At 39.1% G+C, this 72,089-nt stretch overlaps 1 long non-coding RNA gene across 3 annotated transcripts; it reads left to right on the forward strand.

Moving 5' to 3' along the window:
- Positions 1-2,551: 2,551 nt before the first annotated feature.
- Positions 2,552-52,314, forward strand: LOC115915749. 3 transcript variants are annotated; one of them, XR_004061521.1, is made up of 5 exons: positions 2,552-2,605; positions 18,327-18,415; positions 18,755-18,822; positions 20,793-20,921; positions 48,418-52,314. It is a non-coding gene; the product is annotated as an uncharacterized LOC115915749 (long non-coding RNA). The 3 variants fall into 3 exon arrangements; XR_004061520.1 differs by lacking the exon at positions 18,755-18,822 and having other exon boundaries at positions 20,790-20,921; XR_004061519.1 differs by lacking the exon at positions 18,755-18,822.
- Positions 52,315-72,089: the final 19,775 nt, after the last annotated feature.

A 72,089-nucleotide genomic window follows, 5' to 3' on the forward strand; every position in this document is an offset into this window, starting at 1 on the left:
AAAGGAGAAAAAATCTCAACAAAACCCCCTCAACCTCCCTCCCTCCCCCCCCGCCCCCCCAACCCCCAAGAAGCCCCAGAGAGGCTCTTCTGCAAAAGTTAAGCGTGACTTAGTAAACATTTGTAAATGCAAATAGATATGAATAAATAAACCTCAATCCAGGTAGTTTGGGTGTAGTAGTTTAGCAGGACTAATTGCAGACAATGAAGCTGAAATGACTTCTCCAATTAGCTGCTGGTTGGAGCTTATTTGGAGGAACTGTCAGCTCTAGCGATGGATAATTGCTTTATTGCTCGCAAAACTATCATCTATTTAGAACATATGTGCTAATTACTCTGGATGGGCGTCGGAAAAGAGACCATAAATCTATTAGCCCTTTAAAAAGTCTAAGGTACTTGTGGACGACCAACCTCCCTTCCTTAGAGCCTAAGGGCAAGAGTCTCGTCTGGATGGCACCCTTTCCATAAAATAAAATAAAATAAAATAAAGTAAACTGAAATGAAATAAAACAAAATAAATTCAGCCATATATACATGTGTATTTTTCAGCGTATATTTGCGACTTCACAGTGGGAAGGAAAATGAGGGAAAGCATCCTTCTATAGCCCAAACTGGCGCAATAAATCACTGTCAAAAAACCGATTTTCCTCTTCAGCTTTGCACTATTTTTCCCCCCAAAAAGATTAGTTTAAAAATCTTTTAATTGGATTACTCTGGAAAATTAATCTCCTTTGGGCTCGCTAAGTTTGTGTACCAAATATCTGGAATTAATTCAGTGCCACAAAACGCATCTGCGATGCCTTTTGTTCAAACTAGCTAAAAAAGGGACAGGTAGGGAAAGTGGCATTTCGCCGTACGCATTCATGTCCCCTCGCAGTTCTCTATGCATATTCATTGCTGTATGTGTCGCATTGTACCGCATAAAATTGCTATTGTAAAGGACATAAACAGAATTGTTTGCTGGACTGTGCTGTGGGTCAAGACACCAGTGAGGGGTGAGGAATTCAGGCGAAAAAAAAAATAGAGAAAGGAAAAAGCTTTGGCAGCCCAAGTAGCAGTCTCCCAGGCGTCACGCACCGAGGGTCATAGCCAGGTCGAAGCGGCTTTCCGCCGCCACCCGCCCCTGGCCGCTCCGCGGGTGCGCACTCCCTCCGCGCTGCTCCGAGCATTCCGCCCTCCCGCCCCCGCTCGTCTCCGCTGCTGCGGCTGGCCCCGGACCTGCGGCACGTTCGGGGCCGTCTGAGTGGAACTCCCCATCCCGGGCACCCGCTGAGATTCGATAGGATCCCTTAGTTTTCGGCGCAATTTGAGCGTAAGCAGCACCCTCGTGAGATGCGGCTAATTGGGGGGGCGGCGGGGGGTTAGAGGCATAATGACTTGTCGGGGCGGCGGTGGTGACTCTGTAACACAGCGTCTTCTTCCCCCCGCCTTTTACATGTACAGGCTGTCTCGCTGCTAACAGAGCAATAAAGCTCTGGGTTCAACTATATATATTTTACTTGCTTGTTTTCCCGGAAGCACACGAACCTGTCGCTTATTCCCGGTGGTTTATATGCAGATTGTGACACTATACGGAGTCTTTGGGACCGAAGGGGCAGGGAGCGGCTCCTTCCCGGGGGAGCGATGTGGGAGGAGAGATGGTGAGAGGGAAAGTTCCCCCTGGGCGGAACAGGGGGCAGGTACAGCTTGTGCGAGTGTCTGTACGTGTGAGCTGAGATTCAGGCTGGGTAGGTGAGGGGGCAGCACAGGGTGGGCACGAAGCAGGCTGGAAGATGAGGTTGAGGAGTATGAGGGTGAGGATGAGGGTGAAGGTAGGTTTTGACCTCTTGAGCACTGGTCTAGCTCAGCACCCTATAGAATAATCTCTCTGTCCAGACCCAAATCCCAGCTATTCTTGCATGCTTGTAGCACTTCACAAGCTGTGTGTGGGATTTCCAGGTCAGCATTAAATTTCCAGTGTCAGCCGCTGATGAACTGCGAACTGCAGAGTGGGATTGTCTGCGTTTAATAATACGTGACATTAACACGTGTGGAATCACATGGAGGGGAAACATGCAGAGCAAGGTGAACATCCCATGCTACAGGCTGGGCATATCACACAGGGGCGTATCACACAAGCCCAAGCCCCGAAATCCTGTAGACAGGTGTCACATGTGCTCACATGCAGCCAAAAAACTTCCATTGCAACACGCGTGACATCCTTGCATGGATATGCACAAGTAAATCGCTATTTCCAGACAGACTTTACATACTTGCTAAAGAGTCCTGTGGTCTGCAGTGAATTAATTATTGCACCTTGCATCCTTGCTGACCATGCATCACCCTTGTGTTTCTTCCCACCGTGCACAGGTAAAAGTTTTTCAGCCCCGCGCTGTAGCTAAACATTATTTTATGATGATTACACATTCACAGAATCTTTATCCCTAATCACATGATGTTAAATGAATCTTAAAGTCCCTTCTGAGACAAACGAAGAATTCTCTCTCTTTTTCTCTCTCTCGTCTCCCTGTCCATCTGCCTGCACTGTGGACGTGCTCTGTGGAAAATGTTTACAGTCTGGAGGACTCTAACCTTGACTTTCCAGCTTTGAGCTCCCTCTGGAAGCGGTAAGAGCAACTACTCCATATTACTGTATATATTCCAGTATCATTGTGGGTCGCAGGTGTTGCAGCCGCTATTGTTTGCATCCCTTCTGCAGCCCCGCGGGCAGAGCCCAGAGGTTGCACCGACCTCCATATGCACACCCTCAGAGCCCGGGGTTGCCCCCGTGCTGAGTGTGCACGGAGGTGGAGAGAGGCGAATTTGCGTCCTCACCCACCCGCGCTCCTCGCCGCCCTTCGGCCGCCCGCTGGCCTCTCCCACCAGTGCTCAGCATGGAGATTCTTACTTTCTCCCACAAGGGGAATAGACAGCTCATGTGTGGACAGGCATCTTTTTCGGTTTAATGTCAGGAGTGCTGAGCGCCGAACGCAGGGCAGGAGGCAAAGACCCCCGAGATAAGCTGGGATTGCCCTTTAGCCCCAGGCTGGGAGTGGAGGAACGGTGAAGACAGTCACCGCGCCGAAGGTTCCGAGGCAAAAACTAGGCAGAGACGACAGGCAAAACAACTCCTAAACAGGAAAATACCTAGAAACCCCGAGCTGGGCACATTTGACCAGAAAGTATCTGGGACGGTTGCTTTTAATTTAGGGGGTGCAATGATCCTTTGGAGACGATGTAAAGGATGCATTTATAACGAGCTGCAAAAGTGAGGGGTGGAGGCAGGATGCTGTGCTATGCCGGAGCATCCCTGAATAGCATTAAACTGTGTCATGAATCAGTGTCATCATGACGTATGACACACCACAAGGGATCATGATGAGTGACTGGCATAATAGACACAGATAGTGGACCAAAGTCTCCTTGACAATTCTTAGTCATATGTCTTGGGGGGATAGTTTTACATTCATGATCCGTTTATTTGGAGCCAATACAGGGAGAGAGACATATGAAGCACACGGTTGAATCTGTCTAAGCAGGATGAAGACGGGTTTAAATGGCACAAAGCGTTGCCGGGGGGAATCTGAAGAGGTCGCAGGTTTAGAAGCAAAACACGTGGAAAACTCCACCTGCTATTAGGCTATACATAATTAAGCAGGACGCCCCTGGTTTCTCCTGCCAACCCAAGAAAGGGCTGGCTCACCCAGGGTGTTTCCGCGCTTCTCCGTCTATAAGCTGCAGAGCCTCTCAGGCACCACGCACCGCCCGTCCCGCGGGCTGATAACCTCCTGTCCCATCGCAAACTGGGGAATGCCGCTGTGTCCTTTTCCTCACACTTGAGCTTTGCTGCGGGCTGCGAAACTCCGAGACTCCAGCGCCAGCGGGGGCAGATGGAGAAGTCTCCTCCCTTCAGGTCTGCCGAGCAGGCAGGAAGCACACCTATAATAAACGCTTAATCCGAGAAACGCCCCCTGTATGCCTCTCACTACGAGCTGGAGAGCCCGAGTTGCTGGAGCTGCGGGTTTTCTTTTGTTTGCCAACTTCCCGAGCTACCAGGTAGAAATGCCTTTACTTTTTTTTCTTCCCCTCTCCTCCGAACTTAAGTGTCCCTTTGGCGGTGTCTCCAGAAGGGCAAGAGGGCCCCAGTGACCCTTTGAAGGCGAAATCCGCCTGGGCTGGCTGGGAATGCTTGCCATCTCAGCGGAGATCACTGACAGGCTTCTTCTCTAGGGACTAAATTCGCGACGCTCCCTCTTCACATAGACCCTTCAGGAATACTGATAACCCCTAGAAATCCCCATAGGAGGCATTCCAATGAGCAAAATGAATGACATACACCCAGAAAATAGGAGTGCAAGAGGGGAATCTTCTTCAGCCTGAACCACCGCCCCACCCCCCTCCGCCAAACAAACAAACAAAAAACAAACAAACAAACAAACCCGAAAAACCCCCACAAAAGTGATGGTCCCTATACTAAGAAGTTCACTAAGTTTGTGAGTATCTAATCAAGGGAATAGCGACATTTTTAAAAGAAAACATCTAATTAACGATGACTTCATTTGATTCGGAGGATGAAAAAGCCTTTTTAAATCAGTCCAGATTCACTGGCCTAAACGCAGCCAATTTTTGAATATGAAGGTTGTACTGAGTCTGCCTTCTTTTAAGACGTCATCTGAAAGGTAATAGTATAGGTGGAGTAATGTAGTTACACTGTAGAAACTTTTGTTTCCCTTTCTTGGTAATTTAATTCTGTGCTTCTTCACTTTCCTAGGAACAGACTGACTCCATCAACGGCGATCTCCATGTTTAGACGCATGTCTGTTCAAAGCATTTAGGTTCCCCAATTTGCATATTTCTCCCGACATCAGCAGCATCACTGGATCCTTACGTTATCAGCCTTTTCAAAGTAGGGGAATTTCGGAATAAAATATGACTCCTAAGTGTGCAGGGTAGCGAAGCCGATATGGAAGCAGGATATCAAAATCACCTTTTTGCCCTTATCATGGGAGGAGTGAAAAATTAAAATAAAGAAGCGCTCCTCCTGAGAGCGCCCCGGCGGCCGAATTTCGGCAGTTTAGCCATTTCACGAGTTTTCCGCTGATTTTCCAGCGTGTTGCCGAACTTCTGCCCGTCTCCCACCGCCTTCGGGGGGTCGCCCTGAAGGATGGGTGATGCTCCCGGCTCTGTCCCACTTTCGAAACAGGAGTCACATCCACACGGGGAGAGAAAAACAGTCAGCGAGGGTGCGGGAGCCAGACAGCGCAGGCACTGCAGCCGCGCCACGTGTGGTTTTGTTTTTGTTTTTGTTTTGTTGAGGCGGCGCCCGTGGCCGGCAGCAGGTGTCGCTCCCAGCAACCCCCCCTCCCTCGAAGTGGTGGGGGGAAGGTGTACTTTTGGATACCACTAAGTGATTTTTAAGCACCTGTCGATGGTATTGACAAATCCGTATCTTTTGCTGCACGTCCATTTCCCGAAAAGGGGACTCGCAAAGGGGTGCGAGGATAGAGGGGCAGAGCGGGTCTAATTCTGCCCAGCCTCTCTGCCCTCACAGCCGGTGACAACTGACAATGTGGACAGTGGGCTACTCCTTGCCCTCAGCCTCCCCTCCCACCCTACTTCACATACATCCCGTGGAGCTGAAAAAGTGGGTAAGGATCAGTGCCCTTGCTGCCTGAGGGCCCCGATCCTGCAAAGCCCGGAGGACCATCAGAGACCCTCCCCTCCAAAAGTCAGTTTCTCAGCCACTTGCCCATCATGGGTAAAAAGATTCATTTCCACACCCGCTCCTGGAAGTCTACGGAGGGGATCAGGGTAGCTAGTGCTCAGCAGGTAGGGCTGTCTGCCCAGAGCTTTGCAGCAGCATGGAGAAAAATATCTATAAAAGTAAACAGGCAATCAGCTGAAATCTATCCTCTTTAAATAAACTGATTCCTTAGTATTTTCCCAGTATTGTTGTAAGTTGTTGTCTGTGATGTCCCCCAGGGCTCTTTCCTCTGCTCTCTGATTTTGTGTATAAAAGCATCTCTGAGTGATGGATTACTGTGTCATTGCAGCCTGTGAAGGATTAATTTGTTTCATTGATTTCTCTTTAGGCAGATTGCCAGAATTCTCCGCTTCCCACCTTTCTCCAGGACTTCAGCAGTAATAGACAGTAACAGCCTAAGACAAATCAGCCCATTCTTGTAAAAATAGAAACAAAATCCTGAAGACCCAGGGAAGCTGTAAAGAAGTTTTTTCCTTATGGTGTAGATCCACTAATTCCTTAAATGAGTCCATCTTCTCTCCTTTCACCTCTTCCCTTTAAATAAAAAGGTTACCATGTCTTGGTGGGAATTGTTTAGTCTCAAGAGCAATTTGAACAAGCAGTTGGATGTGAGCAGTGGGCATTTGATGGTCACAGAGAAATGTTCTGTTCATGCTAAACAGGAGGGGTAGGAATTACAGGAGGATTGCATAAACTTCAAGGTTCATTCTTTCTTAAAATCACCAGACCACCTGCATCTAACCAATTTTCTATGCATCTACCTGTCTGGGATATTGAAATAAGACGTAGTTTATGTCAGGTCCCAGAGTTGCTGGTCTGATGTGTGTGGGCGTGGATGCGACTGGAATCTCCCAGATCAATTAATCTGCATGTTTTCTAGATAATCTGATAAAAAAAATCAGACCTTGAAGTGTTGAGCTGTGGTGAAAAAAGGGAGCTGGGCACTCCTTTTGGTGCAGATTGCAGAACCATGAGGGGAAGAGAACGAGATCTGCTGCTGCTACTCTGACCACAGCACTGCTCTTTTCAGACCTGCTTTATCTGCAGCAGAGACAAGTCAGCTATGCTCTTCTGTTTGTTTCCACAATGCAGCACTAAATACTGTATTGATCTAGTCTCCAAAAGTTAAACTTCAGGCGCTTCTAGTGTGTAATGTTATCATAGACTACTGTCTTTACACCTTGGGCTTGTGGAAAGCTCTGCAAAACCAGTACTTTTAGATATCATGGAGAGCAGAGAAATGCTTATTTTACCTCTGTCTCTGACTTGTGATGTGTGTAGCTCAATAACTATTTTCAAAGAGACAGTAAATTTATCTGTACTGGATAGTACAGATCCACTGCATTGCAAATCTAGGAAATTTTGAAGTTACAGCCCTACTATTTTTTTCCTCTCCTCTCTCAGAGGATGTTAGCCTACTACTTTCTTTTTTGATTTTCTGTAATTTCAGGTGAAATCCAAATACCAGTACTAGGGTCACAGCACGGTTTCCTTGTTATCCCACAAGAAAATATGCCTTGCTCTGCCTGAGTAATGCTCTTGCGTTTCCTTGCATGAGATCCCTCTGTGGTCTGTCAAGTCTAACTTTCCCTTCTCCACCTGGCAGTTTTCAAAGGAACTTTAAAAGTAGTCATAAGGTGTTCATTCTTGTTTTCACTTCTGGGAATCCCTTGAAATCCCTATTTTGTCAGGGGAAACCCTGCAGTGTGGGTTATCCTGCAGAAGGAAAAGGCTGGCTGCCTCCTGTCATGGCAGACTGGGAAATGCTGTTATCCTGGGGAATGCTGCAAACTTTCCTTCAAACGCTTCTGTGGTGTAACAGGGACCCCCACTTTTCTGGCTTAACACAGAAGCCTCTCTGCCTGGCATTCCCACTCCTGATAGTTTTTCACTGTCAAGTAACTTTGAAAATAAAGACACAAAATGCAACCGTTCACATTCTTCCTGCTTGGATAGCCAAGCCCCAGGGAGGCTTGGCTCTCAGGGCAGAATTTGTCTTGCTAGGAAGCAAACGCTCTCATTCCCTCTGCCACTTTCTCCTTGCCAATCCTTTTCAGCTTACACAGGGGAATCCTTCTGCTCCTTTGCTAGGCAATAAGGAAAGTTTTGCTCTTGATTAATAATGATAACAATATTCTTGGCTTGGAAAGTCTGAGTTAGGAGCAGAGACAGATTTCCACCCCTATCCCTCCAGTTTGTAATAAAACAGGCAGAATCCATCACAGACCAAATTTAAAACGCTTAAGTCAAGCTCACATCCTTTCATCCCTTCAGATCTGGAAAGAAACAGAGTCTGTTAGATTAGCAAACATAAACCTCTTGCATAGTTCTGAAAGTAGGATTAATGCCTACTGAAGGGACAGCTGTATGACCCTCACGCACACTAACTATACATTAGGGCTGTCACTTTATCGATCGGGAGAAGTTTGTGTGAAGAAGCACTCCCCACCAGGGAGAAAAACAGACTAGAGTGGGAAAAAGCCACCCTAAGATGCATCCACTTCATCTGCTAAGATGCATTTTTAAAAAACTCAGTTCCCATTTCTGGCATCCAGGGCAGATGTGCTGGAATCTGCATGCTTCACCCTGCAGTTCTGGTGCATACAGACCACACACAGTTTTCAGCTGTGACCCTGGGACTGGCTCATCTTTGGACAAAACAGACCTATGCCAATGCTGGATTTGCACATAAGTAGAGTTTTGCTTGGACTCTGCCCACATGGTGGTTTTGTGGCCTTGTGCGGTTCTGACTGGCTGTACTTCAGCATATCTATTCCCATTTAGCTAATTTGGAAGAGACTGGTCCTGAAGACTTTTCTCCCTCACCCCATAAGCTAACAAAAAGAAGTAGTGATGAATAACATGTTTGTCAAACTTTCTTTTCATTAATGCATGAATTCTTTATGCTAAGAAAGTACAAGCTGATTGTTTCCTAGGGTTTGCTGGGTTAAATACAAACACTGGATTTGACTTTGGTCATATCCAATTTTTGTGTTAGTCTAGCTCTTATAACATTGAATTCTGCAGAAGCAACTGCAATTTCAGTGCATTTCTGAAAACAGACATTTTAAGAGCCCATCAAAACACTTTGTTAGAGCAATCCTGAAGTCTCATCTGTCATTTAAAATTCATATTTATAAGGGGCTCATGACAAAGAGGAGACCAGCTGTTTTAGAATTGAATCTTCCAGTCAAGGTAGTTTTTGACTACATTAAGTGCTACGGCTCACAAGTTGTAAGAGTGTGGGACTTGCTCTTAGCAGTGCTGAAACCCTGCAGTTCTCCAAGATGCAAATATTTGCTTTGGTCAGCCTGAATCATCAGATATAAAGAAAAATAAACCTGCAAGGAAGAGAAACAAAGAAGTCCCTTCTGATGGACACAATGGGGACTTGTGCCTTGCTAAGACAGGTCCATATATTTTGTAGAAGGCAACTACTAGACCCTGGCCCAACTTCATATAAAAGAAAAGATCCTGACTGAAAAGAGAAAAATTTAGCCAAAGCTCTGATAGTTTTTTCCCTTGTAGCAGGGAGTAACTTTTTTACTTTAAATTTTTTTTCCCTGTAGCAGCAGGGAGCAATTTTCCCCTCCCTGTATTATTGGAGGTTGTGCATTCGTGGCTGTATGCGTAGGTAGGCAGGGAACTGCTGGATACATGAAAGCTGGAAGTTAGGTGCTAAAGGGCATCAGTCCTGCTGCTTGCAGCTCACCTCTAAGTCATTTAGTTCAAATAGACAGGTGAAGAGTTAGAAAAAAATACCATGTTATAGCAAGGTACCCAAAAACTGGATACCATTATTTCTCTGGAAACATGTTCTCCCAGCAAGTAGATTGATTTTTTCCTCCATGAAATTTGTTTGTTTTAAATTTATCTAGAAATTTGTACAAGTGGTTAACACTCATGCACTTCTGAACAGTATCTGGGAGTAGATCTCTTGCCTACACATTTACCTCTGTTGTTATGAAGCTTTAAAATAGCAGCAGTAAAACTCACCTCCCTGCATTAGGTGTTGCTATATTGCAGATCAAAGTTTTGCTGTTTGCAGAACCATGGAAAGAATACCATAATTCAATCTGTTTGGTTAGAACTCAGCATTCAATGAGTAATATGTTTCTGCTTTTCCACAGAAAGTGTGAATTAAAACTCCAAATGAATGAGTAGGACTTTCTTGCTTCATATTTTACAGCCACTGCTGTATTGATAATTAATTTTTTCCAAGTGAGTAAAAAGTATGTGGCTTGCCACTCTAGCATCTCATTACTAAGATCACAGGCAACATATTGAAAATGGTGGGATGCTAGATAGTTCCAGTACTTTATGTAGCTATTAAAATTAGCTGCACCAGAACTCCTTTCAGTTTACACCATATTAAAGGAAGTTTAAAAATTGCAGTTTTGGTTCTAATCAGCTTTTCGGCTTTACTGTAGTCCAATATATCAAGAAGACCATCACTAGTAAATCGTAATTGTGTGTTGGTAGAGATCATGGCTCTAGAAGGGAAGTACAGTTGTCTCATTCCAAAATCCACTGATTTTTAACATGACAACCATTACATTTTCTAGTGAAAATGATCCCTGTAAGACATTCTTCTTGAAGAGCTCAACATGAACATTCTTGACTAACTGCTATAGGACTCCTTCAGCTAGAAACACTGACAGTGACACTAGCTGGAAAAATGCATAGGTTTAGTCCACACTGCACCCTGCACTAACAACACATCTTGACCTTGTGCACTCCATTATCTGTGGATTTTAAATAATTTTTTTAAAAAATTATTTCAGCAGTCAGAAAAGACATTAAAATTAACTATGATATTTCTCTATCAAAACTGTTTTGTTTTTTATCTTCTGAGTAATGTTTTCAGGTTCTCCCCTAACATTTGAATAGTAAAGACAAAATTACCCAAGATTTTACAGTGCTTTTTGTATTTTTCTCAGCTTTTTAAACTGAGTCAAAATTATCTTTTCAAAGCTGCCATTTTGATTTTATAAAATTTTTTCTTCATCCATCGTCACAATGTCACCCTGTCTAGTCTGTGAGCATTTCCACAGACTAGAATATTATGTTTTCACCGGAAATAAAAAAATGTGCCAAAACATGAGTTTTGCTCATGGTTACACTTCAGTTGTCATTTACATTTGTTTTGATGCTGTCCCTTAGAAATGACAACAGCTTTAGAGAAGGTTTAAAATGCATGCAGTGATCCCTTGCAATCATTATAAAATAGCATGGGAATGCCTACAACAGTAGGAAAACCACCCTGACTATAACTCAGTTTGGCTAATTACATCCTGCTTTTCTAAATTCAAGTTTATTTCTAAGCTTGATCCAAAACTTCCAGAAATGACTGTTTTTTCCCATTACCACTTTTTGGGGTTGGATAGGTTGTATTTCACTGCTAGGTGAAGTTCTGTGTTTTTTTTTTTTTTTAAATAAGAAATGACCTTTGGGTTTATAGGGAGGTGTAAGCCTCTCATCTGGATGATCAATAAAGTAAATTCCTTAAAATCCTTCTGGCTAAAATAACATCAAAATATATAATAAATTCAATTTTATCACTTCACAATTCATTCTTTGTCACACAGACCCTCACCATGAAAAAGAAAATTATATCAGTACAAATTGACAAGAGGCAATTGTCTGTCAACGGACTTGCTTTGTAGGTAGGGGAAGAGGCCAGGAATAGAGAATCTTAGAGCATAGGTGCACCAATCTCTCAAAAAATGACTGATTCAGTTGTCAGGATGTTGAAAATATATGTTTAGAAATGCATGAGATAACAATGAATAGTATAGCAAACAATAAGTTAAAATTTCAATGTAAGAGAAACTGCAATTAAGGGACTTCTGAAGTAATGCTAGTTACATGGCTCAGAAGTTTTGTTTTGCAGCAAAAACCTGGAAGAGAAACTAAATATTAAAAATCTGCACTTCTGAATATGATTAACACATATTAAACGGCATCTTCAGCACAGTTTCATATTTAAGGTGGTTGTGTTTTGTTTTCATCTCTGTCTACAACTATCTGATTCTGCCAGACTATGGTAAAAACACAGATTTGGATGTAATTCCTTATTAAATGATCATGCAATGTAAAGATGCTCCTCAGCTACAGAAAGAGAGTAAAGCAGTTGCTCTTTAACAAACGCCATGCTATATGAATTATGTAATTTCTATGGTTATAAAACAACTTGAGAAATTGTACTATAACAATATGATATATGGTAAGGATTGATTACTCCAAAAATCCTTTCAAGAGGAAAAATTGCGGGGGAGGTGGGGAAGGAAAAAGCTTTTTTTCTGTTCAAGCTTCACTTCCTAAAGATTTAGCTTCTGTGGAGAAAAACCTCACATTCAGTTGTTACATCGAGTGGTCACTCAATTTGTTTATTAAATAGTCAAATAAATTCTTTTCAGTATATATGAATAGTTTAATTTATTCTGCTGAAAGAGAGATAAGTATCAGAAATGGCAATAGAAGTCACATAATGAGATAAGAATACTAGAAAATCTGAGGATTTTAGTACAGTCCATTATTCATTCAATTCCTGGCAGCCTTTGTGATTACAAATCACTTGATTGACTAACTAGACATTCTCAAAGTGAATTATGAATCAGGTTCATTTTTCCTGGTTGAGAGTTGGTACATGTTGTAACTCTTCCACTTTGTGATATATCAAGCTCTTGTAACAGTAATAAGAGATATAATCAACTCCTATTTCAGGACAAATAAATTGGCTTTTCAAAAATGAAATGTGGTTGCTAACATTTTTACAGTGTGCAATTTAATTCCTTCCTGCTATTCTCAGAGTGCAATCTGGTGTGATGACACAGCTTTTGAATGTTTGACTTTGCTGAAATTCTTTCAGGAATCTCACACTCTCAGTCCAGGCATACTGATATCAGTGGAAATTTGGTGTTGGGTCTAAGAACAGTGAGTGGTCCCTTTACTTGTTGAAAACAAGCCTCAGACACTGAAAACCTGGGCCACAATTTGCCCTTTTGTGCCTGGCTCTGATCTCAGCTTGGGAATACTGAACAGTTTTAAAGCTGTTTAAGTTTACTTTGAAACACAAAAAAGGAAAAAAAAAAGAAGAATCTCTTCTAAAGTGTGCTTGACCCTCAAGTCCTCTTTCATGAAAAAGTCCCTCAGGCTTTTGTGGAAATTATGCAAAGAGAATGACTGGCAGGTTAGGGTAGGACTCATTTGTAGAACAAATGCACAATCAGATCACAAATCCCTCTGGAATAGGTTTAGTGAGAGGTGCATTTTGCCTTCAAATGACTACAGGGAAAACAAAATTAAAAAAAAATAAAGGCTGCTCAAAATCTGTGTGAGTGAATGTCCAAGAAAATCACTATGAAGAGCATTTGTGCCATGTATCTGCATAGCAGACGTAGCCCATAGTGCTGGTTTGGCTTTCTGGAGTGTGGTGGTGTCTGGATGCTTACGTCCCAGTCAGCAGAGGCAGCTCCCAAGTGCAGTGATATGGGCTGGGGTACATGATAAAGTGCTGGGTCCAAGGGGCAGGCTACATCACATCCTCTGGTACATGTGCTGAAACAACATCTTCCCACATGGGGTTCTGTGCAACAACACCACCACAGGTCACAGCTTTGCAGGGAGGAGAGGATTTTTCTATTGTTTAGGGAGGTTAGCCTAGTGTTTGTGCGCCGATTTTAGTTCCAGTAAAGGGATAGACTGATATTCAGTGGGTTGACATTATTTATAAAACAATTTTAAAGACTTCAATCCCCTCTGTTTCCCTTCTGAAACACAAAAGCATATCTCTTAAGCAAGACCTTTTGGGAGAAAAGATGTATTACCACTTTAGTTTTGGAAGGCCTTAATGTGGTCGTTCATTTTAGAAACAATGGTTACAGACTTCAGATTTCTTCTTTATTCATCTTTCTTTCTATCTAATTTCTGGCCTTCTAATAACCTTAATTAAATGCTGAGTAGTTTAGAATATTATTAAATAGCTTTCATAGGATTAAAAAAATTTCTGATTACATCATGAGTACAGATTATTAAATATTCCATTCATTTTAAAATTATGATTAAGAGGATAATACCAAAAAAGATGTTTGTAACAATTTTAACTAAGCTGTGTTAATTGAGTTAGGGGATAAGAAATGAGATTTAAAGGGTGAGAAATGACTGAAATCAAAGCCTTCATAGTTTTGAAATCAAGTGGATTAAGAGAACGGTCAGGATGGAGGAGGTGGGGGGTCAAAATCTGAATGAATGGTTTGAATAGAAAATTGACTTACTTTTAGGCCACATGTGCTGTCTTTGACAGAAATGGTTTGCAATGGCACCTGATGCCATGTGGGTAAACATGAAAGGTAAAATATGCCTGCTAGCCACCAACAGGATACATGTTGCTCCTTGTCAGGCAAAGGTATACAACAAGAATGGACACAGAAAAGCCTGCTCAAAAGTTGCTACACCTGGCAGCTCTGCATCCACTAATGTGCAGAAGCACAGCAGATCAACCTCAAGCATGCCTGGGTCACACTGTTGGGATCACTGTCTGAAGGGGTGCATGGAGTGGCAATGACTTTGTTGCCTTTTGTTTAATATCTCAAGTGTGGGCCACTGTTCTGATCTTAGTTTGTAACTACTATTTGTCAGCACAGAATGAAATTTTGCTAGGCTGTTTTACTTATTGCTCTGAAATACTAGTTGGGAGATAAATGCTGCTTTTCTGGTTGCCATGTTGTTCTTGGTGGCCCACTCCCAGATTCTCACCATTCAGAGGGCTTTACATGGGATGTTCACACCTCACCCCTTGTAGCAAGAACATAGCTCCAACCTACCTGGAAAACAGGCAAGATTTTTCTACTTGTGGTCCTTCAACATTAACCACAGAGTAAATGAGTAACCAGAGACACTCACATGCTGGAGGCTAGGAATCATCTGTATGTATAAAAATTACAGCATCCTTTGCAGTTCCTTCTGGGGATGTGAGAGGAAACCAACACTCACGAAACAGACTGGGGAGAAGAGTGACAGGAAAGTGAATGAAAAGCAGGGTGCAGAACTTAAGCTATCAGTAAGGGATGATGGAGGCAATGTGTCTTTGTTTAAAAGATTGACACAGGCAGCCTGTTAAGGACAGGCTAACTCACATGACCAGCATCAGGCTGGCTATCACATGTATCTTGCTTGCACATGGATTCCTTACTCTCAGTATATGCTGCCTCCTTCTTTGGCATGCTTGCTGGTTTCAGAAGTTTTGTACTGATTCAGGGTATAAAGAGGAGTCTAAAACATCATATGCCCCAAGGAATCTGGGGAAAGACTGACTGCAAAAAATCAGCTCTTGAACCCCAAAGAGAAAAGCATAAAATGAATCTGAATTTAACTAAGAATAATAAAATACTGTAATGGTATACTAATGATGGAGATGTTAGTATTGTAGGCTTAGTTATGCAGGTTGGGATTTAATGTGTACCTCTTTCTTTCAATCTTAACAGCTTTAATTATTTTCACAAATAAACACACAAACAAACAAAGAAACAAACTCAATGCTTCCTTAAACATTACTAATAAAAAAATCGAGTCATCATGGATATTTGAAAACAGAAATCAAAAAGAACATATTGCATTCACACCAACTACATACCAAGCAGAATGTTAATAACATTAACCTTTACTCTATCAGATATTTTCAAGAAATACCACTATATTTTTTGCAATGGCTCATATCTGTCATTTAACTGACATGTGAACTTTTCTAAGTTTGCCAAATCACTGAGGCCTGAATACCATTCAGCAATGTTAATTTTGTTTTCCTATTCAAGCTTTTACACAATTATTCTCATGGCAATCATTCTAGCCTTGAGTATAAATAATACTTCAAGTGGTTTGTTGATATCCAAAAAATGATGTGTATCTACATTAAGAGACTCTGGAATCTAATGGGAAAACCATGCATATTATTAAACTGAAATGCCTATTTCTTTCCTCCCAGATGGGAAGTAGTACAGGGTAGTGCCATGGCATATGCATTAATTTTATTCCTTCCGCAAATTTTAGCACATATTATTTTTGCAGATTTTGAGTCTTTGCCTCCCACCCAGTATACAAGAGAGTTAAAAAGGAATTTGCTGCAGAGAAGATCTCAGTCTTAACAAGGGCCCTGGATGAGGAAGAAGAGCATGGGAACAGTTCTGTTTTGGAGAAGAGTAAGAGAAAATATAAAAGTCTGATAGGAGGAAATCCTGAGGAGGATTAACAGGGGCAAAAAGAGAGACAGAGAGTATACTATTTCCCTGGCTTTCACATTTCCATCTTACAGACTAGGTATGCTGGATCTGAAGGATTAAGGACATATTTTAAATGAAGATTACAAACAAAGAATAATGAAAAGCATAAATCCCAATATCTGCTCATCAGTGTTCCTACCCAAATAAAACTTAGTTTGTTACAGATTTCTTCCTAAGTCTATGGATTTCTTGCCCACTATTTTCCACAGTTTTATTTCATATTACTTGCTTTTCAAAATTCCAGGGCTTTTCTTAATTTTTCTTGCTTTTCAGTCCAATGGGGCTTTTAATTTCCTCAGGATCTGAGAAAGTGGAAGGAGCATACTGTATTGCAAGTTGAATGTTTGTGTGAGAATGAGCTGTGTGGGAACATTTTATGCAGGAATTTATAAATACTCAAAAGAATAAGTTTAAAATTGTGATTGTTGATGTTTGCAAATGTGCAAGCTTAACATGGCATCATCTCTAAAGACTGATGGTCTAAAGAGAGGTAGGACAGTACAAAATGAGGGTTTACTTATTTGATTAGTGTTTTTCTTTTTGCTGTTTTACTCTCTGTGTTCCTGTAAGTTGGTCTTTGTATGTGTTTGGACTTCACAACCTGTACCTATCACTTAAAAGGAGTTTTAAGCTAACTTTAGTTAATGGCTGCAGAATCTAGAGTGGCTGTTGAGTCTTGAGGGGAGCCCTGGGTAAACTGGCTCAGAGGGGGAGTGTGGGTTCAAAATGGTATTGCTCTTCCATGCTGGCTCAGCCAAAGGCTGCCATAAAACATCTACTGTATTTAGATGAAGTTATTCCTCCTATTCCATAGAGGAAAATGATATCTACGGGTGAGCAGGGGTGGAGAAAAGGCATGTGTGGTGCTCCACAACCCCCCACCCAAAGCAGCTCCTGGGAGAAGCCCAGCCTGTCACACATGCACAATGCAAGCTGACTGCCTGTGCCTCTGCAGAACTGCAGTGAGGGCTGTGGTCCTTTCCACTGTATATAGGCTTTTTGAATTGATGAACACATCTGTCTCCTGAACAAAAGGAGGTATTATGGCAGATAGGCACAGACTGCTTGATTTGAACATCACAGTGCCCAGCCAGTTCAGTGCCAGATTCATAATATATTCTAAAAACACAGATCTGGTGGCCAAGCACAATACTGCATACCTAGTTGCAAATCTACATAAAATTTAATATTGTTAGTATCTGCCTAATCCATCTTAATTTTAATTTGATGCACATATTGTTATGAAATATCTTGGTCTTCTCTCTCCACTGAGCAACTATCGTCAAAACATCTCTATTAGACATCTAAGTGCTACCACTAGATGGGAAGAAGTAAATTTTTATTTCTCTAGTCCTTTTTTTGCCTTATTTTTTCCCTCTTCTGATCAGCATAGATGCAGTTTTCATCAGGATAACTTCTGTTGTGTTTGAACTCCTCTTTGTGTGGTTCCCAGCATTTCAGACAGTGCAGCACTGCAGTATCACACCCCTTTCTGGTATGCTATTCCCTCAAGACTCCCATGGCAGAGAGAGATGGGTAATGTTTTCTGAGCTTCTTCCTCTATTTTTATTCTTCCTCTATTCCTCCTTTTCTATAGAGGATCAAAATGGATTATTTTCATCTTGACATGCAAATGCCTAGGCTGTGCCCTTGGCTGAGATCTCAGCATTGACTACATAAGTGAAAGATATGGGAGCAGTAGAGTTTTAATATCGCATATGGAAGTGGCAGTCTTATTTCTTCAGAAAAAAAAGAAAAAAAGTTACTGTAGTCCTTTGTGCCTTGAAAAATAATAAAAAAAGCCTAATAAAAACATTTCCTCATGCCCTACTGAATACTATATTCATATGCAGTCATTGGTCTGCACAGAGGCAAACGAACATTGTGTGCAGCTCAGTATCTTATTGTTGTACTCAGATCTGCCTATTTGCCATGCCAAAAGTATCAATGGGAGTAAAAGACACATGAATAATTTTACCAAGTCAGATTATGCCTCCAAATATGAACATTTAATAAGGGATGGGATTATAAAAGAAATAGGGAGGATTTCTAAGACTGCTTGAGAAACGCTTACAGAGATAAAAAGGTCAAATTCTTCACCAATTTTCACTCTGCACCACAGCAGTTAAGTAAATGAAACAACATGACCTGCAAATCGGTGCAGGATAGAACTCTCAGAATACATTGATACACCATAAAAGTCATCATGCGGTTTCATGTTAACATGAAAGAAATGGTATTTGACCTCGAAAGCATGCACACTGACTCACTGTTTCTAATTATTATAATATTATTTTCCTGAAACAGCAGCAGCAAAACACTATCAAGAAACTGCCTCCTGGCTAACATTCTCAGCAAACCCTCATGGCTATTTACGGAAATGAGCAGCCCAACAAGTAAGTTGTTAGCTTAAATGAAAATTATAGCAGATAAAAATTGTCAGCCTGGGAACTGAACTAACAAGGAAAAGAATTGCATGAAGCTGATGGCACAGTTTTGAACCTTGGGAAGGATAAAGGAAAGCACAGCTACTGAAATTAACTCATGAGACAGAGGTAAACAGTTTGTTACATCACACATAGCTGATGAGTGCATGACTCTCAGCAGTGATGGCTAAACCAAGCTTTCACACACTAAAACTCAAGTGTTTATGGTAGGCAGTGAATTAAGTGTGGACTGACAATATAGCAGCATGGTGCTACTGTTAATTGTTCTTTCTTTTTACTTTGCTGCAGGAAAAGTGACTGGATAGGGTTAGGCAACCTGGGTTCATTCTTCAAAGCATTCCAGAGGAGTAAACAAGGTATTTGTAAGAAGCTGGGGAAGCACTCTGGCACAAGGACCTAAACTGACTGAGTGCAGCGAGGAGTTGGAGGGGAAAGGTGATAAGCCACGCTGGGCTTGTTCTGCAGTGTCCCTGGCTGGTGTTCAGACTAAGGTCTTGGACACAGTCCACTGACACGCCTACTGCCAGGAGATTTGTTACTACAAGAGTTTTGCTTAGGCAGGGTTTTATTATAAAAATTGTCTCAATCCTCCTTTTATAAAAATGTATCCCACCTTTCTCTTCTACCCCAGGAGGAGGAATATTTTGTGTATATATCTGGGTGAAACACACAAACAAATTCATTTCCCATGGATAATATATTCAGAGTGATTTGCTTTTCAGAGTCAGAAGCTCAAAATCATGAATTTATTATGCAAAGTAATAATTGCAAATTATATTGGCAAACTCCATTCCAGAAAAAAAAAAAAGAGAGTATTAATATAACTAAAAGGATTTAAAAAATACTGGCTCTTAACTTGGGGCTACTACAGATATTTTAGGAGGTTATATATCTCTGTTCCACGTAAACCACCAGAGGCAGTAGCTTTCATTTTAAAGGTCTAGTGAGATACTGCAATTAATGGGCCCATCTAACAGCATATGTCGTGCTTGTATTGAGTAGTAAGACAGGGAAAGAAAATGAAAGAAATGCTTAGTGCCATAAAAATTTGCATCTCTTTCTAGTTCATTTTTTAGTGCAAAGAAATGAAATATATCAGGGTCAGAACATGAAAGGATTTGATTCCAGTTTTTGGGTCAAGCTAGGCTATGCCTTTAGTGGGATAACTGGACAGCATATTTTGACTTTGTGGGTCTTAAAGAATCTGAAATGCCTCATTAACAATCCCTTGGAGATATATAACACTTCCCAAGGATGAATGCAGCAGCCCAGCTTCTCCATGTGAAACTAGGGGCAGGTGGTTATCCTTCCTTCAGGATGCCCACGTTCCCTGCCTGGCTTGGTCCTTTGTGGTCATCAGCAGAAAGGGGCACCAACAGCTGCCAGAGTAAAGATCTTTAATCCAGTGCTTGTCAGCTAGAGATTTATTTGTTCTGCAGGATCTGTGTGTTATACCAGGAGTGCTCACAGGATTAATTTGCAATCATGGTCTTCATAACAACCTCACAGTTCTCTGCTGCTATAGGAGCATTTTCCTCTCTGGCACAGATGTTCCATTAGAAGGCATTCTGTAGTAGATCATGCTATCCAGGCTAGTTGAGATTTGTGGGTAGTTATGACAAAAATAAAGATAATGTGCTTGTAAACTTTGCAAGTAATAATTGCAGTACTTACAGTGTAATTCACAGATGCTGCACCATTGGAAAGTAACTTTAGTTATGCTAAAGTTACTAAAGCTAAAACTTCAGTGATATTTTCAGCGTTTCATAAAAGCATTGTGACCTGAGTGCAAGGATGGGATTCAAGTGCTCTACAAGTTTATTTCTGTCTCTGTCACACATGCTGGCTGTGCTCTTGAGAGAGTATAGTGCTTTCCTTCCCAAAAGGGAGGTGCTTGAGAATCACTTGCTGCTACTGGCCTAGGAGGAACTTATTCAGATTGTGGTGTGAGAGTCTCCATGCAACTAGGCTTCCAGGCCTTACATGAGGCATTTGAGGCATTTAAAACTTCACCTGATTGTAGTTAAAGCCTTAAGGGATGTGCCTTTGTGAGGTGGGGAGAAGAGTGATAGTTGCTTAGCATTTCCAAGGAACTTTGAAGCTGTGGGAGTATAAAAACCCACTGCAAGCAGAGAACAAACTCTCTAACCCTTATTATCTTTTCTCATAGTGTGCCTTATTGATAGTGATTACTGTAAAAGGGTTCCACCTTGTTGAAAAAAGGTCATTAAAAAAAAAAGATGTAACTGAGATGTTTAGTGTGTAAACATTGAATTTGTTAAAATTCTCTTTAACTGAACAAAAAACTATTTTGCTTTTCAAGCAGAGCAAGAGAGATCATGATTCACAGATGGTTTACACAGACCCCGAGACCAACTCGTCTTTGGACTGAAAAAGAGGAGCAGTCTGCAGCCTCCAGCCTTGCCCAGTTGTGTTATCAATAGCACTTACAAAGGTAAACCTGCTCCTTAGATGTCACAGCACAGTTCCTACTAAAGGAATCATACTGTAGCATGGTCTTGGTCTTCCCCATCAGGTGAGGACACAGACTAATAAACTCTTTCAAACATTCAGTAAATCCAACTAAAAGCGCAGTTAAAATTAGAAAAGGGAACTGGAGTTCAGAAAAATTCAAAAAAGCTGAACAACTACTCAATTGAATCCAATTCTCACGGTATTTGTAGAGTTATTCTTGTGAGGAAGCTGTTTTGGGAACTACTTTGGGTCATCCAAATCATGCTTGATGTGACAGAGTTTTAATGTGGTTTGGGAAGTTCCTGTCACTTTTTCATGTTCTCAGTGAAATTACTATCATGACTGATGACCTCAGCAGCAAAGAATGAGGGGTTCTGTATCTCTCCATCCATTGACCCAAAGAAACTTTACCATAAGGTTTAGCAATAAGTCTGGAAGTACTACAAATAGTTACAACTGATCTCTGCATGCCAAATAAATGAGCATCATGCTGAAGTGCATTACTATTAGGCAAAGCAAACAACAGAGGTTCTAGTATGAGCTGAAGATGCTCAGGTTAAAAACCATGTTGGTGGCCCCCAAATTGCATCATAATAATAATAATGTAAAAATGGGAAGTCAGGTCTGTATTTCCTTGCTAGGGTCTCAAGTCTGATTTTGAAGCTTCAGTTGGCCCTACTGCCTTGAAAACTAAAGAGTAGCTGGATTTTACTCTATTTTAACCTTCAAAATGTTTGGCAGTCTAGACTCCTTTTTCTGCTGGTGAAGGAGGCAGATCAGCCCATCACTGTGTAAGAGAGGTAGGCTCTGGGTTGCTGACTGCTGCAGACATTCAGGTGATCCTAGACTGATATGCCTCCAGAGCTGATACCATGCAGGTGGCTCCAGCATGCAATCCATAATGCTGAGTGAGCAGTTCATGTTTCCTACCTGGCCCCTCAAAACATGTTCAAAACAGCATCTATTCACTCAGTAGACAAACAACCCAATGAGCGTAGGTCTTATAGGTTGTTTTTTGTTTGTTTGTTTCTCATCAAACTAAGAAGAGGAACACTGTATTCTGTTAAAATACTTCGGGAAGAGGACAGAAAGTGATAGTACCTGCCATCTTCTTGTAGTGCAATAGCCCTATTGTCAGAGCTGTCACAGAGGAAGAAGGACATGTGGGTCCCATTTCCCCTTCTGCCTTGAGCTGCTCAGATCCTTTTTTCCTGCCATTTAGAGAAAAGGCTCTAGTCAACGGGAGGATTCAGTATTCACCAATAAGCCAGTGAGTGAAGATGAAAGAGAGCTCATGGCTTCAGGGGTCAGGGAGTTCTTTCAGTTGCACTCTATGCTCCCAGTACAATTTCTGTTTATTTAAAGACAGCTTCGTGTAAGCATACACGAAGTCTTGGGATGACACAGTGACACGGTTTCACCATTTTCTGCAGACCCACATGAACTGTGCCTTGCAAAAAATGTTTGGAACACACATGACTTAGTTGAATAGAAGTTGAAGATATTGGGACTATTCAATTGACAGAAATGAGTAAGAAGGAATATAAAATAGCACTATTTGAGATAAGGAATTGTACTGAGAAGGTAAAACAGGTTCTTTGTTTATCTGATCAAGAAAATAATGAAGTAGAAAGGAGGAAAAAAATGTAATCAAAGAAAGCTTTTATTTTCCTTTTCCCTCTCTCTCTCTCTTTTTCCCAAACAAAAGCTGCAATTAACCTGTTGAACTAGTTACTACTAGGTATAACTTAGGCCAAGAGATTAGTAGGATCCGAAAAGGATTACACAAGTATATGCATAATAAAAATATCCATAAACTACAATAGGTAGAATATTATCTCAAACCCTTTTATAGACTAGATTACCTCTTAATACCAAGTGAATCCTGTGTACCTCTGTCTAGACAAGGACCTTGTGAAGTACTCCTCATTTTATCCAGGGTCTGTACTTATCTTCCTTACTGAAAAAAAAGACAATAAAAGAAGTCAGCTAAAATATAATACACACCTCTGCATTAATCCTGTTTCAGAGGAGCAGCTGTTTTATTGTTTAGATGGAATGGTGATTTTACAAAGTTGGGTGATACTTATACTTCTTATATTAGTATTTTTACGCTATAATTAAAATTCAGCCCTGGTAAATAAAGGGAGAAGCATAATCTGACCACCCAGCTAGGAGAGAAATGTTGGAGCCATTTCTGTAAGAGGAAATCCACAACAGTGGGGATGTAATTTTCCATTATAAGTGTACTCCTACTTGCAACAGGAGTGAGCTGACAACAAAGGTCTTTGCAGAATAGCCTCATACCGATAATGTAGTGGGAGAGATGGACATCTATAAAATTCTCTATGTGCCATTTCATGCAGGCTGAGGACAAACCTTTCCCCTGCACTGTGTTATTAGATGCACAATGATGCTTGGAGAATCAGAGAGCATTTCAGGGTTGGGCTCTTCTCCCTCCTCTTCCTGGACTTAGTTATTTAGAAATTAACAAGTACAGGCAGATCTTAAAATAACTGTCAAGGTTTTATAATTAACCAATTATAAATATATAGTAAATTATACAATTATACAATTATAAATATATAATATTGGTTATATAGATATATAACCAATTATATTATTTAGTGTCTGGGAGGCCATAGAAGTTAAGGGAAGACTAACTCTCACATTATATTAAGTCAATAGTTATTTACTGTATGTAGTAAATGTCAAATCAGAATTTCATTTGAATTTATATAGTATTTTCCTCTCTGATCTCTTTTTTGCTGGTCTCTTGAGCCATCTAACTTTTCCCATTCCTGAAGAAGGCTGCCCTTCTAGCCTCTTAATGTGACCCTAGGGGTGAGAAGACCAACTGGTTTTCTGTTTGCTGCTGAATATGTTGTTTTACTGTTATGAAAACATAAAAAGGTCTTGCCTTGCTATCAGACTCATTATCTCACATTGTCAAATCCAGAGAAACAGTCCCACTGTAGCTGCATCCACTAGAATGAGTTGAGCATTGAACACTGGGTTCCTGAGTGTTCTTGTGCCCTCAGGTACTACTACAAGTTTTTGCAGTCCAAAGGTGCTCACTGCCTTAAGTGTCCAAGACCAAAAAAAGCTCTTTCTACCAATATAAATGTATCAGCTAAATTCAGTTGTGAATGATATTTAATAATTCCAGAGTCTCTTTACTCTTGTTTTATAATTCATCACATTGCTTTATTACTGTTTGCAAATGTAACAAAAGATATTGCAGCAAGGATTCATTTGGGCAAATTAAACCTGCAGAGGGATTTCAAATGCAGTTTTTTGTTCTCTGGGATTAGACATCAGCAGCCTGTGGAATTATTTCTGACATTTAATCCATCATACACTCAGAATAGCTAAACAAGTTGTTGATGGTCTCTTCCTGCTCAAAGAACAACTTTCACAGAACCTTCCCAACCTATTAGTGTCAGGAAATTGTGCTTGGAAAGTTCAGAGAAAAAAGAAAATTCTTCTACAAATGAAATGCAGAAATCTTAGTCATGTGTCAATAACATGCATTGGGAGGTCTGCTCATATACAGACCATTAGCTGGTGTAAAGTGGAATGATATAACTGGTGTATGTATATTGATTTAGTTCAGTCCTGGAATTTTCACACAGGAGTGTCTAGATCCACAGCTGTCAGAATCTGGACCTGGTCTTCTAAAAGTAAACCATGAAATTGGTAGTAGGTAGAATGTAATGTGGACTGCTTCTTTTCCTCTTTGTTTGAAAAAGTAAATTCTGAAGCATGTGTTTTCAGCATAAACTATTGTACTCTGCAATTTTCAGTATTTTCTTGAGTTTCTGAGCACACATTTTAGTTGCCTAAGGTTTTACTTCAGCCAGCTGCTTCCAGGCCAAACATGGTCAAACTAGATTAACTGTATTATGTAAATACTACAGCATCAGTGAAACAAACTATGGGCTACCTCGTAATTAGAGGATAATAACCTTCTAAATGATATTAATTATTTTTTTCCTAGTACACCTCAAACAGGTTTCCCATTCTGGACAGAACTTCAAGTATTTTTTTCAATTACACGAAGTTTCCCTCCTCACCCTGCCTCCTTCCCTCCCCTGCTTTAAAAATGAATATAATGTGCTTTGATGTAGCATGGTCTCAGAGTGAAATCTACCATCATACCTAAACTTACAGAAAAGGTAAAATCACCAAAAGGGAGATTTTAGAAACAGAATGCATAATCAGATAAATGAGAACCAAGTTTTAAAAAGCATTGCAGAGGGGTAATATAAGATATTGCTGGTGTGCTTCTTACTTCATCATTGTTTTCCTTCAGTAAGCATTCTATCAGCTGGGGAGAGTTACTCACATGTTTGAAGCTGGGTCTAGTTTCTCTGAAATCAGATTCCTTATTCCCAAGGCTCCACTACACAGTGCCAGCACAAACACACATCAACAGCACTTTAAAGAGGTAGCAAGGACCTATCAAGCATTTACTCAATTTCAGATCTCTGTCCCTTATTTTCACTGAGCAAATCTGAAGCTGGGGGAACCAAAGTCAAAGAAAGCAAATAAGCATTTTGGAAGTCTGAGCATCTCATCTAAGGAGTGAAACTCACCTACTGCTTAACCTTGTATGTAAGAAGTACTGTTGTGAAGAATGATTCCTTTTCCAAAAATAGTGCTTTAAAAAGTACTTGGATCTTCACTGATGAAAACAGTGAAATGCTGATGCACTGAGCTAGTGTCAGCCTTACTTCTGTCAGGGGCAAGTGCAATTCTGGTTGCTTCTGCACTTGGAAAACTGTGTGCAAGCTGATTTCACCTCTGGTGGAATCCCCTTAGAATCAGTAGGGCTGGGCTGTGGGTGAGTTGGGTAGAATGAAGTGAAGGAATAAACTGAGTTTTAAATTCTCAGATTACTTCCAAAATTAACTTCTTTCTGTTATAGTTGTTGTTACTGAGCCTAGATTTGTGCTGCTTTCTAGTGTGTGAAATACAAGCTACTGTAGACAGATATTGACATTTTGTACAAACAGGTGCACACTCATCCTGTGGCCTGAACTTGACAAATAAAAGCATTAACAAGTTTCTCATACAATAAGCAATAGTGTAACCATGAGTCACCTTTGCTTTAAAGGTGTTGGTGTGGCTGAGGTTTGTTAATAATACTTGTTTGACAGAGGCAAAGCAAAAAGCCCTCACAATAAAAAGGCAGCAAAATCTCAAGCAGATCTCATACAACTCATCTCATACAACTGTATGAGAAAAGATAGGCTTTGTTTTTTACCCACAAGATGTCTTTTGGGTTGTATGGTATTAGTTAATGCCAAAAGAAGTGCTACACTGAATAATCTGAGAAAAAAGGAAAAAAAAAAAAAAACCAAAACAAACCCATACAGATACAATTTACCATAATGAGGAAGTCAGAACGTTTCAGAACAACGCCTTGATGTTTTAGAATTTTCTAATATTTTAGCTACTTAAGCTCCATCCTTCCTTGCATTTTCCTATCTGAATATAAAAAAAAACTCTGAAATGAACAAGACAGAGCTTCTCATATGTACAGGTAGATATGTCTATGTTGTGGATTTAGGATTTTGTAAATTTTGATAGAACACATGGCAGTTTCCTGCAGCTGTCAATGAACACAAAGCTGCAGGAGTGTGGATGAAGAACCTTTACCCTTTTCTTTCTTTCCTTCACCCTCGAAGCAGAGAGATTTACCTTAGGTGAACATCCAGGGTGAATCTCCCTACTTGTCTCCTGCTGGCAGAGGTGGCCAATGTTAGTGTGAGATAGATCACTTGAACTCTGCCCCTGATTTTCAGCCTGGCTCTCCATCTATCCTCCCTCATTAATGTATGTGGAAATGTACACAACCATTTGGGTGTCTCCCATACTAAAATTTTCCTACTGAGGAAATTGTGCCTCAGTAGGAACAAGTACTTTCCCACCAGAGCAGTTTATTAATTTTGCTGTGAGTGTAAGTCTTGTGAGCAGGTCTATGAGCAGTTCTGGACCCAAGCCTATAATCACTTTTATATGTGTCTTTTCCATCTTTGTCTTTGGCATGTTTAATTTCTCTGAGAGCATATTTTTTTGAGCTGAGACAGAAAGTAAGAGAAAAACAAAACTGGGTGGGATGGCTTCGAAATACCAATGCCAGGCTTTGCATAAAGTGTTATTTTAGACATTCACCCAAAACATCAGAGGATCAGCCCTAATCTCTGAGTCACTAATAAAACTCCATCAGTGCAGGAAACAGCACTGAACGTTTTTGGAGAGATGGGGCTGGATGTCAGCTTGAGGGAGACATGTATAGATCTGAATTGCTGCAGAACAGAGACAGGCATCATCTCAGGGCTAAGGATTTCCCAAGATGCTTTAAAAGTAGGTTACTTTATTTACTTTTTATCCCTCTAGACTTTTTTTGAAAATCTGGTTCTGCTTCTGAAACATTCACAAGCAAAGAATTATGGAAGATATCTGCAACTGAGTACTTTGTAGCAGACAGTTTTTTAAATTAATGACTTACTTAAAATTTCTTTTCTGCCTGGAAAAAGAGAAATTATTTTTTCAATCTTGATATTGGAGTCATAGAATCTAATGTGTGGCTCCTATGTGGTGGCAACAACTTTTTTGATTTACACAAGCAGACACAAATAGCCTGGAATAAAGAAATCTTGAATAACAGATGAAAGTTGGTCACTTTGATTTCCAAAGTGGCTCTGAAGATAATGAGAAAATGCAACAACAAAGCAGTAGTCCACTTCCCATACTGATCACATAGTTAGGATGTAAACCTATATGCCAGAGTTAATATCACTTTCTTGCACAAGGATGGAAGCTCAAAGAGGATCTGTGCTTCATGTGACCCTTGAAGCTCCATTTCCTACGTGAAGCAAAACACAGCACAGAAGTTAGGCCATCCCTTGTCTTATATTTCTCAAACTGCTCTCTAGTTCTAAACTGTTTACAACTGCAAATTTTGAACAAGGTTAACAGTCAAAAAAATGAGAGAAAGCAAGACACCTACAACATACTCCACTTGTCTTGCCCAGCACAAGAAATTTCTTTTAAAGAAAAAGGAGCTGGTTGGGTACCCAAACTGAAATGAAGACACTGACTATGCTGTACTATTCTTCACTTCCCAATATATCCGTTAAGGTAAATAAATACTTCTAGATGACAGGAACTACCTTTTAGACAGTCAAATTTGGGCGAGTTGAATCCCAAACATCTTTTACAGTTAGATATTTCAATGAACAGTATAAAACTGAAGTCCCTGTAAAACAAAAATAAACACTTAAAATATTTTATAAGATCTATAAGTGTATGCAACTGATTAGATGTCTCCAGTGCTAAAATTTCAGTAGTACCTGGTAGTACCCATGCATTTCCCAAAAGACATGAAGTTTCAAAAGGCTGTGATATCATTTCATACATGACAGTGGCTGAGAGAGACAGCACAAGGCCTGGGCTACAGATAGTAGCTTCATCCTGTGTTTCTGAATAGCCTTAGAAGAATTAGGCAAGGTGTACTAAGAACTCGAAGGAGAGATATTAGGCTGGGCTTGATATACTAAAGTTTATCTCAAGAGAGATATTATACTCACTAGGATTCTTTCTAGGTTCTTTTGTGTTTCTGGTTTGTGGTCACAGTTAATAAATGTATGTTCAAATTTACTTTTGCCACATGCACGTGCATTATCGAGTGAAAACCTGACTATTTCTACACATCAAGTTATACAACACTGCAAGGGTCAGTTATGGCAAAACCAGGCAAAACTGTGGCCCTGATAGTGACAAGTGCGAATTTGATTGATGCAAATTGGGGAAGATTTCCAAGTAAAATTTGTAAATTTCTTCATTGGATATCATGTCCTTTGTCTCAAGCTTCTAAAGTCATAAATGCTTCAAATCAACATGCTACCAAAGGGCATAGGGAAAGGTAAGTATTCAAGCTGTGCTGCTAGAACTATGCTTTTCTTTCAAGAAACTTTAGCCCTTACCTGAAAGTCTATTGTGTGATGCAATCACAGAGACCAATTGATCACTCCAACAACCAGCACCATACTCAGAATTTGGAGTAAACTTCTCTTTAACCCGCCCTGAGGCTCAGCTGGTGGTTTGCACTCTACATATCTGTTGACATCAACAAGGCTAACAGAAAAATATGTTAGTGATTGCAATTTCTGCTTTGATTAATTGACACTATAATTTGTCTCTTTGAAGGTGGGAAAAGGAGGACTATATAATTAACATCTTTTCAAAGAACTGTATCTTAATCAATCATAAATATTTTTCTAGATTGAGTCATTACAATCTCTTCCTATACTAGCAGATATTGTCTTAGCTCAAATTTGGTTTCGGTAAGAAGGTATTAAAGTATTGACCTACAATAAGTTGTGGTAGGGCTTGTTTGTGTGTTGTGCGTTATGGAAAGTACTGTGCCTCCTCCATCAGAACAACATACAACAAAGGCTACACACCACAAAGTATTGAGTTCCTGAGCACCCTGGCTTTCTAAGTTAATAAATTACCACTAGTAACTCACTGAATATTTAGACAGAGTTGCAAGCAACTCACAAATGTCCAAATATTTTTTTTAATTTAGCTTTTGAAATAACAGAACAGACAAAAAGACAAAAAAATTTAAGGTGATAATTTATAGCTATATGAAGCATCAAATTATATTAAAATACATCCTAAGAACTGAGTGGTCTTGCCTTATTCTTATCTGTGTATAATTTTACCCAATAAGAACGTAATGTTCCTCTCTTATTATGGCTATAAGACTATACTATTCACACCAGTTTTCATGTATGACAGATTCCAGCTCTGATAGCACAGTGTCTACTCATTTCGCACTGGTGGTCACCCCCTCATCCCATGGCTGCGAAGAGAAACACAGAAGGACCACAAGACCCTGTAATAATAATATACAATTTACATATACTTACATTCTACCATTGAAGCAGAAACATTGTGTTCTGCTTCCTTTATTTGCCATTTGCTTGGTGAAAATCTTAAACATTAATTGTAGATCAGTATTATTTCTCAGGCTAGTGTTGACTTTTTTTTTAATCTTTCTTGCTGAGATAATTTGTGTGGACCCTGCAATGCCACATATCAGGTACATATGATACAATATAATATATAGAGATATGTGTAGAGAACATGTTGGCAAAGTATTTGAAGTGATATTCTTCAAAAACTATGAGTACTTTCCTCATCATGCACATTTTTGATCGTACTTATGCAATTGCTGGTGCATGCACTTCGTATTCAGGCTCTTAGGACATCTTCATTTGTTAGGACATAGCTCTGCCATACATATTCATCTACTGATTTTCCACTACTCTTTAAAAGGTCTTGTCTCTAGCCTTGGTTGAATGCAAGTGTTCAATTAGAAATGTGCAGATATTTTCCAGAGGCTATGTAGAGTGGGATTTATGTTTCATAAATGAAAGTACATTGGCTCTTATTTGAATATATACACATATACACCTTAAATATGCAGACAATGAATAGATCCTCAGAAGCAAAGGACATACTTTCCATAGCACTGAGAAACAAGACGTCGACATTAGGGCTATCACTTCTGCGGTATATGCAGACATAGGGTGGGAATCTACAGTATAAACACAGAGAAAATTATTGGTTTTCATTCCAGTTTAATGATCTTCCACCCATACACTGAAAACGGTGATGCATCCTCTTTCCACCAGAAACTAGCTACCTGAAAGATTGGCAGTTGCCTGCAGAACAGGTACACCTTGCACTTAGCACCAGATGGGCAAGGTTTTAATCATGGCTATGCTGATAAAAAGGCTGGGAAGGTTTACATTTCATGCACTGACCTAGACAAACACAACACCACCACCATCTTTGCTGCAATCCAAGCTAGTTCTAGGATTCAACTTTCTGTACACACGGAATAACAACAGGTTGGAAGGGGCCACAGTGGGGCAACTGGTCCAACTTCCCTACTCAAGCAGGGTCCTCCTGGAACAAATGGTGCAGGATTGTATTCAGATGGTTGTGTAATATCTCCAGCGAGGGAGACTCTACGTCCTCTCTGGGCAATCTGTTCCAGTGTGTTGTCGCCTGTATAGCAGAGGAGTTCTTCCAAATATTTAGGTGCCACTTTGTGTGCATGAGTTTCTGTCTATTACCTCGTTTTATTGATTTGCACCATTGAGAACAGCCCAGATCCATTCTCTTAATACCCTTACTTTAGATATCTATACACATCTATGGCATCCCCTCTCAGTCACCTCTTTTCATGTCCCAGCTCCCCCAGTCTTATGTCATATGAGACATCCTCCAGACCCTTGACCAACTTAGTTGCTCTCTGCTGGACCTGCCCCAGCAGCTGCATGTCTCTCTTGTACTCAGGGGCCCAGAACTCCTCACAGTACTCCAAATGGGGCTTCACCTGGGCTAAACAGAGAGGCAGGATCACCTCCCTGGACCTGCTGGCAATGCTCGTCCTAATACATTCCAGCATTTCTTTGGCCTTCTTGGCCGCAAGGGCACACTGCTGGTTCATGTACAGCTAGCTGTCCAACAGGATCCCTGAGTTCTTCTCCTCAGAGCTGCTTGCCAGCAGGTCAGTCTGTGCTGGTGCTTGGGGTTATCCCTCCTCAGATGCAGGACCCTGAATTTACCCTTTTTGAATTTCAGAATGTTCTTCTCTGCCCACCTGTCCAGTCTGTGAAAGTCTTCTGAAGGGCTGCACAACTCTCTGAGGCATTGGTGACTTCCCCCAGCTTTGTATCATCTGCAAACTTGCTGAGGAGGCATTTCCCCTTCATCCAAGTCATTGACAAGTTAAACAGCGCTGAACCCAGTACAGGACCCTGGGGCACACCTGTAGTGACAGGCCTCCAACTAAACTGTACCACCGGTCACAATCTTCTGGAATCTGACTTAGGAATCTGACTCTGGAATCTGGACTCAGCCAGTTCTCAACCCAGGCGAAGTGTCCATTCATCCACCCTATACTTGAATTTTCTAATAAAGATGTTACGAGAGACAGCCTTACAAAAGTCAGGGCAGACAATATCCACTGCTCTCTTCTCATCCGTCTGGGTAATTTTTTCATTGTAGTAGGCAATCAGGTTGGTCAAGCATGATTTGCCTTTAGTGAATCCTTTCTGACTTCTCCTGATCATATTTATGTCTTCCATGTTGGTAGGCATGGCCTCCAGAATAAAGCACTCCATCTTCTTTCCAGGAATCGAGGTGGTGCTGACTGGATGGTAGATCCCTTTGTTCTCTTTCTTGCTCTTTTTGAAGACTGGAATGATATTTGTTTACTTCAAGTCCTCAGGCACCTCTGCTGATCTCCATGACCCCTCAAAGATGATCATGAGAGGCCTATTTATGATGTCTGCCAGCTCTCTCAGCACTCATGGATGCATCCCGTCATGGCTTGTGGACTTGTGGATGTGAAATTCATTTAGGTGCTCTCTGACACAATCCTCCTTCAGTGAAGGAAGGTCTTCCTCCTGGCATTCATACACCCTGGTCTCCTGGCTTAGAGATCCCTGGGGGCTGATATTATTGGTGAAGACAGATGCAAAGATATTCAATAACTCTGCCTTCTCTGTGTCCTCTCTCACCAGAGTGCCCTCCATTTACTAATAGTTATCCTTTGTTTTCCTTTTGTTATTTATATATTTGAAAAAGACCTTTTTGTCATCCTTGGTTAGATTAAATACTATTTGGTCTTTCTAGACTTAATTTCTAGACTCACTGCAGCAGGGAAAGAGGGGTCCCTGCACATACTCCTTGCACTGTACAGTCACAAACATAAGTTGCTTACATGCTTCTGTGTCTTGATACATTGCTGAGTTTGGCCTATTAGAAACCTTGGGTTAATGCTTCCCCATCGTCACAGCAAACTTCCATTCTGGGTTTACTTAAAATAGGAAAAGAAATTAAATTGATTTCAAAATCCCTTTTAATTATTGACACAAGAGGACAAAAAGTTGTCCTCCAGAGTCCTGCAAACTGGTGTAAAATGTCAAAGCTAGAGTTCCTCTCCAGTAAGTTATTCTCAGTAAATTTGGTCTGTTCGTTGCTGTCGTGGGATGACCGCTTTTATCCCAATATCGTGTATTGTGTCTGGCAGCTGTGGTTTTTTTCCTCTCTCTCTCTCTCTCTCTCTCCCCCCCACCTCCCGGCCGTCTTGCCACGGCGGGGCGGGGAGGGAGGAGGGAGGGGGGACTGGGTGCACTTTGCTTTTTTTTTTTTTTGGTTTTTGTTTTCCTGGCTTTGAGCTGCTTGGCTGGCTGGCCGGCTTGCTTCTGCTTGGTGCTTCGCTTGCTTGCTACTGCCTTAGCCCTAGCTGATAGCTGCTTTTTTTTTCTCCCTTGGCTGCTTTCTGCGCTGTTTTTTTTTTCCCCCTCTTTTTCCCTTTTCTTTCGTCCTCTCTCTCTTACCCTCCCCTGAAGATACTGGACCGGCTCTGGACCTGACCTGGGACGTCCGACGTCCGGCGGGATCTCTGGAGCCTGCAAGAGAAGCTTGGCACCCTCCACAACACTGAACTGGTTTTTCTTTTCTTTTCTTGTGTTGTGTTGGGGAGTGTTCTTTTGTTATTTGTCAATAAATAGGTTTTGTTTTCCACTTTGCTCCTCTGAGGAATTCCTTCCCGAACCCGGTGTTTGGGGGGGGGGGGGGCACTCCCTTTTGGAGATTTCCCCTAATTTTGTCCTGAACCAGGACAGTTGCACACATTCATATATAGATCTGTCTTTATATATGCTTTCTCCTTGTGAAAAGCATTCTGACTACTTAACAGGCATGTGGGATCCTGCATAAATTATGCTGATTCTATATGATTCAAACTATAAAATATAAAATTACATCCCATTTTCAACATGTGAATACAGAGATTATGTAGAATGTGAAAGATCAAACTGGAAATTCTTCATTCTCATCTGTGAGTTTTTTTTCAATCCCACAGCCCCATTGGTTTCAACTGGGCTGTGTAAGGTCTGACATAAGACCACATTCTGACCTTGTTTTAAAACCACATCAAGTCTCTAATCTTGCAATCTGATCTATGCAAAGACAGTCACGTTATGCCAGTGGGCTGTTTTTCTGGTGTGGGAAGACATTTCATGGATCAAGGCCATAACAGTTAACTACCCAAACAAGAACATGACAAAGCTTCACTGCAGCATTTGATCTAATGTTTTTGAGGTCATATTAACTTTTAACTTCAGAGATATGCAGTTTACAAAAGCACTTTCCAAAAAGTGTAATATTCTTGAAGTATTCTTACATCTTTAAGATGACAAACATCACACAAATGTTAGAGAATGGCAGTGTAGTCACTTCTGTAAGTCTGAAGTGGACTACAGCAGAAAAATAGCAATGCCTGCAGAAAAGGTGGTCCTTCTAGTACACCCATTCCTCCTGCTGAATTTTTGCATGTTTGTTTTCCTGGTGTCTTATACTGACATTTCCAATTTGCTTGTGAGCAACATGGGTATGTGTCTTGGTTTGAAAAGACAGGTGTCTGCTAAGGAAGGCAGGAGTGTCTCTTGAAATGGAAAATGTAAACTCCCTCCATCCAAATTATTATAATTTTGAAATTAAGAGGGGTCTCAGACAAAGACATGGGAGTAGGAATAACAGTTATTTATTAGGAAAAATAAAAATGCAGGAAAAATAAAAATATAAAACAACACTGACAGAATCAAAAATCTGACCGGACACCCTGTGTGTCAGGGTGTTGGTAGCAGTCTGATTGAATGTTGGCTGCAGTCCTCCTGGAGTGACAGGTGTGGTTCTGTTGAAGCAGTGATCCTGTAGAAGGGTGTAGCTTTCCTTTGAAAGTCCAGTGGTGTTAAGGTAGGCCTGGTCTTCCTCTGGGAATCCAGTGGAAAAGAAAGCTGCTCCTCTGGAATTCCAGAGGGAAAATGCTGCTTGTGGCATTCTAAATATCAGATTCTATCCAGGTAGGAATGCTTGGCTCCTCCCCCTGGGCGGAGCATCTCACAATGAGATGATGTAATTTTATCAGTTTTGCAGTGACACTCAATGGCCCATGAACAGAAGATACCTCCCTGGAGGGAGGATGGGTTGTGGAAGAGATAAAGAAAACTGCCCCACCTGGTTTTAACAAGTGGCCCAATTAACAGAAGATAACTGCCCCACCTCTAACACATGCCAATAGAATACACAGCCCCAGCCACATCTTGCGTTTGCAACCTAAGACAGAATGAAAGTTCAACCAACCACCCAAAAGGTTTAACACACCACTAGACAGAAGTGGTATGTCTGTGACAGTGAAACAGAGGTACCTACCTATTTTAGACAGCTTTATAGTGCCCATCTGCTTTCATTGCTATCTATTTTAGTATTGATAGTGATCAGAAATATGAGTACTCTCAACAGGGTACTTTTCATAAACTTTCACTGGACTCTGGTGGGCATATTCACATCTCTGAAGCACTTCAATGTGTTTTCTTTTTACAGATATATCAGACATTTCACTCCTCTAGTGAATGGCATACAGATAGATGGATATGCCCACATGAACCATGTTATATCAGTATGCAGCCAGGTGTGAATTACAAGTAGAAAAAACTGGGCTTGGCATGAATAAAAGTGTCCTATCATACTGTATATGAATTGACCTTTAATGACTTTATCTGACCATTGTTTTTTTATGGCATGAACACCACTGTAAAATTTGTTGGTTACCAACTGTTAAGCTCGTATCATGAAGTTCCTATGCATCTATAGTTTCAGTTTTTAAATATATCTTCCCTGAGTAAAAGAAAAAATGGTGAAGGACCCAGAAGAAAAACTTTGCCTTCGGGCTTCAGAGTCTCTTAACTAGTAAAGTAACACTGGTGGGCTACATGTCTACAGCTGCTTGTCTATGTTAAAGTAGGACTGGAATGTCTCAGATCTATGAAGAATTGAATTCTTTCTGCATCTCCTTAGCTCATGAAAAGTCATATTGCTGCCCACAAAGGTGCAAAGGTTGAATAAAATTTCATTTCAGACAGTGTGAATCCAATCCATCACCTGATTTTGGATTGCCATTTTGATAATTACCAGGAGCTGCATAATGGCTTGAAGGGCACCCCAGTAGGATTTCTCCTTGCTGGAGAGGAGAGCTGCAGAGGTTAATCAAAACCAGTACAGCCCTTCTTATCTTTTACTGCTTCTGCTCATCTCCCATTCAGCATCTGTCTAATCTGTGCATATTCAGTACAGTATTCCCTGTCTGTGCACTCAGAATGATCTGAATACAGCTGTCAACATCTCGATCAAGGCACAGCTCTAATTAGATTTCTCTGTTGTAGTCGAAGGAAACATACTTGGAAAGTTGCTCCATGCCATATTTCAACTACCAACAGTAACTCGTTGTTGAAACTTCTGTTATGTTTAAAAAAGCATATCTTTCTAGTTAATTACAAGCTTTCACTTAAGAAACACTTTTGGAACAAAGGTAAAGGCCAAAAGGCTTAGCCCAAAATGTAAAGGCATGGAAGCAAAGATGAGAAAAATTTAAATACTTAAATATAGGAGCTTAAAATGGAGACTGGTGCCCCTCTTTAACCACGGTTATTTTCTGTACTAATCTACCTGTCTCTATGAAACAGACAAAGGCAGACTTATTTTTGCAGCCAGACAAGAGAATGTCTTTAACAAAATAATTATTCTAATAGTAATATAACAACAACAACAATAACAACACAACAGCATTAATAACAACAACAACAACAACAATAATAATAATAATAATAATGCCAGAAAAATTAATGCCACTGAGTACCAAAAATATGCGAAACAAATAAGGGCCAGGATCAGGAACACTGAAATGTGAATATTCAATTAACAATAACAGAAATGATGTGGGACATAGTATGCAAATGATGAGTGCCTTAGACCAAGCATTCTCAATAGCAAAGCCAACAAGCCATTTGTTAAAAACAACCCACATGACTGTTTTTCAGCTCATGAGGAAATCCATGTTGAAGACGTTTGCTGTTCTAACAGCAAAACCAAACATGTTCCATAATGCAAGCATTAAGAGGATGTATAACCCACACAGTATTCACAGCTAGGAAAATGATAAGAAGGAGAGATGCTTGAGGAGAAAAAACTTGCTAACCAGAGGTTTGTACATTGACCACAGCATCCCATGTCCCACAGGCTGATTTCTCAAGCAAACCTCTTGCCAACTGAAATTTTTTCTTGAACTGTAAAATTCATAGGATGTGCTTGGCTTGCATCAAGAACACAGCAGTTTATTCCCCACACAAACAGCTCTGTTTAGCTCGGCTGGATATAAACAGAAAGACTTCTTCACTAATTATTTATACAAACATAGCTGCATTCTGGAAGATTCATAGGAACTGAAAATTGGTTTACTTCTGATTCTTACTGGTCTTTTGATTTTCAGTCAGACTACTGAAAACCATCTAGACCTTCATCCACAGGAGGGTAATCCACAAGTGATTTTTCTCCCCCTGAGAGTAGTGATACTGCTTATACAGCAATAATAATCATAAAGTATTTATATAAAACACAATCTTTACTTGTACAAAGAATTTGTCTTCCAACCTGTCCAACTTTGAGAGTACTTGTATGAGGAAGGAGTACATCAACCTTGCTGCAGATGCTTGCACTATGAGAAGAATATTCTTACATGTCCAGAATTGCATTACACTTATGTGTCCTGGCAAACAGTGGCTTTTTCAAATCAAAATGACTACTTTTATGTGTCAAGTGGAACTTATTCATAGGTGTTTTCTTATTCAAGTCAAGTGGCTTTTACGTTATGCACCTCCCTCTTTCCCCTTTTCTAACCACTGGTAGACAAAGCAGTTGAAATACCGAAACAAGCTTAGCAAGGGGAGCAAGAGGAAAAATATTTTCCTGATGCTTTGCATGCTGTCATCCACATCCTCTCACTTGTTCATGAAATGCAGCCACAATAGGGAACATGTGAAATAAGTTCCCAGCAGTTTAAAGCAAAGCTTCAACAAAGGGGGTGAGAGAAGAAAGAATAGTGCAGCCAGTGGAAAAAGAACTATAATTTTGGACAGGCAGAATATTGTGGCTCTGCAACCATCTAGGACTGTAAACCAAACCTTACACTATTTTAAGAACATTTGAAAGGTTTGTGGGACTGGATCTCAGTTTAGGGTCTGAGATTAGCATTCCGCTTATGCAAAGTACCATGGAATTTTAATGAATAGAAGTAGCCAGATTTTCTGCTCTCTTCCTGAGATCGGTGTGTTTGCTAATTTAGAGACACATTTCACCATTTCAGTGGTGCATTTCAGTGGTGCATAGCACCATACTGAGGCAATGGTTAAAAAACCTGATGCTGAGAAAAGTGGTATCTGTGAATCTTATGTAGTCCTAGATATGCACATAAATGTTTCCACACCTTAGATAATGAGATATTAAAATACTACAATGAACACAAAGATCCAAGAGGCCAGTCCATAGTCCACTTTGCTGTTGTGAGGAGTTTCTGGATTTAAAATAATGGAAAAAAATCAAGATATTATTTAAATTTCTGTTCTAAATGCATTACTATTTTTCCTTAGGAAATGAGTCTCTAGGACCTGATTATCTTTGCACTTGTTTTTGTCAAACAGAGTTACTATATTGAAATAACACTACAGGTCCTTTATGGTGGGTTCTCAAGGGGAGTTGAATATTTAACTCATTTTGGTGAAACCAAACAGCCATTTTCCCAGGTCTCTATCTTAGCTAGTCCTTGTCTTTATTACAGGTTTTCTGAATTATTTTTCCCTTTAAAATGTTCATGTAGAGTTGCAGGGACCCACCAGAAGCAAAAAATGAGAGGAGCTGGATAGGGAACTTCTTGGTCTCATAATGACCATCCAAAAACCTTGATCTAGCCTGAGAATCAAGATGCTTGACCCAAATCTAAAATTTTGTGTAAGTAATTTATATGCCTTTAAGAAGACTGTTCAAAACAACTTGTTTTTAGCCTTGAGATAAGGCATTGTGAGATGTGTAGCAGATGGTTTGGGACAAAGTTTTAAGCCTTTTATTGACATTTGCTTTGGAAAAAAAATAGGTAGCTGTCTGGTCACACAGTCCTGAAAATCTGGCTGTATTCTTTTTGTTAATCAAACCCATAGAGTAGTATGCAATGTGGTCTTTTTTATTTCAATTGCATGAAATACTTGGATATTAGCTGCTTCTTAAAATGACTATAAATTTCAACAAATACCAAGAAAGACAACAGCTTCAAACAAAAGTGGAAACACCTCACCGCAACACCCAAGGCCTCCCAAAGCATTTCATCCAACATTTCTGGAGCTTAACTGCGCTCTCTAGTGCAGTTTCTTGAGCTATAAAAATCTGTTCTTTGTCACTTAATGCCACAGGTTAGAGTAAATACTTATATGCTGAATTTTAATATTTGTGTTTTTGTTGTAATTTAAAAGTCACATAAAAATGTTATAAACTGCTGGAGCACAGCCAAGTTTTGGTAAAAATCAGGCTAGATGACATATTCTTTTCATATGGGTGTGCACCCATCACTGGAAGCAGCTGCTGGGTCTTGAACAATGTAAAAGAAGAGGCTGATAAGAGGCAAATCCTGTGAGGGGTATAGTGATTTTTATTATGTCAGTGTCCTCCCTTACATAATGGGTCAGATGTGAAAACTCCCCTCCAGGAGAGTGCAGGAAATTCAAACTAGCCTGAAGGTATTCATGCCTTTTGATGGACCATAACTGATTCAACTGTGCTGACAGGAGAGGCATCTGTAAAGTCTTAAACAAGCAAAGACTCCCGAAGTGTTCCATAATCCACAACATTGCATCCTTCAGTGTGAAACTTCCCACCCCTGAGGAGATACCTGGGCATTCCCACCTGACCATAAGTGAATACAAACACAGTGGATTCTGATGTTTTGTGGGCTTTCCCCACTCCTGGCATATCAAGGCAGTGACCATCACTTTGACAAACAGACGTCAAAATTGCAACAACAAATGCTGGGGTGCAAACGTCTCAGCATCCAACAGGTGGCAACTCTACACCTTTCTAGTTTCTTTTTCCTATTTTTTTCTATTTCTACCTCACATTTATTGTTAAATGAACATCCATTCTCTTGACTTTGGCATATGGTCTTTGCAATAACCAGATCTTAACACTATATAATTACCTTTTAAGTCAATTACTCTCTTGTTTCTCCTCATGACTCTATCCTCCCCAAACTGTATCAGCTGAGTTTTTCATTATTATGTGCCAAATAAGAAAACAGCCAAATGAAAAATCAAGAGCAAAGTTCACATGCAAAGATTATAATCTTCTGCAGAGTTCTCTGTATGTGAGCATATTCAAGATAGCATTCTTATTGAAATAGGTGTTGCTACTTTTTGTGATGCTTTCTTAGTTAGTAAAGTCAGTAGCAGTAAAGCCTTGGACTTGGTAGCAAGAAGTCAGCATTTGAATCTTTAATTTTGTGGCTATAAACAGCCACATAATATTTCCAGCAAAAACAATGGGGTTGTTTTCAGCACTGCTCTACCAAGGAGGCATGTTTTTTATTTTCTTCTTATATATACAATTGAAACCATTCCAATCACAGAACACTGCTCCACATTCACTTCTGAAATAGACCATGAGGGATGTCACCCAAAAGTGAAAATCCTGCCCTTCCTTGGGCCAAATAACGAAAGAAAGCCCAGCAGTGCAGCATTACTCACCGGACTTCTATTAAAATTTTGAATTAATTGACTAATTACTAATACTTACTCCAGTGTGCAATAAAAAAGGAGACATCTTGTCATAAGCAGTCTTTTTTCCTTCTGTGTGGGAAAGATGGAAGTATTACCTTTGTCCCAGTTTTGGCCAGGACCTGGAGGTTATTCTATATCGCCTCACAGAATTGCTGGGGCCAGGGGGAAATGACTCTCTGGCTTCCAAGAAGGGCATAGTTTCTGATTGAAAAGAAGTGGTAGCATTGTCTGTCATTGTTCATTTCCTTGGAGTCCTTGGTGAGAATTCTTGCGAGTGAACCCTCTCTTTTACATACTTTTGTTGTCAATATTGTTGTTGTTACTGTCCATTTTCTTATCTCATTGCTGTTTGCAATAAACTGTTCTTATCTCAACCAGTGATCTTCACCTTTTGGGCCTCCAACTCCATCCTGTTGGAGCAGGAGTGAACTGATGACATATGGTTTAGGAGAGTCTTGGTGAGAGCGGTCAATTAGGGAGTACCATTCCTAAACCATGACAACCTTTCATCAAGCACATGATAAGGAACTACATGCATGGAGTATAGGCAGGTTCTCTTCTCGCTGTAGAGGGTTTCCACCAGTGCCTGTGTTCTTGTTGAGTAATAATGAGATACCATAATGAAACTGTAGAAGATGTATGTCAGATGGTTCTCCAAAAACATTTGGAAAAAAAAACCAGCTGATGTATGGGATATTGAGGGAAGATTAAGTTGTTAATGCATATTAGTATATTCTTAATTTCCTTTTAATTGAAAAAGACATATTGACTTTAATTAAAACCATTTCACAGGAACTGTCAATTAGCACATGTCAAACTAGTTAATTCAGAACAGAATTCTTTTAATTAGGGTCTGCTTTCCTTTAACTGTAGGGCCAATGAAATCGGCCTTTCCTTATCAAGAATTTACATAACTCAAAGAAATACAATGCAAATCTCTAAAAACTCTTATCTATTATTAGAAGCCCATATGGATAACATTAAAATGATGGTGCTAGCATTGTTCATGCCACAGACATCAGAGTTTCCTTCACGATTGTTTGAAAAAAAAGAAAAAGAAAAAGATGACTTTGAAGAAAGACTATTTTAAATACACAGATTTATCCTACATTAAAGAGACTACAAAATTTATGACATAGATGCTCACATTTAAATTATTTAATATGTCTGCTTAAATAAATGTGCCTACTCAAACGTGTTGTGTGTTCTGTGAACCAAAGACACATAAAGCATTTTCAAAGCATGCGGCATGCAGCTCTTCCCTTAAATGAACTATAATCAGAAGGAGAAAAGAGACTAGATTTTTTTTGGACAATACCATCATTGTAAACTTTCACTGCATATGAAGATTTAACAGTGATTGCTGATCCAGTGGCTGTGAACATCAGTGTGCTAATGTCATCTCAGCTATCAAATAGTATATAGTCTCTGTCTTGACTTTCACATACTTTCTGAATATATATCTCTAGCTTTCTGACGGGTCTCCCTCTCTTGGCTGATGTACTACTGTAAAGACCTTCTCCGTGGTTTCTGGGAACCTCCATGTGTGACATCTGTAATGCTGGTCACATCCTTTCAGAAGTCAGAACAGTTGAGGAAAATATAACAAATCATAAAAGGAGTAATTGCAAAACTTAGACTTAGTCTAATCATACAGGGTTTAGCCACTGTTTTACTGACCTCTGTCAACATTGGATTACAGAGATGAGCGAAAGGAATATTTAATAACTGAACTGTGGATTCTAAAGAGGATTATCTGGTAAGATATTTCATGTATCCTCATGGTTTGTTGAATGTATTAGGAACCTGATTATGGGCCTGACTTACTCAACCATAAAATAAGAATCATTCCCCAAAATCAAGTGCAACTTAAAATTTAATGTGTCCTAGAAGTACACTTTACCTAGGATCCTACCCATACCAATTTTTCCCCCAGGGCAACTCTCCAGTAGGGGTGGGTGTAGAGCTGTAGGAGTGCCATGTGTTAAAATCTGCGTTAAGGTTTCTACAAAACCTTGAAAAGTGGATGAACTTTAACTAGATGATCTGCAAAACCAAAATATTGTGCCCCAGGAGTTCTTCAGCTCAAGTAAGAGGCTATATAGAGAAGTTACTTCACTGCCTTGTCTCGTGTGTAAAGTGTACCCTGAGTATAACTAATAACTGTAGCTCTACTTTTAAATGTGACTGTAGATTGGTAACATAAGACCCTAATATTTATTCATTAATCCCTTTGCAGTCCATATTATATTTGTGCTCATCAATTTAAATGCCTAGCGTAATTTAGAATGCATTCAGCTGATCTAAGTCACTTTGGCACTGAATTGTGTATTTCAACTTTTATGACACAGCAGAAACAGTGTTTTGCATTTTGATCATCTTGCTCAATATATTATTTGCTTCAAAATGGCAATTAACAATAACTTTTCTTTTAAAATCACTCCTACAGTGGCTGTGCATAGGAAGTATGATTATGTTCACCACAAGGGTTGTAAAATTGTAGGTGACTGCCTTTATTGCTCTGTTATACTGGACGTCAAACTGTAAAAATATTTTAATAGTTTAAACGATAAGAAATTCTCAGATTATGGTGAAATTTTTAATGTTTGCAGTATTCCAGCCACATGGTTAATTATTGATGTAGCTCATACATAATGGCAGGAACAATGGAGAAACAGTTTTATGAAGGGAAATAAGATACCAAACCCTCATACAAAGCCAGTTAGAAAAGGAATTAAAAGCAGAAGATCCTCCCTGCAAATATACCAAGGCACCTCTCAGCATAGCCTACTATGTGCCGTGCTGTCAAAGCAGTGCAAAGTATTCTTTTTTTTTTTTGCAATTAATACTAAGGTGACTCATTGCTTAGCAGCAGCCCTAATATTTACACCCCTATGGATCTCATGACTTAGTAGCAAGCTTTGACTTCAATTAAACCTGTCAGTTTCTGATAGCAAGGAATCATTACAGAGCTTCAAAAGCACTTGAACTGCATCAAGATCTTTACAATTATCTGTATAATATCTTTCTGCTTTTGTTGGTTCCTTGATCTTCTGTGGCAGCCCCAACCTCTCTGTCAACTTTGTTCTGAAAGAAGTTGAACCTTAAAGTATGCTATTAAAAATATATATGAAAATGCTGCAGTATACAATGGATTTCACTCAGTCTGATATTTTTTTGAGATAAATTCTTAATAAAAGTTGCCCATTTGAATCATGTACTGTTCATGTATTGTTCATGAATCAAATGAAGAGCCATTTAAAATTACTAGCATTACAGAAATGTAGTAGCTTTTTAACAGATTATTTAAATTACTGTAGCTCTGATTTCCAATCATTTTATCCACACAGCTATGGCAGAACTATCCCGGAAAGGGGAGTAACTTTCTGATTGAACTCTTTTCTTGTTGGATTTAAGAAATGTTTTAGAAGTGAGAATTTCTCAATTATGTATTTGTCCTTCAGAGCATGACCATAGAGAGTATAGGAACACAATCCTACAACCACGGTTGAAAGCACAGTTTGGAGGATTCATTCCATCCTAACAATCACAATGAATAAAGCCTTATACACACACAGAGTAGAAAAGATGATTTGGTTTGACCAGTGTGTAGATCGCTTCCTCAGGAGCCTTTGGTCCCTGCAGCTTGCCTTGCCTGACCCTTCCTCCTATTCCAAGGAGGACTTTGAGTCATGACAGCTGTGCTCATGTTAAACCATGACAGCAACTGGTTAGCAGCACCCAAAGATGGAGCCCCCACCCATTAAACTGTGAGAGCTCCTTGCTCAGTCTTCTAGACTGATGTCTTTTTTTTTGCTATTGTTTTGAAACACAGCCCAGATTTTTTCAAAAACCATTGTCTTTTGGACAACTGTCTTCTGCTAACTATTTTTGAAGAAATCAATCTTTGTGTTAAGCAATGAAAATGGCATGGTCAAAAAATAATACTAAGGCACCTAATACATGCCTAATTATTTGCAATGTTGTTTATTAGCTCTAAACAAGGACAGTCAGATGGCTGTCCCCTCATTTTGAACAAGGGACCTATGGACCATCAGCAGTTCACTGATCATAGATGAAGAGCTGCTGGCTTTGCTCCCACTGTGAGCATACTCTTTCAGGTCATATTGCCTCACACTACAGCAATATTACCTACTAATTTATTAAACAATTCTACAAGCATAACTAAAGCATTTGGGTTGTTAACAAATCTTTAAGATGGTTTCAAATCAGCGCATAGTATTTTGCAGTGAAGTCATGAAAATGTGCCAACATGAACACATCTAATGATGAAAATGTTGCATGCAGATGTCTGTTTCCGTGTTATCCCATAAAATAACTGTGTATTTTTATTTACATTAGTAATTTTAGATACTAACATTTTACCAAAACCCCATTCATTTAGGAAATATATAAACACAATGAGCTTAATATAAGAAAGTGTTTTAGAACATATTTTAGTGATTATAAAATGAAAACAAATTTTTTAAAAACAAGCCCTAAACTACTTTTCTTTCTTCCTCATGATAAGAAAGAAATACAGATTATCATCATATTATTTGTCATGTGGCAGTGAAGTGAAATTTGTGCCTCACACCATGTATTCTTTACATGATGAAAAGGAGTATAATTTAATTTTTTTATTTGCAGGTTCTGTCCGGGCACATTGGCTACTGATTTTATTTTTATTGCAGTGCATGGATAGCTAAGTCACATATCCTTGTGTTAATGCAGAGTACATACGAAAGGAAAGGGAAAATATAATTTTTGTTGTTGCTTTTGTCATTTGAAATTTCCATAGCGTCTATGCACATTGGCTACCATTTCATTTTTACTGCACTGCACTGATAGCAATGTCACATATAATTAACACCAAGGTAGGGAAAAAAAAAAAGGAAACCAGATTTCCCCCCCTGCCTCTGCTATGAACGTTGTTTGAAATTTTTATATTGTGTGAATAGCATTTCCAGAGGGTGGTGGATATACTGAAAGATCTTACCTCCATTGTAGAAGAAGTATAATGGTATATGTGTTTGTATTGCTCCATAAGAGAGTGGATTGAAAATATAGTGCTACTCACATTTCTTATCAATGGGATACAAGTTGGTTCAATATCTAGGATTAGTTAATGTAGAAACAGCCATTTCCCAGGAAAACTGGAATAATAACAGAATTTAATTTCCCCAAATGAGTATATTTTATTAAAGTGTTTATCCCATGCATCCCAAAATAACTCCTGTGTCTACCTCACTGTCTTTTAGCTTTTAAGAAGAGAATGTGACACCCTCTTTAGGATATAGGGGTACTCTGCAGCTGTGGTGGACTCATTCCTCATCAACGACTTGTATAAACAATTACCAGGATGGACATGGCGCCCACCTGCATGGGGAGGACCAGACAGCTGCATGACTGGTCTCTTTTCCATGATGTGTCATTTTACAAGTTAGCACCAACAGGCAGGAGTACGGCCCTTGGATTAACTTTGGGAAAATTGTGCCTTATTATGGTGGATCTATTGTGAGCAGTTGTCTCAGTTTTGGAGAGCAAAAGAGGTCAGCTTATTTTATTTTATAATTTATTATTAGAATTTGGGTATCATACACAACATTGCCTCTTTATCCTTGACCTTTGGAGCAGCTATGTTGTGGTACTGAAAATAGACTTAAATTTTTTAGGAGCCACCCAAACAGAAATAGGGCTACCAACAGTTGTCAAGCTCCAGTACAGTCCTTCATCTACAGCTTGGGTAGTTCTACTAGTCTGAGATAGATTTTATGCATTGCACCCTTCTCTTTAGGCAGAATACCACAAGCTGGTCAACAAACTACTGAAAAGATAGGAAGGCGTGTCTTTGAAGAGCAGCTGAGGACTCTGGGTTTATTCAGTTTGGAGAAAAGGGGGCTAAAGGGTGAACTCATTGCTGTCTACAACTTTCTGAGAAAGGAAAATGGAGAGGGAGGGGATCCAGCACAATCTCTGGGAATGGTTCAAACCTTTTTCAGGGAAGATTGGAGCTTGCTATGAGGAAGCATTTTTTTATTAAAAGGGTAGCCAAACATTGGGAATAGAGGGATGCCCCAAACCTGTCAATGTTTAAGAGGTATTTAGTTAGGTGCTGAATAACATGCTTTAACTTTTTATCTAGGTAAATAACTTCAATCAAACCTGAAGTGGTGAGGCAAGTGGACTAGATAAATGTTGTAGGTCCCTTTCAACTGAAATATTAGTCTTCCCCTCCCCTCATTTCCTCTTGGGCCATAGAGGATGGTCTCAGACAATTTATCCAGTATCAGTAATGTCCTTTTCTTTTTGTTGAACAATATTTTGAATGGGAACCTTTTTGGAACATATGGCTTTGCCCCTGCATGGACAGACACAAAGCTGTCTCCAAGTTTGTTCACACACCTTTGAAGAGGCTGTTAATAAGGTGGAATAGAACAGTTTCCAGGCTCTTCCACTCTTGCCAAAGAGTAGGACAATAAAGGAACGAGGCTGAGATTTGTGGTGTACATGAACTAACCTGAATCTGGGAGGACAAGATAACCTTTGCCAACATATCTTTAATGAATTCTGCATGGCATAAAATGACTACAGATGTATATAATAGATTTTGTGGTGTCACAACAGGCTACATGGCAATAAGCCACCTGAAAACAGAAATATGTGACAGCACAGTGTACATTTTTAATGCATTTCTTTGTGTGGGGCTTGGAAAAGCCTCCTTCTCACCCACTGCAACAGGCTGCTTGTGTGCAACAGCAGCAGCAGCAGCAGCATTCCTTCTTCAAAATATCATGTATCATGAAAATCATAAAAGAAATGCTGGACAGAGGAATCCCACAAGTCCTCTCATTCATGCTGAATTTGAGGTGTCAGCTCCTGTACTGCTGCTGCTGCTGCTGTTGCTTGGATGGTGTCTATGAAAATTGGCACCCTCAGTCATGTAACACAAAGGCAGAGGGGATGGCTTGCTTTCATAGAGACATTTGCAGCGTTGGGCACAACTTTTGGTGATGCTGGTCCCTGTAGCTCAAGTGCGTCTGAAAAAGTGTGAAATATTATGTAGCAGGTGTTAGAGAAAGAGGGATAATGTAGCAGTTTTGGAAGAAGTGCTGGATGGATATAAACAGCTAAAGTCTTAATCTAGAGAGGAAACCCAGAACTGTCCTATCCTCATGAGCTGTAGGAAAAAAGGGAGTGTGCATTGGTGGTTAATAGAAGGCAAATTTAAACTTGCTTCTAAAGGTCTCCATATGTTTTTATTTGTGTTTTCTATTTTCCTTTTGGCTGCACTGGAACTTTGTTTTATACTGGCACCTCCCAGAACATTTTTAAGTTATGAAAAACATACTTATCTCAGAGCTCCACAAATGAACTATGACTTTCCCCCCGCTCTAGGTTTTTATTAAGCTCAGTGGGACTAATTCTCTATTGTTCTGCACCTTGTGTAGGTCTTATGTGTCAAATCGGTGTGAATGCTGGCTAAAACTACATACATATCTTTGACTGAGTAGGCTTGTAGTTTGGGATCACATACCAGAAATTTGTGTCCAAATCTTACATCTCCAGTGTGGGCTGGGCTTCTTCAGATGGCAGGTGGTATCAAGGTATTAATAAGCCACTTTCTCTTTCACGATTATTTCTGTGACAAAATACTGGTTTAATTTCTAAAGTATATTTCATCACTCTATTCCCTGTTTTTCTTTTTTTTTTTTTTTTTGACAGCCACCGCGAACACTGGCAGGAGGCTGACAATGGAAAGTAATAGCAGGAAAAATGGATTTTTCTCAACAGGTTGAATACACTGCCAAAATCCCTTTGCAATCCACCTGCAGTCTGCAGACATGGTGTTACAGAGAAGCTGAAGCTCAATAACCAATGGTGGACTTTATATACTAAAAATAAAACAGCCCATAAGACAAAAAACCAGTTTTTAAATAATAGTCAAACTTATAGTCATAATAGAAATGATTGTTTTCTTTCTGTGATGAACTTTCTCCATTAAATATTATTCTTTCTCTGGAATAACTGTAATGGATGGTGACAGATGCTGGTACTCAAATTTAGGTTTTTTTTTCTCTCAGAAACTTATCCTTAGGGCCTTCTACTTAGCAGCTCTTTTGATGCGTTATTAACCCACAACTCTCATCTCAGAGACTCTTCAATGGAGTGAGTACTTCTTGAATAAAAACTTCTTGTACAATCCCCAGAATAAAATAATTCTTACTTCTCCTAATTTGATAATTTGACCCAGTAGCTGAGATACAAAGAGTCCTCTTTCTTTACAAACAGGAAAAACCAAATACTATAACTTATAAACATTATATGGTCTGGCAAAGTCAATTTCCTGTGCAGCACAATATTGAATAGTAAGTGTCTTAGTAACAGCAGGAAAAGAGAATTTTTTGAATGCTGTGTTTATCACAGTCACCTACTTATCTCTCACTAATGCAATACTACATTGAAAGGAAATTTCTGTGAATTGGAGAAATGACGATTTGACCCCATGCAGAAAGACAGTTTTCCTATTTTATGAACCTATGCAAAATTAAAATTTTTCACCAGATTAACTTTAAGTTCATTACAACCATTGTCTGATATTCTATATTGTTAAGTTATATTTAATACTTGTTATGAGATTAAGATACAGAGATATATCTAGTTTAAGGAAATAGCTTCAAAATTCCTTTGTAAGATAATTGTATTAAACCAAATATTCAGATTAATGGTGATGGGATTCATTTAATGTCTAATATGTCTAACAGCAAAGAAGAAATCACTGACTAAGACAGTGAAGAGAGAAATTTTGGTGTCATCACTGCCTCTTTGCAATCACTTCCCCAAATGTTTATACATGTAAGCACTGACTAAAAATCACTTAAAAGATTTAATCCGATGCTATTAGAGCTTTTGCTGCTTGTTTACTATGTTTGACCTGCTTATGTAAGTACTTTAAACTAGTGCATTGTCTGAAACTAATCTGCAACTGGTGAGTTTAAAGGCTAGTTTAAAACATGGGTGTTGATTATAAAATGGCCAGAATAATTTTATATTATTTCAAAATTTATGTAAAAATGAGTGTATCAAAGTACAAAAAAGCATCTGACTATTTATACTCAAATTTAAAAATCATAAATATATAATAATTAACCAGTAATTTTGAAATAGATAATTTCCCTCTATGTTTTAATACATTTAATAATGGAGATCTTCAGGCTAGCATGTTCTACAGAAGACGTGTAAATGTTTAGTGAAAAAAAATAAAGAGAATGCATGCTGGTACTCCTTTGAAGGAAACTTTTAATGTGAAGACACCATTAACACATTTGATCTGTCATGATAGGTAGTAGAATATGATTTTACAAAAATTAAAAGAAACTTTTATTGGAATGGACCAGAAATTTAACAAAAAAAGCATTTGATAAGGGTTATATTTCTGGACATCTAGTACAGGCAATTATTGGTAATAATAATATTTCCTTTCATTGATGACTATCAGAGATATTAAAATGGTGTTTTGGTAGTCTGTTGATCATCTGACATTTTCCTGGCATACCAAAGAAGTTAAAATAAAATTATTTGGGAAAACACTATTACTTTTCTGTCCTAGATTTATGGTTATATTCATCATAGGAACTGATTTCATGTTGTGCCATCAAGTGACTTCATGCATTACCCAACAGCTTTCTTCCTGCCAATCCAAAGATGGGCCCAGAAGCAAAAAACTGCTCACTGACCCACATAGTTCTCTCTTGCTCTCAAAACATTACATCAGAGCATTTGTGGTAGGACACCACAACCAGACATGGAGAACTTTTTGCAGCAGAACAAGATGCTAATGAAAGATCTGCAGATTTCCACAGTGTTGTCTCCTGTTCATGGTGCTGCAACTTGCTGTCTGCAGATGAAAGTTACTTCCCATTAATAATTGATGCTGCAACGCACCCTAGTCTGTTTTAGTGACAGATAGTGTTGCTTAGTTTGAGGAACCACTGCCAGAAGCTTAATAGTCATTGGTTTTGATGAGCTGAAAATGGGCTAACACTGGCCTTTGTTTTTTTCAGAAACACATGAAAAACAACTATTGCCATGACCACAAAGTAGTAGCAATCCCTTTTCACAAATGCAGTTTGTTCATAACCATGTGACATAGACCACAAATAGCCTTCTTATATTTCACATACATGAACAATTAACATGAACAGTATATATAATATTTACTTTACAAAAAAAACCTAACTAAACTGCTATATGAACAACCCATCTATTAGCAAAGGATTAATTTCCTATTCCACATTAAATCCAGACTGTATGCCTAGCTAACTTGCTTGCTATGACACTGTACTGGTTGCAGGTATAAGGTGGTAGCAAGGAACCAGATAAGTTTTCCAGAATCCCACTCCTTGACCTTGTCCAAGTCTCTCTGGATGGCATTTTGTCCTTCAGACAGATTGTATTTATGTTATAAAAATATGTGTGCAAACAATGAAATAGGAAATAAATACAGAGTCAATAGACTTTAAACTATTATATGGATCTCCACAAATATAATGAAGACTACTTAATCTCATTTGGCTCTACCTTTCAAAGGAGCTTGAGTTTCTAGTCAAATGAAGGCCATTCATGTGGGGTGAGATACCCATAACACCTTTGCCTTCATGTTTCCCCTAAAGCAGTTGTAAAAAAATCCTATTTTTTTTGTTTTCATAGGAATTTAGAAAAGTATAAAACTAAAGTGGGCCTCAAAAATGCAAAGAAACTTTGGAGATTATACTCTGCCACGTAACAGAAAGAGATGAGAGCATACATTGACAGACCAGGAACAGTTAGGAATGAAAGATCAAATAAGATGTGAGAAATCAAAATACTAAGAGATGTTTGGGAACCAGTATCATATTACTAATTTAATTACCAGTGCAAATGGTACATGTGTAGACAATATTGTGCAAAAGAGAGGGGACAGAGAGGTTGAATGTTGAATTTCTTTATTTCTTCCTTTCTCTACTTCATTATTCCTGATGTCAAAAGAGTGCAATTTCTGTCCATACATCTCACTGGAGTTTTATTGAGCTGATGGGGATTCTACAAATTAATCTGTGATATTGTATCATAATTCAGTGGACAATGCTTTAAAAAAAATTCCAGACCTATCCCTGTATTTTCTTTTTCATATTTTCTGGTGGTTGTGATTAAAGATTTTAAATCAACACCAGTTGCCACACCATGGCGTCTGAAATACTATTGTCATTTTCTCCTATAAGATAGACACATCAGGATAAATATTTCAATGTCAAAGCAAGTGTTTCTTTTTCCTCCATGACTACTGAATTGTCCTACAGATGATAAAAATGCAGAACTTGAAGGAGTATAACGTGAAAAGATTAAAACTATGCCTTTTCTGTAAAGAGGAGCTGAATTAGAGCAAAACAGGTAAAAGTAAGAAAGGAATAAAAAGCCCTGGACTTTCCAAAATCTTATGGTAATTTAAATAAACAGTTTAAGGAAATAAATTTCTTTGTAGGAAGGAATGAATTCTTACTTTGGACTAAACCACATGTTTATTATTTTTATTGCATTAATTCTCTTCTCCCTCCCCGCCCCACCCAGCATGAAGGTAAATTACAACTGTACTACCACACAGTTAAGATGGATAATAACTCCTGCTGTGTTTCTCTGCTTGTGTTGATACATGTTGACTGGGATGGAGAAAGTAAGAACTAGCTAATATCAGTAAGGTGATTTGAGTGGCTCTAAAACTGCTACAGCCAGTGGTAGGATGCTGGGATAATGGAGGCATCTGCTGAACTCCAGCTCTTCCTGCCAGCTCTTGCAGGGTCTGACACTACACAGCAACCTGTCTGTCCATGCCCAAGCTGTGGCTGTGTTTACTCCTGAAACAAAGCTTGATTCTCCAGATTTGTTCTCTAGGAGTATACTACAGAGACTGTAAGGACGTTGTAGTGTCAGTGGAGACTCATGCAAGGTCTGCTTGTGAGGAGAAGTGAGGCAGCTTGTGTTCCCATATTTAAAAGAATAGCAATAACACAACCAGTCAATAAATTTTTTCTACTCTAAACCTGTAAATTATACAGAAATCAATGTCATATTGTCACCCTAACCACAACTTGTTGCTTGTAGGAGCACATCCAGGTTTGTTCATCTGACTTTGGGAAGGACGCTTGGTGTCACTTGGGTGACACACTTTCAACACAGGTTTTATTTAGTCAGGTTGCAAAGCAAGCAGTTAGACCTCAGCCTGAGGCTGACTCACCTTGGATTCACCTAAAGTCTGTAGAAAAGAATATTAGTTGAGTGGATATAGGCATACAACAAATGGCATATCTTCTGCCCTATGCAGACCCACAGATGAAAAACAGAAGGACATATTGATGAACAGAAATAATATTAAGTCCTCTATCTGGCTTGAAATCAAAATGGAATCCAGTCCCATTCAGTCAAATATTTTGGCTGGATTTTTAAAAAGTATTGGATCAGTGCATTGCTGTTATTCACTGTAACAACCCATATAAACAGATAAATATGTGACTTTTTAAGCCAAATGCTCTTCTCAAGCTTTGAAATGATGCTACTGTGAAAAGTTTGGCTATCTAAAAGTAATCAAATGTAATGCTTCATGTTGTACAGTAACTTTTCTGTCTGAAGAGGCTAGGAAGTATATATTTTCCCATGTTAATGGGTAACCTAACTTTTATTTTTTCATGAGCTGATATGTTTTTGAGGTACTTATTAATGTGGGAGACACAATGTGCCTGGCCTAATTCTTTGTGCCAGTGGTATTACTACTCCAGCTGGGAGAAAGCATTTAACATCCCAGAAAAAATGTAACAGTTGCTCCCTTTGCTTCTCATGGATTCAGCTAAATCATTCTTTTGTGGCCATCCAAATTTTGGTCTACTTTATTTCTCTTTCAGTCAATCAAATGTAATTTTTAACGTGTCCAGTAATCTCTATGCCCAGGTTTTACCCATTAAAGTACAGGTAAGCACAAACGTGATGCAGGGTACTGGTTAATGGTGACTTTCCCTCATACATATGTAAAAAGCTCGTCAAATACACCTCTGCCTAATGAGAGAGCACAAGTGTTCCAACAAGCAACAGCAACAAATTAAAAAAATAGTCACTATCCTGTCAAATAATGTTTGTATATCAAGGATCTGGAATACAAAGCATATTTACCAACAATCAGAATTTTAGTAGAATTCACTTGAATGTAACACCTTCTCCCTCTAAGGTTTTGAGTAAGGCATATTAAGGAAGATCATACAACTTACTTATCCCAGGAATAAAGGTTCTTTTTTGAAAGCTGTCAGCTTGCTGACAGATATGATGAACATTTACTTCAGTATTGTAGAACATTTAATCAAACTTGTTCCTATAGTTTCAGTCCAAGGAGGGTTATTGTTTGTTTTAGAAAAATGTACATAATTGAGGAATGATGAATACGTGTATAACTTGAATGCAAGTCATTATCTATGACATTCATTTATTTGTAGTGAATACATACTATATGACAGGCTTAAGGGAAATGTAAGCAGCATATGGAAACCTGTTTAATACAAGGCTATTTGTCAAAGGTCCATGCACCATTCATTGAACTTTAAGAAACTTTTGAAAATATAGGTTGCATTTGCAAACTTTCATGTATGGAGAGCTGGCAAGCTGCCTGGTTTCTACTTAAAGGATTCTCAGCCTTAGAAAAATAAATTTCTCCAAATAGACAAAAGTCAGCGTTTTCATGTTTTACTGCAATCAGATTGATAAGGCTGACAATTTAATGTCTCAACATGTAAAATACCTGTGGATAATTAGTTACTTCAATCATCAGAATTACAAATTCCTCTGTTTTCAAAGACTGAACACATATGACAGAGATATTTAAAAGTATTACCAGAGCTTTCCCCAAATCTTTAGTGATTTCTCTTAAGCTGTGAAATTATTTTTTCCCAAATGAATGATTTTAAAATTAAAGAGAAAAAAAAATCCAATCCTGCACTGTAATCAGATTTTAAATATTTGTATTAATGTCCTGTTTTATTTAATTTGATGTATGTTTCATAGCCTTCTTGGCTGTTAAATGTATGTGGAAAGGTGCTGGCATTCCAGCTGAAGAGATTTTTATGACTGAGAAAATGCTTAAGGCTTTTTCAAAGTAGTTGCTGAACATATGTGTTTCTCTTCTTTGACTCCAGAAGATGCTAACAGCTGTCCCAGCAGACAGGTATCACAAGGTTAAAGGCTAGCAGAGCTGTGCACCTTCAGGATCTGAATGTCAGCAAAGGAGATGAGTAGTTTCTCAAAACTAATAAAGAAAAATGGCAGCAATGATGAGAAGCAGAAGGACCTGACAACAACAACAACAACAACAACAACAACAACAACAACAACAACAACAACAACAACAACAACAAAAAAAAAGAAAAAAAAAGAAAAGGAACAAGCAAAAAATGAATTCTGGGTAGTACAACACCTGGCAGAGCTGATTTTAATATCTGGCAGGTTGAGTTCACTAATCTTTGCTATTCATATTGATGTGAAACTTCATAGAGTTTTAGAGATTTGTATCTATTAATACATAAAGGAGTGTTGCTACAACATGGGAACAAGTTTGCTAGCATCTGCCATTCATTGTCATGATAAAAATTGTTATTAACTTTTTTAAATGCCTAACAGATAATTAATCTCAACACTCAATAAGAAAAGTTACGTCTTTAGAGTATCCTTTATATTTAAAAAAGTAATTTAAAAAAATAGACTAAAACTCACCACCAAGGCAAGCAAACATTCTTCCCCCCTCTCTTTTGGTTCTTCGATTACTTGGAGCCTTGTAATCAAGCTAAGCTTAGTTTCAGGACCCTTGGGGCAGTATCTCTTAGTTCTCTGTCAGCCTGTGTTGGAAAACAATCAATCTTTTTCTTGCTCTGGCTTGGTAGATGTGCCACAACACAAGGAGTGCACTGCTTTGCTCTTTCTGTGAAGCTTTGATGACAAAAGTTTTTATCAGAAGCTGACTGTATTTAGGATTATGAATATGCAATGACTCTCATTAGTATTGAAGCACAGGAACATGGTCTGACATCCCTTGCCACTTTTAGCTGCTGCAGAGTTGTCTAATGAATCGTCTTGCTCTTCCCCTCTCATAGTCTTTGCTGTTATGGCCCAGTTTGAGAATACTATTGATGGCAAAAAATTAATTGCCTAAACCTACTCTTGATTTTGTTAAACAGTGTTAAGTCAGTGTTTAAATTGTCAAAACAGAAAACCATTAAACTCTACAGGAGACAAATCCATCTCAAGTGGAGAGGATATGCAGAGCTGCATGCATAGCCATGCGTAAGCATAAAGGTGTATGGCACAGGTATGCATACGGTCTTGTAACTGCACTTATACAAAGTGCGGTCTTGTAACTGCACTTACATAAAAACAGATGTGTGTGTGTCAGTGATGGGTCTCAGAAACCTAATGTCCTGATGAATTATTTCTTTTATTTTTCCAATAAGAACAAATGGAGATAATGGAAAGTTTTCAAATGAGCTTGATTCTGATACACTGCTACTTGATCAACCGTTTTATACTCCTAATCCCATTGGAAATATGCCAAGTACTTTTCAGCTCATCTGCAATAATCTGTTTGAATAAGTTACTGATAAAGACAGCTCCAATAAGTGATTAAGATATATGGCTTATTTGTTGTATTTGAGAAGGTGTGCAGGCTTTCAGAAACAAGCGAAAATGACCCTTTCCCCCTAAATGGCTAAATTCAGTTTTTTTTCCCTTATTCATCTGAAATTTCTTCTGACATTAAAGAAGCTTTAATGGCTCTCTGCAGATTGTGAAGGGCAAAGTGACTTGAAACTGCTAATGTATTCAAAAAAGCTTAAGCAGCATTCTGAAAGGTGTGTGTGTACTGCAAATAATAAATGATATGAAGTTCTCCCAGTAAGATGTCAGTCCTCTGGAGCTCTATATCCATTTAATCAGTAATGGAAATCATCCCAGTGCAAGGAAAGAGGATCTCTTTAATTTTTACTGTGTTTTTTTTGGCACTGTTACTCTAACACAAGCTTGGTTTACCTCTTAATCCAACCTCAGGACTGTCTGTTCTTATCCGCTGGATTAGAAAATAATGAACATCTACATCTTGTGAGTATCAAATACAAGAGCAGTTTAAAATAAATGTGATTCTGACAAAATTGGCTCAACTACCATACATCAAACACTTGTTACCTCTCTTTGCCTTAGTGACTGCACATGACTAAGAAAGAGTGAGTGATAAAATCTGAAGAAAGATGAAACCAATCTGGACCTTTTTAAAGATCATCAATCACTCTGCACAGCCATGATATTATTAGTTCCAGTAAGCCTTGTTCTCCCATTTTATGGACATCTCAAGCCCCTCACGCCAGGACCAATGCTACCATGGGAAATCATTTTTATGGGCAGCATCTCAGTGTGGGCCAATCAGATCTAATCACATAACAAGCTACTGAATTATTCAATATTCTCCCTAATTTTGCATTCTTTCTGCACTTTGCTGTCACTACAGGGTTTTAAAAGTATGGATTTTTACAATATTTATTAAGAAGATAACCATTTGCAGAAATTTTTCTTTCTCTATGTCTTTCAATAATCATCTTTCCCTTAGATGGTTGAGTTTACACACTACTATACACAGAATATTTTTTCTAAAAGAATAACAATCCACAATGTGGCACTCAGCTTTAAACACTCCCAGTTTTTAATATACCAAATGTAAGGACAACAGTAGTGAAACAATTGTGTTCAAACATAAAATATTCATATTTATGGAGCAAACTATAACCAGCATGTCTCTTAGCTGTTGCTATGAATACAAGGCTTACATTGTATGTGAAAATATTTCAGTTTTAATTGCAAATCTGTGCAGAGATGATTTGGGGTCTGTAATTAGCACATAAATTTCAGACTTTGCAACTGCTGTGAAAACACACATTATTTATGGAACTATTATCTAAATATAATTCAGTGTTTTTTGCCTTCAATAACTACTCTAAAAGTCTGATTTAATAAAATGTGAAAAATTTCCCATCTCTTGCACTTCTGTTCACATTATGGAGCATTCATTCCTCTGCACTGCCATTTCCCACTCAATCTGCCACGGACTTTGCTTTTATCCATACTTCACTCACACCTCAGGGAGATTTCTTCACAACCATAAAGTGCCTTGCACTTAATTTGTTCAAAAAGAAAGCCTGGATTATTCAAATAGCTCTGAACTGCACAAACAGAGTAGTTTTTGTGGCCTCTATCTTCATGCTTTTCATCATGACTAGAAGCAGGAATAGGCAGGGGTCTAGTCTAAGCTGGGTTTAAGCTCCTGTGTGCAGATTTCCAGTTATCCAGAGAGGGTTAATGGAAGGACAAAGTGTTGGCTTATTATCGCCAATTATTGTAAACTTCAGGCTCAACCACTTCTAGCTCCCACCAGTGTAGGACACAACCAGTACAAAATTTGCTTCTTCCTTGCCAGAAATCCCATTTATTTTCAAAACAGGTTACTCACAAAACCTGTTTTACAGCAATAGTTTCTGAGACCTTTTCTTGAGTTTAAAAGTGTTTTTTTAGGTCTCATGAAGCTGAGCATTTTTTCTTGCCAGCTTTGTGCTTGTCTCTAGGACTGGAACTGCAGATAGAGACTGGGCACCAGGTATGCACAAATATCACAGTGTCAGGTTAAATAGCAAAACAGAGCTTGCAGTAATAGCAATGACAAAGTCCATAATATGGGCTTAAATTACATCAGTATGTGACACATTTTTTCCCTATATTCTTTTGGGTCTCTGTGTATCTAGTTTTGCTGTCTTTGAAGGAAAATACTTGCCCACTTTCTGTCTGCTTCCAAACTGCAAGATAGCTTACTGTCTCTGGCTGCTCCAGCACCTATTTTCAATGGCAACCTCAACAACCACTGCCGTAACAATCAGAATAATGATCACTAACAGGGCTGCCTTGCTTCTCCCAGGGCTGCCTACCCTTACATAAAAAGCTGTATCTGCAGGAGCATCACCCAGTCCACTTACAGGGTGACTGAAAGCTGTACCAGTGCCAGGAATGTGCAAAAAATTTTTTGGCATGGGGCTACCAGGATTTTTTCAGACCTGGGAGCAATACCTTCTCATATCTCTGTCCAGTTGCTGGCACTGGAGATAGGAGCCCTGCATGGTGTACATCAGTATAATATTCTGTTTGGAGAGTGATATCAATGTCATGGTGCGCATGCTCTAGAAAGACAGTTAAAAAGAGTAAATGAAAGATTAAGTGTGAAGCCATTGAAAGCTGTATTTTAAAGCTCCAGTATTACTATTACCATTAAAATTTAAAGTGACAGAGGCCCAATTATGAACAGTTATTTTATTATATAAAATTACTTTTTATTGGCCTTTGCAAAGCCCTCATTTCTGCTTTACCATCACTGCCACAGGATCTGTCCTTATGGCTTCTGTTGTCAGCAGGATCCTGAGCCACCCAATGAGGAATGGATGAAAAGAGCAGAAGGGCTTGAAGCCTCATGGGGAATAGCAAAACAGACTCAGCCAAGTGGTCTAGCCTGCTCTTGTGGTAATATTAGACAAAGCTTCAGTACCTGAAGGAGAACCCCAAACCTGCCTTTGACACTTAGAGTGGCATCTGGGGGCCGAGAAGATAGTGAATACGTTTTTAGGAAGACAAAAAAGGATGAGTGAGACTGGAGAACTTTTCTGACAGACAAGTGAGTTAATAATTGTAATTGCACTCTTCACAATTTTGATGCAAAAATTTGCTGGTTGTTTACGCAACAAACATTCAGTATATACAATTAGCATTCACTATACCTCATAAGACTGTCTGCTCAAATAAAAAAAAATTCTTCTGTATCTTTATTTGGCTGGTACTACACGGACTACTTCAGATTGATACGTTATGCCATCTTTAAAACCTTACGAATGATGTGCTTGCAGTAGTCTTATAATATTGGTATATTTTTTTTAATGCCTGGCATGATGAGATGCCATGAAGGCCTGAGCTTTCTCATGAGAAGGAAGGTACTGCTTTCTGGGAACGGGGAAAATTTTCATACAGAGTATCTTTGAAAAGTATCAGAGATGTGCAGCCTTTCACAAAAGGATTTCCAAAAGTGAAAGTGACATTTGGGCCACAGGTAGCAGAACTGTAGTCTAAAAATGCAGGAACGTAGACCTGTCCTGATATCAGCCAGATCATTCAATGTGCAACAATTCAGTTCAGTTTAGTTTGATTTTTTTCACATTATTAATGCAATTCCAGATGCAGAACAATGAATCCATTTTTCAGATGAGATTATTCACACCTGAATAATGTGGGAAATCCCTAATAAATGCCCAGGTAGAAAGGAAATCAGAGCACTCTTTTCAAATCTGACAGAAACAATTATTTCTCCTTATAAGTGATATCAGAATATTAGGGTATTTTTCCTAGCCACCTGTCAAGCAGCTGCACATATGACCATGACATATCATTCTCACCTTCAGCAATGTTGCTGAAGGAATATAAGATACTTTCCATACACTGATCATCATCAGCCCAAACAGTTTTCATATTTAATCCCGCATTTAATCACAATGGAAATGATCAGAAGAAAATATCACAGAAATTGTTCAGACCACACTTGAGAACATTCACCAAGAGGGGTGTAAAGAAGAGGTAAAAGCATGTTCTCTTTGAAGGTACTTCTGGGGCAGGGCAGAAAATGATTTCAAGAGCAGAAGTTTCAAATACACCTTGCCAGCTCACTCTTTTTAATGGTCATAAGTACCTGTGTTATAAAAGAAAGCTACAAAACACTGCAGGGAGACAAACTAGTGATGCAGTCAAGCTTTTACCTGCCTACTCCCCAGAGCAAAAATTAAAGCTATCAGTGGAAAAGGCTATTAATTTTCAGCTGGTAGGCCATTGTCAGCAGTTGCTTTCTACAATACTGGCAAACTCAGTATTTGGTGCTCATGCACTACCTTAAATATTTGAATTGGGACACTGTGCAGCAGCTAGAGGACAGCATCCTTCTGTGCTCAGTACTGTACAAACACAGGATCGACACATCAAGACATCTCTGTGTCTAGGAGATTACAACGCAGGGAACTGACTGGAGATATTTCATTGTCCTGTTAAGGCCAAATTGGCAGTAATGCTGAACTGTAGAGGAAAAATTCATCACTTATGTCACTCCAACTGTTACCTGTATGCTCATACCAATATGTTGTTCTGAGCTTGACCTGGCCTGGACTGGTCTTGCACTTGAAGGAAAGAACTGCCACTTGTCATCACCAAAGAGTTTGCTCCCAGCACCATCCTTGCAGCTGGCTGGATACTGGAGCTAAGCGACCTCTGGGATTCAGCCCAAAGCTTTGCTGCAAAAACAGGTGAAGGCTGGGCCCAAAGAAGGCTATTTAGTGTTGATTTAGCAATACTGGTGAAATCATTCAAGGAGGGTCACATGACCTGTGCAGATGGACAAAGCAATGGGCAAAGCTGTGATCTGCTGTCAGATTGAAAGAAAAAGAATTATCTTATGCACTGTAGATACTCTTCACCTGCTTTAATTTTTAATAGAAATGTTCCTCTTTAAGTGCTATGAGCAATACAAGTTTAATGTGAACTTAGAGGACCATGCAACACAAGTATAATTGACTCACTATAATCACTCTATATTTTTTTTTCCTTTTTCTTAAGTCTTAATATTTCATTCTTAATGGAATCAGAAAATGACAGAGAGCTGGAATGTGACATAACTGTCAACTAATGTGAATTCAACCTAGTAGCCAATATTGAAATTGGATTTGAATTACTGCATAAGTAATTGCAGATTAGAAAACTGGAATCAAAGAGCCATGGTAAGACATTAACCACCTGCAGGTCTTAGGCAAAGGAAACCAGAAATAGTGTTTACAGAAGTCAAAGGTTTACATTTTTAAGTATCACTGTATCGTGGAACAGAGGTCACTTTTTATGTTTGTGGCATTGCTCTGTAAAATTTGCGTTTGTTTTACATGCAGGTTTGCTATCTTTCCACTAACTGGTTTTACAACTGAAAAACCATATGAACATTATTTACACTGAACACTTGAACTGGTTGGTCTGATACTAACACTCTTTTTAAGCACAAAGTAGCTTTCATCTTTTCTCTCTGCTTATGCTGCTTTTCCCTATCAGTAGTAAACAATGAGGAAAGCTGCAACACTGTCCTGTAGTGACAATAACACATATTCCCCTTAATTACAGGTTTATGTCGTTTGTCAAAGTCCATCATCTGAATGGGTAAGATTGAATTCCATGAATGCTGAATTGGACATACTTTGAGCTGAAATAAAAGTGGCGAGATGTCTGTGGTTATTAGAGCTCCTAGTAGAAGTGTTGGTGTGTTATGGAAAGTTAGTGTTACTGTTGTCTGTGGTGTTTTCTGGAGGTTGAAACTGTGAAAACAGATGAGAAACAATATTTGCTCTATCAACCAGACTAAAGTTCATAAAACTAATGTAACTGGGAAAAGAACATTACAATTTAAAAAAATGTGGACCCAGTCCCAGTTTTAGGGAGTAGATAAGGAGAGATGAAGTCATCACATCCTCACAGAGGAAAATGAATGTTATATATTGTATATAAAGCTCTAAAACAGGTTATTTTTCTCTTAAAAAGATCTCAGATCCAGAAGCTCTCCTATCTCTTTGAGCTTGTAATTTCTCTTTCTGATCAAAATTTTTAGTCAGAAAAGATGGAACAAACTTTGTAATTTTTTACCTCTTTTGTAAAGAAGTGTGGCTTCACAACTGTTTCTTGATTCTGCAAATAGGTCTGATTAATTCCATAGGAAGAGTATTATTTGGTAATTTTGGGTATTAGTCCTTACCCACAACAGCATGAAACAGAAAAGGAGGGGATCTGCTTCATAGCAGTCTGGATCTGTTGTTCTATTTTCAGCTTTAGTAACAACATTTTGTTATTCTTGATAATGACATTAATTTTTTTCTGTATTTCAATGTATTCACCTTAAAACAATTGTAGTAATAATAATTTTCCATTGCAGAACAATGCTAGAACTACTGACCTATACAAGCAAAGTGTTTTGAGATGCTCTTAGGAAAGGAGGTAAGAAAAGGAAGGTTGTACAAGAAGATAGCTGGCAAGAAACAGGCAAGAAACACCAGCTTATGGTACCACCACCACCACCTGTGATGCCATCATCTCACAGTACACCCTTTTTTCCTTTCAATTAACACATCTTAGCCCATACCTTATAAAAATATTTGCACAGACGCCAAGGTGAACATGGCCCTCAGAACTTCAAGGGAAATTGTTTCCTGGTGGAGAAAACTTATTAATAGTCAAAGCAATCATGGAATCAGCATTTGGGGCATCTCCAAAACCACCTACTCAAACTCACAAGGAAGAGAGTTAGACACAGATCCTGGTGGCATAATTAGTTATTTCCTCTGGTTTGGCTCTTGTTATTTCTGTTCACATCTATTGAAGGCAAAAAAAAAAGTTTTAAAGCTGTGATTGTGTTCCCCAGCAAAGCTGATTTCCACTTTGCAGGAGATTTTAGTTTCTCTTATACCCACTACCAGGCTGACAAAATCAAATGACAACTTCTAATTCCTATTTCCCTTTGTTGACATCACCAGCAGATACAAATTTGGGAAAGCTGCTTACATAATTTGACTCAATTGATATGCTGGTGTTGTCCCTGGGCTGAAGAATGTGTGTAACTATGCATCTTTGCTTCTCACTGTCCTTTCAGGAAGTGAGAGGAGAATGGAAAGAAAAGAAATTTTTAACCTATTCATCTACTTCCTTCTTTCTGTGCAGTCTTTTCTGCCTGATATATAGAAAACTAGGGCGTGTGCCAGTTAACACCTTTGTGAATGACAAAAATGTCTGTATATATGAGATAAGCAGGTGGACACTAATCATGTTTTGAGTTTATGTTTTGTGTATGCTTCTTCTTGACCCTATTCCTCCCTTCATTCTTTAATTTGTAGAAGCATGTAACACACAAAGAGCACTCACACAGCCAGCCTCCCGGTGCATATGGTGTAGAAGTGAATGAAGAACTAATTACTAAAACACCTTCCATTTAGTAGTGTCTGAATTTAGGAATACCTTGTTGGGCATGCTGACAACAACATTGTCAGGCACAAAAGAAACTTACACAAATCCACTTCAGTTTGGCCCTAATTTCTGAGAATTAAGTGTGTATTAAAGACTCTGAAAAATCCTCCCTTAAACTTGATTGAGAAAGGACACAAGACACACTTTTATAAACATAAGCATATGTTGTTGCTGATGAACACATTTTGAATTTTGCCTATTTGATTTGCATCAAAAAAGAGAAAAAGACACATGCTGCTATGCGACTTCCATTGTAGCATCAGTATCATACCCTCCACTTCTTCAGATATAAAAGGTGGTTTAGGCTAGTTTTCGTAGGTGGGCAGTATCTGTGCTGATATTTTGCTGTATGACTGAATTACATAAAGGGCAGTCCTAGCTGCTGATGGGGCGGTGCTGCATGTGCCAGCTCCACCCATGCATGACTCTCACTGAAGGAAGCAAGAAGCATCAGCAGATCTCAGAACAGAAAACTGGGAATGGGAGCATACTTGCTCAATGCATTTAAGGGGATTTAGTAGCTTTCATCACAAACTTAATCATATACCTTGTTTTATTGCAATAGTGGAAACCCTGGAGTAAGTTAAATTGTCAGATATGGTGAAACTATCACAGATCTGTCCATAGACATCCAACTGAAGGCAGCACAGAGGACTGCAACCATACACTGCAAGATGGACACACAATGGGGAAAAGGAAAGAAAAATTCTCCATCGCTTACTGTCTCAACCCACTATGCATAACCTCCCATAGCTTGCAGCAAGACAAGAAAGTCAGCATTTCGCACCCTCCAACAGCTTTGACATGACAGGTATGGTATTTTCTTACCCACAGAATTGCCAAGGAAATCCGCCCTAGCAAAAGTGCAAAAGTTTTCAGTATAAGGAGGTGGGGTGCAAAAACTGGCTTCTAGGCAAAGGTTGAAATGACTCAATCTGAAACAAAATGTAAAGCAATTACTGCCTGGAAAAAAAAGATCATGCTGACATTTAGAGGCTGCTGTGATAGTATCTGTCCCTTCCCAGGCTGACATAAGCAGCCTTGATTTCATCCCAAAATGATTTTATTTTTGTTTGTTTGATATTTAGGATATCCTTTATTTGGACGTGGGGGGCAGCAGGATGGATTGCCTTATCTTAGCTTTTATGCTGAGAAATAATTGCCACCCTAGAAAGGTAATTACATACGCCATTGTTTATATGTATAATAGGCCTGGAAAAGCATGTTCTACAGATAGAAAAAAAAAAGAAAATCCTGCTTTCACATCAGGGTGGAACACTATGCAAAGTGACAGATTGCCACAAATAGCATTCAAACCCTTGCACAGCAGTGGTTGATTTTTCTTCTGGGGAAGAGGGGGAAGGGATGAAGGCTATGGAATAGGGTGGAAAGGGGGAAAAAAGGAAGACAATTTTGTTCAACAGCCATAGTAACATTCACAGTGGTTTTCACTATTTTGATTGCTGCTAAATGAACCTGATCTTTAAGTTGTTTTTAAAGTCACTGCCTCAAAGGGACATTTTCTGTTGCCATCTTGTGCAAATACCACTTCTCCTAAAGTGGCCTTAATTTGAATTGCTTTGAAAGCCGACCAGATAATCTGCTAGAATATGTTGTAGCACGATGCATCTCCCCTTTGTGCCCTTAGTACCGCATAGAAAGTGAATTTAGCTCAGAAAAGGACAACTAGTCTCTTTTTCCCCCTTCCATCATAATACAATGAAAGAATAAAACAAACAGTGTGCTGTGATGTCAAACCCATTTCAGATTTTTTTAAAATGCAAAATATGTATTTCTTCAAAATATTGAAAGTTTCAGGGCTGAACAAAGAAAAGAAATGCATATGTATTTCGATATTGAACCAAGCATTGTTAGGTGCTGAAGCAATTCATAGCAGGGCTATTCTCTGTGGCAGTGTCCAGCAAATTGCATGAGCTGCTTGTTAGGCTTGACAACAGTGTTTTACCTAACAAAGGCCTCAACAGCTCAGAGCAGCAGAGGAATGTCAAAATGAGCACATTTCACACACAGATGTGTGACCATTATAGTCTATAAGAAGATGCATGGGGTGGAGGGAAGAGGCTGGATGCTGGGAAGGCTAACAGTTAGCAGTAGGGACATGGCCCTACTGACCACATTTAATCAACCTTTCCATAAACAATTCAACATTTTCATTGTTCTCTAAAAACTAATAAAGAGAAACAAGCACTTTTCATTCATCTTGAAGTAATTTTCTGTCAGGTTTGAGCCCCTTGTGGCTTACAGCTTGTGCATTGCTAGCTGTGTGATACAACAACTATTTCAATTTATTTTACAAACTCTGGCCATTCACATGTCAGTTAGTGCTCACCAAGCCAGCATCTGAAATTGTGCAGTTAACGAGTTTTACATTTCTATCAAGAGAAACTGTTTAGCATAACTGACTCTTAAGGAGTTATTATACCTCTAAAAATCCATTTTAAGGGGCATTATTTAAATAAAATAGAAAAACGGTTCACTGCCTTTTAAAGGGGCTACAAAAAAAGTCCATCAGATCCAGTGCAGTAATCCTCAGCTTAAAGCACTCTTGAGAGCACTTCTGGGAATTATCAGCATAATGAAATGTTTTGTGAAATGTCCAGATAGATTCCTCTACTCAACAATTTTACTGCACTATATTTATTTTCCCTCCAGTTTTTAAAGCAGTGAATACTTTTTTGAGGTGATGATTCTACACTGTGTAGATTAACTGAATGCATTTTTGTCAAGGCTGTAGTATAACTGAGGGGTTCAGTCTGTGTACCATTTAGATACATTTGCACAGCAAAAAAAAAAAAAAAGTCAAGCCCTTTATGTTATTCTCAGCTCTAAAAGGGTTAAATCACAATGAGGCTTATGCAGATTTGCATTTCTCTTGTAGCACATTTTTCTTATACTTAACAACTTTCTTATCCAGTGGCACCTATAAAATGCTATATTGAAAATAATTCTTAAATTGCTCATAAGAGCTCATAAAAATAAAATTTATTCTGAACTGCTCTGTAAAGAAGAAATTTATGAATTTTAACTTAATTAATAGACACCTTTCAACTATGGCAACTAATGATCCAAAACTGCTAATACCTGGAGTCTACAATGGTAGAAACACTGCAGCATTTACACTAGTCAATCTCAGTATCTTAAACCACCTAATGGAGTAAACCCCATGTTCAGAATTTAAATTAGTCACCATTCCTGCCTAAAATGAGCAGTGGTAAGAGAAAAATTATATTATGGTACAATTATAGAGAGACACAGTATGCAGGTGTACATATATACAATATGCACACAGAGAGAGGCAACACATATGCAAGGTTTTATTTGTTCAGTAGGATAACAAAAGTGGTAAGGGGTCTTGAGGGGAAGCCGTATGAGGAGCAGCTGAGGTCACTGTGTCTGTTCAGGCTGGAGAAGAGGAGACTGAGAGGAGACATCATCGCAGTCTACAGCTGTGTCAGAGGAAGAGGAGGGGCGGGCACTGATCTCTTCTCTGTGATGACCTGGAGCAGGACCCAGGGAATGGCCCGAAGATGAGACAGAGGAAGTTTAAGTTGGATATTAGAAAAAGATTTTTCACCCAGAAGGTGGCTGGGGACTGGAACAGGGTCCCCAGGGAAGTGTTCACAGCACCAAGCCTGACAGAGTTCAAGCATCCTCACAATGTTCAAGAAGGACAATCCTCTTGGGCACATGGTGTGACACCTGGGGATGGTCTTGTGCAGGGCCAGAAGTTGGACTTGATGATCCTGATGGTCCTTTGCAACTCAATATATTCTGTGATTCTGGGATCAGTTCTATCTAGTTCCACTAAAAGCCTCAATATTATGTGTCAGCCAAAAAAATTTGACTTAGTTCTTCAGAGGTTTTACACTCATTCTAAGACAGAGAGACTAACACCATCACCCATTGAGATCTTTCAAAAGATACTCAGTAACTTTCATGCACAAGACACCTAGACAATAATTTGTGGTCTTGGCGCCATCTCAGAGCAAAGGTATAGCTTTTCCTGAAGGTATAAGCTTTCCTCAATCACTGTAGGCAGTGCTACAGTAGTAGTGCCAAAAAAGCTGCCTCTCAGAATCTACTGAGACAGAAGTGCATGTAGTATGACTTCCAGACTGGCAAATCTATGATTGATCAACTATACTAAGTGAGATAATGGGCACTTTCCTAACTACAGCTCAGTTTTGTAAGATGTCAAACATTTGGGCACTATCTGTACATATTAAGTTTTAAGCAGTCACTGGCAGAGCTGGCTAAAGCAGTGGGCTTTTTTAATGACTGAAATCTTTACTGGAGTGGTGTCATGCTCCTTAGCACTCTGCTTAATGCCTTGGTATAGCAAAACACATAAAGCAGGAGAAAAAGGAGAGGGCTTTAAAAATATGCTCAAATTTATGTTAGAATCAGTGGAAAACTTAACTACACTTAAATAATGTATGAATAGTTGTGCTACTGAAAGGCAGGGAGAGATGAAAGCCATTAGATTTCCAGATACTAAAAATTTTGGATGGTGAAACTTGAAAGCACCCACTGTACAAAAAGAAAATTGTATCCAGGTCTAGAGAGAAAACTAAGGAGGAACAGACAGAAGTGAATTTTGTAAGACTGATCACACAGGCAAACCAACTAAAGGAAGAAAGGAGTGAGTTGAACTTAATTCTAGTGACACTTTACAATTGTTTATGTTCATGCTTAGTTGTTAGCTTTCTATGTGGTCAACCAGTAGATGCTGCAGTGGGAGCACTAAAGGTCTGCTGGTGAGAGGTAGAAATTAGGATAGGATACTCTTCACAGTCCTCCCATATTTATAGGATATGACTTCTCTTTATAAATCCCACTTCCTGCTTCTTGGCCTGAAGGGTTTTGATAGGAGATTCAGAGCTGCATTGTCAATCAAAGGCAACAGCAGGAGGTCTGAAGTAAAAGAAAGAATGTGTAAGACTTCTTCTGCTGTGTGCTGAGGAGATGCATAAGAGGCAAACACTTAAGTGGATAGGAGGTGACTGCAGTCATGTATTTTAGCACAGTTAATTACTGTCATGCATTTCCCATCAGTTTAACTAGTATGGCAGCAGGACTTTTTGTCACCTGATTATTTATACATAATGTTGACCAAAAGGAAGCAAATATTTTTTGACCATGCACAGAGATTTTTTGTTCTGGAGTGAAGGTCTTTCCATTTTGGGGAAACATCTTTGTAAAATGACCAAAAAAAAGGATGAGTTTTAGGTATGATGGATGTATTTGTGACAAATGAAAAGTCCATAACTGATTTCTTGTGTGATCAAAGACTTGGTGCTTGCTCCACTGATTTTTCATTTGTTCATACAGGTCCAACTTTTTACCCAGGAGTTGTTTCATTTTTCTCTTTTCTGAAAGAACTTGTTTTGCCCCTGCAGGTAACATGCACATCTAATTTACAGGACATTCTAACAAGTCTTGGAGATACACAGGCCTGAAAGGGTCTAAGCTGGGGTGCAGACAACTTTTGACTATTCCTTTCTGCATGCCTGAGTGGGGTAAAGTCCCTACAAATGAGATGTGGATGGGAAGCACCTGGTTAATTAACTATTTTACTGAGAACTAGCTTGGCTATCTTTCAGCCCACACTGAAGTCCACAGAAGTTTGGACATCTCAAAGCTCTAAAATATGAGAGAATATTATTATTTTAATCCTGTACATATAGGAGCAGCCAGTCTTTTGGTCCATACTCCTCTGCATTGTTAGGCTAGCTGTTTTCTGTTCTATTCCCAGAAAAACACTTCCACTATAAGGAGGCATGGTCAGTCGGGGAGCATGGTCAGTAGAAAGCTGCATAAGTGTGCTCTACCTCTCTAGGGAAACTTTTGTCCTTGTTAAGCCTTTTTCCCTTCAGTGAAGGCTTGTGAATGTTTTGCAACACCATGACTGAATTAAAAGAATAATGTTAATGGTAAGCAAAATTATTGAGACATCATAATTTAGACTTAGGTAGACAAGTCTTCAAATTATAATTTAAAAACATTAAATATTATAGAGAAATAACTCAAATCTGAACACATGCAACATCAAACCTAATACTGCATCGTGAAGAAGACATCTATATTCACAGTTTCTGTCCCTAAGTTGGTGACAATCTAAACTCCAAACTCCTTCACATTAAGTGGAGCTATGTATCAGGATAGTGAGATGCAAGCACAGATCTGTGTGGTGCCATGACCAATAATATCAACAAGCTTTGTTTTAAATACTACTGACCTTTGATAGGGAGAAGTACAACGTGACGAAGAAAAAGTGGGAAAATTGCATAAAAAAGTTAAACGCTTTCTTTCAGCTAGTCTTTTATATAATGCCAGGTGACTTAGGTTGGATTTCCTTGACCTTTTGGGACATGATGATGCAGTTATTTGCAGGGAGTCCAAAATTTCTTTAACACAGGCTCTCCAGCCTATGAAGTTGAGTCTGGTTGATATAATAATCTGTGTTAGAGCTGGACATGCTCTAACATGTCTACCTCTATTACTCCCACAGATGCATATAAAAATTAAGACACTACAGCAAGATTTGTTGTAGCCTTTGTTGGTTTTTTTTTACCCTCACTTCCAAGAAACAGAGCTTTTTTTTGGTCATGGAAAGATTATGCACATGTCCAAGTAAGTTTGAACTCATTAGGTAATTGCAGCCGATTTTCTAAGGGAATGGCAGGGATTGTGAACCTAACAGCAGAGGAAGAAACTCTGCACTGTATCTCACAGTGGTCAGGTATATTCAAATGACACGTGTGGCAGGTTCTTTCCTATCCCACTGACTTATTAATATCAATGTAAATTGCCAGGTATTCTCCCATTTGTTTCTGAATAATTTCTGGATCACTCATTTTGCCCATGGTCCCTTCACTTTCTCTTCCTCTTTTCAGCCAAGTCAAGCACAGCTCAACAAAAAGACTAGTTTCAGCCTCATGCTATCAGTTGCTGTAAAATGCAAGATTAAGCTTGAATTCACAAAAAATCTTGCTACTTCATAGGCATGGTGACCTACTTACTTTTAAAAGGATGGGATAAAAGGATACATAACTCCCCATACTTCTGTAACCAGTTGCACCAACCACAGACAGCAGAAATGATGCGTGATTGCCACTTATAAAAAAAGTTCATGAACACAAACTACCACAACAGGCTGTTGGAACCTGTTGAAACCACCCTATAAAAATACCAAAAAAAGAGCACAGTGGATTCTACATCACAGAATGAAGAGCTGTGGGAATAGAAGAAAGAAGAAGAAGAAGAAGAAGAAGAAGAAGAAGAAGGAGAAGAAGATGAAGAAGAAGAAGAAGAAGATGAAGATGAAGAAGATGAAGACGAAGAAGATGAAGATGAAGATGATGAAGAAGATGAAGAAGATGAAGAAGATGAAGAAGATGAAGAAGAAGAAGAAGAAGAAGATGAAGAAGCATTGGAGTCTACCTTGAGAACCTGGAAGCTGGAACTTTGGAAAAGATCAACACCTCAGTTAACACAAAATGTGCAGAGCAATGTGAGGGAAACTTCTCTGAGATACAGTGATGCCTAGTACAAACCCTTTTCGGCCATCAACTGTTTTTGGGTGATTTGTGGTGGATTGGACATCATTAGGCAGTCCTGGAGTGGGGTCAGCCTGCAAGAACTGTCAGAAGTGGAATTGGTTGGAGGAGCAAAACTGAGGCTTACATGCTGTGCTTTAATAGATTTCTGTCATCAAAGTCATCCAAGAGTGTGAGAGGCTTTTGACAGCACACTGACAAGGAGATTGAGCCACACATTTCTGAGATAGACCAGAGTCTTTGTCACCTCTGTCACATTGGTACTGCTGAGATACCTTTCCTCAGGGAGGGGAGCACCCTGTTTGCTTGGTCACAGCCATTTTCTTCAACTAAACTAGTATTTCTGCTTTCACTGAGGGCAGGATTCACATGCTTTCATCTCTCTGCGGGGAATTTTCTTCATATGAATTACAATGGCGTGACTGATACAGTGATTTTCTTGGGAAGGTTTGCAGTAGGTTTGCAAGTCAGACAGAAGCCCCAACTAGCAATCACTTGAGCAACAAATAATAACTTTAATGTCCTGGAATGCTAGTTCTTGATGTTTCAGGAGTAGCTTTTATTTATCATTCTGTATGTCACCTACATATCTCAGATGATAGCGTTAGCTGTTCTACACAGATGAATTGCAAAACTAAA

Source organism: Camarhynchus parvulus, chromosome Z (genome assembly GCF_901933205.1).
Source record: "Camarhynchus parvulus chromosome Z, STF_HiC, whole genome shotgun sequence".
In the NCBI taxonomy this organism is placed as follows: Eukaryota; Metazoa; Chordata; class Aves; order Passeriformes; family Thraupidae; genus Camarhynchus; species Camarhynchus parvulus.